Genomic DNA, 70,581 nt, shown 5'->3' with positions numbered 1-70,581 from the left:
ACAGGCAGCAACACACATGGCGACTACCAGTGGGAGTGTAGACAACGAAGCTCACATGTTCCGCTGCATGATACACTTGGATATTGTAGTTGAGTACAGAAGTGGTTCTACAGGATAGACAAGGCAATTGTTTCGAACCCCTAAGGGTGGCGGATTAGAGTAGTCAACAGCAAGAAGAAATAAACTTCCTGAAAACTAAAGCTTGGCTAAGAACCCCTAAAGGGGGCCTCATCCCTTTAACCAAGATCTCAGTGAAAAATCAAACGGAAGAGTAGGCATCATGCAGATAATGTTCCCATCTGGTAGTCAGAAGATGAAAGAGGAGCCTGCGGCACCAGAGTCCCACAATCACTATCAGTCAAGTAGGAACACCTACTAGCGACCAAGACCATGCCGACTTGCCAAGCTCCAATGATTTAATTGCTGTCAGTGTGAACAACCCTTTATGGATTTCTGTAACATATTACATAATTAACTGAACTTCTATAAGAAATTCCGACATTCACTGAAGGGCAAACCCTCTCAGTAAGCATGTTTTAGGAGACTTGTCTACTTTGTTTTCAAGGCTCAGACTTTTAGCCGTCTTTCTTCTTCAGAGCAGTGAGATCCTTCCAGAAGGAGGTTCTCTGTTTGCACACGGACCTACAGTGACAGGAGTGAGATGTGTAGCCACACTCCACACTCAGCCTACTGTTCAAATTTGCCAGTCTAAAAGGTTGGAGTTTACCTGCAACTACGGCTCACCTCCCAGAACCCAAGATTGGGTCACTACTAGCTCATACTCACAGAACAAACTACCTCACCATGGGATCTTTGCATGGTCTAGTCACACCTGTGGCCTCGACCGGAACCACAGGCGTTGTGCAGGTCCACACACTGACCCCATGTTCCCTATGCCAACACATACTCTTGTCCAGGGGTGTAGTCCTCTAGTCCTGCTCCTGGAGGGTTCATCCTCCAGAGTTCACCCCTGAACCATCTAATCCAAGGTATTCAGGGTTACTTGAAACCCCCAGGCAGGTGTGTTGGAGTAGATTGGAGATAAACTCTCCATGATGTTGGCCGTCCTAGAGCAGGATTGGACACCCCTGGTATAATCATTGCCCTACATATTCGCTGAAACGACAACACTTTATTTAAATGCTGTTTGAGTGCCGCTGACCCAAATGCTGATATCTAAGTGGGCTTTGCTTATACAGACCATAAGGTGTCCTACTTGTCAAGATTTACAAGGATACCACCTTTGCAGCCACTGTGTCCCTCAATGCACCCTTTAGTTGAGCCCAGGCTGGGGCGGACTTTGGAAACGGACTACTAACTGACAGTCTGTGTGGCATTATATCACTTAAGTGAGGACTCCACGGAAGACTTCAAGGGCTGAGGGTGCCATTTGGGACAAGGCCTCTATTGGAGACTTTGTCCTTTTTTAAAAGGGGAAGGTCATTTCTGCGGATGTACTGTTAGATACTAAAAGTATCCGTTTCAAAGCACATTCAGACACACTTCTCTGACCTCCCAAAGGCTTTATACCTTATCACAATGCTACACGGGTTGATATTTGTCTAGGAACTCAGGGATGGTGTGGATCACCGGCATCCTCCTGAGAATACAAGAGGAGCAGGAGACCTCCTCTTCCTCATTCTTCATTATCATCACCACTTGCTCAGATCATATAGGCTTACTACATTTTACTCACCTTTACTGGTCACATTGGCCTTTTTTCCCTCTTGTTCAGACTGCAAACTCCTCACCTGAGCCAAAATGTCAATATGGATATTACGCAACTCCATGACATCTCAACTAACCAACCAACCAGTCTCTGCCCTCTGCTGCTGTCACTGTACTGTATAATGTGTATGTTACCTCTTTAAACCAGTGTGGTCCCGCACTGGACCTGGGAATGCTTGTTGTTAATGGTGAGGCACTTAGTGTGTGCTCGATCTCTGTGGCAACATAAGTAGTGTACAAATTCAAACTGTTGCCTTTGTCACTGGAAAGTTGTGCTTTGGTTTTATATTTAATGGTTTAAATGAATTTGTGTGCTAATTCTATGAGATGTGCAATGATGTAAAGGTTTAGCGAATGCATGTACAAAGAAACAATCAGGACGAACACTTCCAGAGAGAAATCCCTCCTATATGAAGCAGTGATGACGCTGCAAATGTATGTAAAAATTTAAATGACAAGGTAAAGACACATTTGCAAACGTTTCACACTAATTTAAAGGTGAAGTGTGTCATTTCTGCTCGACAACTGATGGCCAAAATAACACTTGCATTCCAAACACTGCCCCCTGTCTTCCATTATTCACCAAACAGGTACTCCCACCAAAAATTCGAACCAATTCAGAAGTTGACATGTTGGAACGCCCAACAAACAAAACAAAAGCACCGCAGTGTTTATGGCAGAGGTTCTTAAACTTTTTGGGTTGACCAAGAGTAAAATAACAAAAGCAGACCACCAAATCTCAATCGGAGGTATCATTCAACGCCCTTTTCACCGATTCTGTCATGAGCCACAGTAAATTTTCCAGAAGGCTGTTTTGTTCCTTTTTATAGAAATGAACGCTTCTTTTGATGAGCTGAGAAATTGGAACAAATGCTTACGTACACTTGACAACAAACACTTAAGCATAAAATGAGTGTTAATTCATTATGTTGGTTAATTCAGTGGTGAAGTCTTTTTTTATTGACTAAACTCAAACAAGTTTAAGAACCACTCTACAAGTTGAGAGAACATTACACACGTCACCTTGAAACTTTCCTCACTTCTCAGTGTTTCATATTGGGCGGAAGGGCCAGTCATGTTAAAACGGACCATCTGTAAGTACCTCTTGAAAACAGGGTAGACTGTGTGTATGATGTGTATTGTCTTATATTTCATTCCAATACTTATTACAATTTATTTATTACTACAGTGAATGACGCACATTTCGGTGTTTTAAATTCACAATGTTGTCATTACCTTCTTTAGAGATACCTCTAATGCTCAAAGTGAAGCAGCTGAGCTTTCCCGCACAGTTGAAGGCAACTGGATACTGGTCCCACGTTTATGCTGTTGTGAAGTATTAATGATGGGCTCCTCAAGTAAAAGAAAGGATTTAATGTACATGTGATGAAGCATCACTATGCAATTGAGAGCTGTACTCAAGAAACTTTGTATTACTACTATGCAGTTGATATGAAAGTTGATGGACTCAGATGCTCCAGATCACAAACCTCAGGCAACTCTTGACAGTCAAGCCATTGGTCCTCAAATCCGTAACCCTCGACCACCAGATCCATCCTTAGTTTTGTTTTCAGTTGCTTCCGTGATAAGGACCGAGTTGATGTTGATGTATGCACATTCAGGAAGAACAATGCAATTTTTATGACCAATTCCCTGAAATTCATTATAAAGCACTGAGTTATTTCATTTAGTAGCATCAAAGTTGTGGAAACCCATCCTGATGCAATGAGAAAATCAAATGATTCTCTGTATTCCAGAAAGAGATGTTGGCAGGATGCATCGTCTATTTTGAAGATAAAATATAAAAGAATATTTTCAAACCTTAACCCTATTTAGTCTGCATTATTCCTAAACTAGTGTTTTTAGTGGTATGCATTGCCATGTGACATGTTATGTATTAAACAACCATTTTCTTTTACATGTCTGTGCATATAAGTCAGTAAACCCCTGGAAATGGAACTTGCATGTTATAAACTACATGTTCTAAATGCATTTATACAAGCTTTTCATTAAGGATTGGAGTTCAGTAATGACTTGCCTTTTGTCAGTTTATCTAGATATTTTCATGATAATGTTTACAAATCTAAAAGGCCAAAATGAATGAAGCTGAATAAAAGTGACAAGGTCACAATGCCAAATGGTCCTGTTTGGAAAGCCATGCTCTGTTATTGGGTTAACAGATTGAAAGCTCATCATAAAAGCAGGAACAGAATGTGGAATAAATATTGACTTTACTGCTACGAGTCCGTTTCTGTCTTTCTCTCTTGAAAAAATGTATACATGTGTAAAGTGAGATTAAAACATCTGAGACCATCGTGCTGATAATATTATTTGTTACAGAGCATTTTCACAAATGGTCTCAGACTTTCAGGCCCCACTCTAATATAAAGATGCACTACAGTTGATAATGCATTTTTTATCTGAAATTTGGTCACAATACATTTTGATTCATTTATCTTAATTATTTTTAAAAGCATGCTGAGAACCAAAAATAATTCACCCCCTTATGGAATATTAAAAAACAAAACAAGTAGTAATACACAAAGATGTACATTCACAGACTCAAGGGTTGTATTTCAGATTTTAAAAAAATGAATGCATAATACATTGGGTATTATTGTAATCAATCTAATATTAAACTCTGCATTGTATTGTTCAGGTGCGTCGATGCACTTTTACAACTCTATTTAGAATTTATTACAATTACTAATCGAATGGAACGCATATGAAAAAACAGACGTCAAGCCAGCATGTTATTATTATATAGATATATATATTATATTGTGTTTACTTAACAAACATGATAAATGCAATGTTTCCAAGAAGTTAGCTGTAACAATAAAAATACAATATCTTTGTGTCCTTACATAGAATTAAAACAGGAAAACAAAAAACAAAAATAAAACAAAACAGCCCTAAGTAGTTCACAGAGAGGTACAAATATACAGTACAAATCTATTTTATTCAAAAAAGGGTACAAATAAAAACGCAACAAAATATAGTTATTAATGCTTTGTAAAGTTCAGGTAGGTGTAGGGTAGTCTAAGGGAGCACTTTGGGTAGACAACTCTAAGGCTTCTGAGAAGAATTAATACATATCGGTACGGCCATACGATATTAAAATGTACTATACAAAGTTTATACAACCTGGATTATACTTGAGGATTGAATATTACACTTACATCATTGCATATATTTCGCAGATTTTATGCATTAAACAAAGATGCCATCTCTTTTAAAACCGGTCACACATCACATAAAAAGCAGTGTCACTTAGTGCCAAGAAGTACAATGTCAAATTCGAGAGTATATAATGACTCCTTTAAAACCTTGCAACCGTTAGAAACCTGATTTCAGCCGACATTACTGACTCTGGCCTGCCGTGCCACCGAGTTCTGTCTGGGATTTACACAAACCGCCATGTGTTAGCTTCATAAAGCCTTCCAAAACAATATATACATTCCAAAAAAAACTAATTTGAAGCAATGATACCAATATAACACACTGAAATGTTACTGATACAGAGCTGCACAACCATCCATAATGGATATCCTCAAGTCGCAAAATATTACATGTCAGCTCAAAACTCGCCATTTGCGCCGACAGTCAACAGGGAGACTAAATGGACTTCTGTAAAATATTTCCCAGGACTCTCAGCTCAAACTATAATCAATAACTGCAAAGATTCTCGCTTTATAAGCACCATCTTCTAACACAGACTCCAATAAATTTAGCTTTCACTCACTTCCTCAAACCATTTTAATGAGAAAAAAAAAAAAGCAAGTTCCAGTGATAAAGAGCTGGTAGTTTTTTGTTTTTTTAAAGCATACATCTATTTTATCTCAATAGTAATGCTGATTGAGAAAAGAAATGTCTGTAATATTTCAAACAAAATTTAAAGGCCATTTGATTTTGGGGCAAAATAGGATTTTGTCAGTGTTGGAGAGCAAGTAGGTACTTGTAACGGCGTTAAGTAAATTAAATTAAAGGAATCCATTACAGTTACGGAGGAAAAAAAATGTATTAATTAAATTACAGTTACTTACGAAAATGTTAACGATTACAAAGGGGGCTACATCTGAATATTTTCTGTAAAAGCTAGGATGTGTTAAATAATATTAATTTGTTGCTTTGCCTGTTTTTGATTTGCACGATGCCTCCTGCCATTTAAAGGCCGTTAAGTAAAGCAAAGCTATTCTAATGCTTTTAATTGGCTCTCTTGTTTGAATTTGGAGCGTCTGCCAATTACATCAATCCACATTGCCACTGAAAGCTTTAGGCTACAACCTGTCTGAGAGTTGAAAACATTCGTTAGAAGTTTAGAGAAGTAGCCTAATCAAAAAGCAATCAAGTTACATTAATAAAGTCATTGAAATCGTTACACAACTTATTAAATATTAAAATAGGGTAATCTGTAACCTATTACATTTCCAAAGTAACCTTTTTTAAGTTTTGTGAGATTCGTACATCACACGCTTTCTCTACAAAGCGCTGAGGAAGTGAAGGAAGATGTTTCCGAGCTAGAATCAGGGAGGTCAACAGTGCAAAGCATCAGTCTTCACTTCTGTCCTACTAACAAGAGCAAAATATAAATACAACATTAAAAGTTTTAGAATGTATGTTAAGCTTACATTGTGTTCAACAAAGACACACATTACGAGCTAGTCCCAAAATATCGTCTTACAATCAGTAAGTGCAACGTCACTAATTGTTGTCAGTGAGCAACTCGAGCCACCTTTACAGAGGAGTCCACGGTCAAAACAACTAGAGACTTTGTCTCCATGTGAAATCGTACGACCTTGCAGAGCCGGGGAGTCACTTCTACACAGCGTTTACGAACGGTGCACATCTTAAGGCGTTATTGACAAGCTAATACTATACAAAATTTATCTTCATATCTGTACAAGCATACAAATGGATGATTGTTTTACGTGGTTTCAAATGATTCAATAGGATGGCAAAACATTTACCGTAACACTACAGGTGAGGGGAAATAAGTGCAGAACATTTCATTGCATCAAAGTGACAAAGGTCTATGTTACATGATTAGGTGAGGCTCTGTGGAAGAACAACATGGGATTCCCTAAATGCACAGAAGAATAGGGCATCTGCACACCAGATATACTTTAGAAATATCCTCCGATTTCAATGGGCACCGTGAAAATCACCACACCATGCAAGTGTCATGAAAGCAGCTATCTGCCATGTGACCAAAACCTGAATTTGAACTGCAATACTTGTCTGGTTGCGCTTTTTGGAAAATAAATTCCCACTTTATTTCAACTTATCCGACTCTTTCCACATTCAAAATGCTTTCTAACCATGAATCCCTGTGTTTATCTGGTATGCAGATGCCCTAATCAATAAAGGGAGATGAAATGCTTTCAAAAGGGATGCTGAACTTGACATTTATGCAAAGGTGAGGTAAGGACATGATTTGATTAATTTTCACACATCCGTAGAGGGACGAAAATGCAGAGTGTCTATAGGAATGTAGCTTGTGCTAAACCTTTCTGCGCTGTTACCATTGAAGATCCAACATCAAATTAACCCTGAATGATAAAAATCACAGCTTGAGAGTCACATTTGACATATTTCCCCCCCCAAAATTGATCTTACGTCATTAACCAAACTACAAAGTGCTGCAGGGATGACGCAATTCTGTAGGCCAAAACCTAAAAACGCAGTTTAGCACCGCTGGTTACGCTCTAATATGTTTTTGGTTAAATGCCTGTAAAAAGGTCTGAGGTGAACACCCGTTGCCTTAAAATTAAGTAAATAATATTTTTTTTTTAAAAGTTAAGTGAACTTGACAATTCACTTAACTTATTTTTTTTAATTGTCATTTACTTAAAAATTAAGGCAACGGGTTTCCTCAACTTTTTCTTAAGTTAAGTCAACTTATCACTTTTTACAGTGACTTGTCTTGAAAAAGGCAGATGTTAACAAGTATATAAATGAGACTACAGAGGTTTTTCAGACATTAAATGTCATCACGCCAAACAAGTAAACTCATCTACTCAGTCTGTTTATAATTGAGCTCTTTGTAAACTATTCTAACTCAAACTTTCAAAGAAAAGGTTTCCGCAAAGTTGTCAAAATTTTAATGGCGGTGATGTTTAAGTCATGTGACTATTGTACACTGTAAAAAGTGATAAGTTGACTTAACTTAAAAAAAATTGAGGAAACCCATTGCCTGTAAAATTAAGTAAATAATTTTTAAAAAGTTAAGTGAACTTGACAATTCACTTAAATTAATTTAATTTATTATTTACTTAATTTTAAGGCAACGGGTTTCCACAATTTTTTAAAGTCAAGTCAATTTAGCAATTTTTACAGTGTAGTTTGTTTATAACCTACGTTTAGCTTTATACTTGCAATTGGATTTAGGCTTTAAAATTCATTACAGTGAAGCTTATGATAAACAAACCATGTAAGATTCATAAACTGTTGTTGGTCACACATTTTCTGCAAATAATCCAAAAATCCAAAATAATCCAAGAGTGGAAAAAATCTTATTGGGTTTTTGTTGAGGGCACCAAGGTGATGAACTTTCAGGTCGGCCTTCAAAAATAAGCAGTCACCGCAGCACTCTAATTCTAAATTTCTATTGTAATATCTCTAATTCTAGTATTTAGGATGCCATGAAGTTTCGCGTTGATGTTTAGATAGGATCAAAATGGCCCTCAACAGCACAGTAGGGTTTTTAAGCCTGTGAGATATATGACATGATGACATTAAGAGCAAAATGGAGACACACAAATCTCCCAGAGTACAAAGCTTAATAAGACAGACCAGAGTAAAGTTAAGACATTGGGAAGGCACAAACATAGCGTCAACTCTCCTTGTTTACAGTGCACATGATAGTAGCTCAGTTCTTAATGAAAGCGTACTCAGTCCATCTCCGCCTCGAAGGTTGCAGATTGGAGATTTCATCTCGACAAGAGACGGCTGGTAAGGCAGTGCATTTGAGAAGACCGAGAACAGTGCACCATTGCTGACAAATACAAAAAAAATTTAAAAATAAAACATATAGCACCAAACAAGCGACACCAGATAAGCTTCGGGTTACGTGACTACGTAACTAACCACTACCATAAAGGTCATAGAGCCTGTGGGTTGCTAGAAAAACACAGAATGTGCAGCAATATTAAACGTGCAGCTGACTTCTGGCGAGATCTGAGTATTGAAACTGCATTAGGGTGCTGACTGAGTCTCTACTGCATAGCTCATGCTAAAGCTGTATCGTTCTGCTATTTCGAGTCAAGTATTGCTTAAATTCAATTCTAATACTTAAAATAATGGAACAGGTCTGAATTATGAATAACAAAGCCATTATACACATCACATTTTCCCTGTCTGTGAAGGAACAATTTAATAACTTAAACCAGCTGAAGCTGGCCTCTCAAGCTGACAGACCAACTGGCTTGAGCCCAGAAGACCAGATCAGGCCAGTTTAAGCTGTTTTTCCTGGTCGGAAAGATATTTGATTTGTCTACAAGGCTTTAGGTGACAATTGTGGCCCTTTTAGACAGTTCACACCAGGTTGAACGTGAACTATAACAAAGTGTCCTCTGTGAACTTCAAGGGGTCCAAAGTGCCACCATAACGTTCTGGGACAAAGGGGACAGAGGAAGTAAGAAATAACATGAACTAGATTTGAGACCAGATTATAAATAGCATGAAAGTGGGACTCCTTTTAAGAAGGAACAGGATGTCTTCAAACAAAATACTAACAGATGATGCTTGTGAAATGCTTCATAAATGGAAACAACAAATGGATTTGAACCAATTTAAGGTGATCAAAACCAAATACTGTTATACTCAATACACACATTGCCACTTCTTCATTTAGTCAAATCAGACTTGTTGGTAATGCCGAAAAACCAGGTGGGTTTATACCAGAGTCGTAATCAACGGGGACGTACCCTCATTAGTCACGAGTCCTGTGAATTTAAGTGACGACCCTTGTTAATACCCCTTCTGAACTTCTTCTCTTTAACATTAGAGGTCTAAGAACTTCACAGACATGTGGTATCATTGAGGTCGATGCCATTTGGAGGAAGTCGAAATCTATCTGGTCCAATGCTAGCGCTACATTTATATAAAAAAATATATTATTTCTTACCTAAAAGAACACACACACACAAAAAAAATCTTCTCTTAAAGCCTTGAGTGATAAGTAAGAGGCCAAAAGAGTTCAATTAAATCCTGGTCCAAACACAGACAGCCCAGCAATGCCAAGAGCCAACAACGCAGGGAAATATCAAAGGTCTCGTGAACGAACTTGGGCCGAAATTGAAATAAAAATTTGCATCTGACAAATCTGTAAGTGGCATCAAAATGTTGAGAGGGAAAACAAGAAAACTTTAAAAACAGGAAAGAAAAAACACGAAAACTGACAAAAAGTGGGAATGTCAGGCTCTTTCTGGAATGCTGTTTTGAAATAAAACATGAGCTTCCTAATGTTTATAATATTTGGTCTAATTGCACTTAAGTCATGATTTCATCCATCTTAAAATGTTCAGTAACTACAAAAAGTGAAACTGCAGCATTTTCTCTTGGCTAATTTGTAAACAGTGTCAACCTTGCCTGTCAGTTTCTCATGAGCCAAAAACCACCAACAAAACTGAATACTTCAAAACACAAACATTTTCCCTTCATTATTAAAAGAAGAAAAAAACCAAAAACAATAAAACATATCCGATTCTCATTAAAGAGTCAGCGTGAATCAATTGAACTTATCTGTGCAATACAAGACCTGCAGTACAAGTTTTAAAAATCACTCGTGGGTAATATTGCCAAGAAGAGGGACAGAACGTTATACTGTACAAGAGTTCACCAATTACAAAACCAAAGAAGAAACATCAGCACAGATTTTAAACTGTATTAATGACGCTCTTTCCAGAGAAGAGCTGTTTCGAGATAAGTTTTCAGTTCAACACTGGTCCTAACCAGGTATGATGTGACAATTTTTCCATCCAAACATGCCTGCGACAAAAATCACAGCCTGTCAAAACCAATGGAACGAATTTGGACCTTTGAGGTCTTAACAGTGGGCAGAGCTACCGAGCACAATACCACAAAAATAAAAAAATGACAAATGTGAAAGAAAGCGTCCTGTTGCTTAGTGCTTTTTGCAGACGCGACACACTGCAACTCAAACATGACTTTTATCGCTTGTCTTATTGTGTTATACCTGGTTAGGACACAACGTAAGGGGCCAAGATCTCTCTATAAAGTACAAGAGCTGATTCTGAACATCCTAATCAGTGGGTGTTTTAGAAAAGCCCCATTTCGAGGTGTGCCTTCATATTAGCCATTACTAAAGTCAGAAAGAAAACCTACCTAAAGGAAAGAGGTGTTGTTTTATGGGTAATTGCATGCTTTAAATTAACTCCTGTAGTAACTGTTAGAATGAGGATTATCAACAAAGTAAAACTGCATCATCTTAAAAAATCAAGAGAATCATAGGATAAGGTTAAAAACGTCTCTACATACAGACTGCAACTGTTGCACATAGAAAAATTGAAATACAAGGATTAATCTGTTTTGTACGGGATTAAAAAACAAAACAAAAACAAAGAAAACAAGAAAAATGTGTTCTGACACAACTATTGCTTTGATTTTGATAACTGAGCAGGGTCAGGTCACACCCAACAGCAGTGACTCTACACTTGTGTGTGCTAAACGCTTCCACGGGACGACTTCATTTTAACCTGCATGCTTCAGAGCAATAATCAGTTTCCACAGGAACAGGCCGTTCGCAAACAGCTAGAACCTGTTCTGCATTTGGTCTCAGCTTCACAAGCAGGGTTGATTTTGGCTGACACCACATGTTGTCTCCAGGAAAAGGGCACAACAATGTAGGATTAAATAAAAATAGTTCATAATCAGACTGAAGGATGCTTCCAACCATGAGGTACTATTTAGACGTGGTTTTCTTAGGCCGGCCTTTCTGGAAAATGATAACTCCAATGGGTTGGAGAGGAGAGATCACACTGAAACTGGAATGCAGATTCAGAACCACTGCTGAATCAAAACTAAAAACCTCTGAGGAGTTGTTAATGCAACTGTTAAGATGCATGCTAGACTTCATCTGGAAATAGTTCCTGATTGTAGAAAGATTGTTGGATCAATTGATTGATGTGACTGCGCTGGGCAACTGTTCTCAAACTCCAGACTAGAAAGGATTCCTCAGCAGAAGCACCCTGAGAAGAGGCAGGGAGAGGAGGAGAGTGTAGGAAAGTGAGGACAAACACACCTCTAGAGAGACACGCATTAAAAACTGTCCAAGTTTTAAGGTCTTAGCCAACAAAAGCCTGGCGGCGCAACAAGGGAAACAGTCAACGTTTAGAGAGAAAGAGCCTGTCTTTTAGGGGGGAAAAAAAAGTTGTTGCGCAATCTATCCTCTTTTGTCCTTCTTTAAAATATATATTTATTATTACTGTAAAGGCTTGTCAAGACTCTATGGCTGTATCCCATTCTTATCCCTGGCCTTTCTGAAATAAACATCTACTCGAGGAACTGCAAGATATCTTTGCGCAAGTGATCACTGCCAAACATGATAGTTCACCCACAGGAACACGCAGGCTTTGGTACGTGATTTACCAGATAAAGCTGCCCATGCAGATCATTGTGAACGCTGACCATGACCTGACACAAAAGTCCTCTGCTCGAGACCAGAACCGAAGAAGGGGGCGGCAGGGGGAATCTTCCAATATGTGCAAAATCTCAAACATTCTGAGGCTACATTCTCTCTCCCTCCGACCACGCTCCCTCTTTTGCATCCGTTCGCCCGACTGACACTTCGCTCCCATGGACAATCTCTTTTGTCTGCTACTTCCCGGCGTTCGAGCGGCCCTCGATGGAAAGCTTGACCTCCTGAGGGATAAACGACGGCCGAGAGGAGCCAGAGGTGGCAGCCGATGCTAAATTCCCTCCCTCCTCGTGTTTGATGCTGTATCTTTGGAAGCCAGGGGCAGACCAGCGCCTCTGGGACGCCCCTACGGAAGAGGCTCCCGCTCCGGTTCCCAGTGGAGCATGACCCTCAGTGTGCAAATAGTAGTTGCTCTGGCTCCGAGTGTGCTCTGCTGAAGTCCTGTTCGGTCTTGGGGGCACGTCGACATGTCGCGAACCCCCGACCTGCATGGGCTCCTCCTTGTCCCGATCCCTCTCTCGATGGATGCGCTCCATTTTTAATTGGCTTTGTGGCCGAGGGGTGTGCTGGGGCGCAGGGGGGCCCATGGGCTGAGGTGGGGCTCCTGACGTGGAGTTGACTTTGGTGGGAGTCCGGGCCTGAACTTGCTGGGGCGGTTTCTGCTGTGATGCGGCTTGCTGCTGCAGCGTCACAGACACGCAGACGTCGCCCACTTGCAGATGGTGGCAGGTGAGGCCGTACAGTTGGGCAGTCCGCTCAGGGCTACAAGACGACCAGCCCTGGCCAAAAACGAAAAACGGGTGTTCTGGGGGAACATCTATAGTCACTTTGCTCTGCTGCTCCCCCACGTTGAAATGCAGCGCCACTAAACCGGGCCGCTGTTGACTAGCACGGATGTCCACCACCATGCTTGAGTCGATCTTCAGCCCACCGCTCACTTCTGCGCTCCGCACAAAGTCCTGAGTCTGCAGATCTTCTACACGCTTGAGCTCTCCGGTAGCCAACTGGATGATGGCACCCTTCATGAAGTGCGACGGGCCGGAGGGTGCCAGCAGAGGAGCCTGTGGGAAAGTACCAGGAGGCTGCTGGGAGGGCTGTTGCCCCTGTTGGGGAGGCAGCTCCACCACCGCCCGCTCCGGGAGGCATGCTCCTGCATCCATGGCTTTAGTATATGCAGCGGGAGAAGCAGCAATTGCTGCCGAGGCCACATCGTTGGGTTGGAAATGCTGCTGCTGCTGTTGGTGGTGGTGATGGTGGTAGTCCAGAGGCACAAGAACAGGCTGCCCATTGGCCAGGATAACGGCATGGCCTTGTTGAACGATCTGCTGCTGATGTGCTCTAGATTCCGCTGGATTTGATGCATAAGGTGTTCTGACTTCGCCCTGAGTCTCTCGACCCCTCTGAGAGCTTTGAGACAGGTTCAGAGGGACATGTGCTGCTTCCTTGCGACTCGTGCCGTGGACAGGAGAGGCAAGTCGTCCGACCACCTGCTGGACCTGAAAAGGAACCAAATTTAAAGTGTCATTTATTTTAGAATTTGGATGGAAATCGCTTTTTGGAAAACAGCACCAGCTGGAAAGTGACTGGACTCAGATCAGATTTTGATATAAATCAAAAAACAATCTCTGTTGTTTCTAAGTAGTAGTAGCCGGAGTTACTCAATCCTTAACACACCCAAAGAAAGTCTAATAAAGGAAGGAAGTGGTGTAACTGGTGCTGACTCACAAGAAAAGGCAAAATTCTGAAAATGCATTAAGCAGTGATGAAGTAGGAGACATTCACAGTACTAATATATGATCCAGATCCAGTGCACTGTTGTTACTATTAACTAAATAGTATTTTTTTTTTTAAATGTTGCCTTGAAATCAAGTTTAAGATGGAGAACTAAAAATAAATCAAACAAAAACTGAACTAAAAATAACGCAACACTAAATATAATTTTTTTTTTTTTAAAGAAAAAAAAAAAAAAGACAAAAGCACATAAAATTACTTGAGCTAAAATTGAATATAAAAATAAAAGCTAATTCAAAATATTTCTGAGAAATATAACAATTTATAATAATGCTAAAATAACACTAGCACAGCCAGATCCAAAAAATCTGATTTAAACAAGAAAACAAACAAGTTTTTTCATTGTACCCAGCAAACACATTCATTCTAAAATAAATCATCATTTAAAAAATTAAAATTTTTACAACGTTTTGTTTAATTGGGCTCTCCTCATTTATATATATATATATATATATATATATATATATATATGGATTAGACAAAGATTTGAATCTCATATATTTGAAAATTTGTGATGCAAAATGAATAACATCAGAAAAACTGCTAGATAAAACATTTTCACTACTCTGAATTCAAGTTTCCCCACCATTTTTAAGCTTTTCTAAGGTGCACTCAAAAGTCATGCGATGTGGCAAATTAAGTCAACATGAAATCAAAACATCACCCTATTTACATAAAGCACTTTCCTGGTGATATAACTTGCTCTTCCTCTGAAATCACTTCCCCTTTTCAAATAGTTATTTAGGCACTTTTTTAGCAAACCCTGAGTGAGCCTATGATAGTAAACCATCCTTCCCTCACCTCGAGATCAGTGTCCGGTGTGCTGCTCTGTCCTGGCGACATTCTGCCCTCCGGCCTGCGGCTTTTCAAGCTCTTGTCTTGCTGGGACTCAGGCGCAGTGGCCTGCAGCATCCGTGTGCTTCTGGCCGAATAAACTGCATCTTGATGGCTCTCCCTGCCTCCGTGCTCTCGGTCCCCTCCATTCACCTCTCTCTCCTGCTCCATGGAGCTGCAGTGCATGTCTCTTTGCGGTTGGACGCCCCTAACAGTGGGGTGGTAGTACACAGCTCTTGGGCTGAGCTCCCCCGCAGACAGCATCCCTACAGTCCCAAGCTGCGCTTGTGTCGCCGTTTGCTCAGAAGGGAGCACCAGAGGAACTCCCATCTTTGTGTACGCATGGGTCGAGACCTGCTGCTGCGAAGTGGCAACTCCTTCCTGAATGACTGACGGATACGGAACCAGGTGAGAAACGGAGTGCGGCTGGGAAATAGCGGACTGAGTTGGTATCAAAGGGCTGGGAACGAATCCCGGAGGCACGGCGTAGGGAACCGCAGCCCCATAGGGAGAGCTAACAAACTGCAACGAGGAGTGAGGGATCTGGGCGTAGCAGAGCGGAGGGTAGGGTACGCTCGTGTGCTGTAACACTGGGGAGGGAACAGTGTAGGCAGGAGAAATGTGGCTAAGAACGGGGTGGAGATTGGTGGGTGAGTAGGTGCCAGCGGGCAGAGCTACTTTATAAAGCATGCTATACTGATCCACGGGAAGCCCAACGAGACCCTCGGCACCCTCCACCCCATAATGCACGCTCTGCTGGGCTCGAACCCATTCGCCACTACCTTCTCCGCTCGCTCCAGAGCTTTGTGAAGACGGGGCGTCCTCACCTCCTCCTCCTGCACTCCCAATGCTGCCGCTGATGCTACTGCTGTTACTGTTGTTGGTAGAGGTGTTGTTGTTGTGGTTAACAGGGAGGTCCCGCTTCTTTGGAGGGAGGCACTCCTGGTTGCGCTCGTGGACTGGCTTCATGGTGATTCGGGATGAGAATGGGCGCTGTTACTGAACAGAGGATGGGACAAAGCCTGGCAGCTGCGGAAATAGCACCACTGGAATCAGCTCTGAAACCCTCCCGCTGGCCTCTTCCATCACCTTACCTAAATGCATAAAGAAATCATGTATAAACTAAATATGTTGATCACACTTTATTTTAAGGTGCAATTCTCGACATTAACAAACCATTAACTACGACTTTTGCCTCAAACTTCCAATTTGCTGCTTATTAATAGTTAGCAAGGTAGTAGTTAAGTTTAGGTATTGGGTAGGATTAGGGATGTAGAATATGGTCGTGCAGAATATGTGCTTTATAAGTACAAATAAACAACCAATTTGTTAATAATAGGCATGCTAATAAGCAACCAGTTACTAGTGAGAACTGGTGACTCCCTATACTAAAGTGTTACCATGTGTTAAGCGAATTATGTATAGGCTTGTGCTCAACATACTGGCCAGACCAATAAAACAGCAGGTTTTGAGATTGCTGCATTGGCTGACAGCCTTGTCACACAGATATTGTAGTTTTTCTATATTTTTCAATTTTTTTAAATCCATTTTTAATAAATATTGTGTAAAATGTGTGGCATATTTATTAAAGCAGTTTTGCAGCAATGTGCAAAAGGATTTAGATTGCATTTCACAAGGGCAAACTCTGCAGACAGTCTTGTCACACAGATATTGCACATTTTCTATATATTTCAAATATTTGTAGTTAATTTTGAGTACATATAGTGTAAAAAGAGTACCATATTAATAGCAATTTTGCAGCAATATACAAAAATATGTATTATATAGCAATTTAGGTTTTCATTTCACATTTTTAAAGGACAAGTCTGTCAATTTCAACCAGCTTTGTATTGCAATGTCAGTAGTATATGTGAATAACGACCACTGTGTAGCCTAATCTTTCTCCATGTTACCTGCACCCTGATATCGCCGTTTAATTTTTAGTTTGAAAACCTATGTTAGATAACAACAATCAGCATTGAATCAAACCTTTAGATTTATTAGCGTTCGATTCAATTCAGATTATTTGGACAATGTGCACCTATAACCTAATTTTGCAAATTAAAAATAAGCATTACATAAAATTTTTTAGAAAAAAACACAGAAAATTACAAATGCTGCCTTGACAACAAGATAAGTTTACAATGAAGTACTAAAATTGAATTTTCTTTTACATTTAAATAGCAATTTAAAAAACAAAAATTACAAAAGCAGGATATAACAAACTTTAACATCAAAACATTACGAAGCTGGTTACAAATTGTCAAAGTTGTCCATTGAAAAACATTGACAACATATTTTTTGAGGTATGACGGTGTCATTTATATTATAGAGCAAAATGTGGAAGTCTGAGTAACGCTAACCACAGACCTTTTTTACTCATCAAATCAAAAGTCACTGTTATAAAAACCCATTGGAAACTACCGAGGAAATCCACAAACATGCCTTCCAGTGTGGCATAAATGCACCGGCCTAAAAATATCAACAACCAAGAAAACAAGATAAGCTACAAAATAAAATCCTCATGACAAATAACATTAAACTTTGTTAATTTTGTAAACTTCTGTTTTCAGATAATCATGCAAAATGTAAAATTCACCACATTTTACTTAATTTTATTTTAATCAGTAATGTTGACATCATACCCTAAAAAATAAATCAGCTATAATATACTACAACCATTTTATATAAAATATTATTTACCTTGTATCTCACAGGAAAAAATAAAAATGAAAATCACAAAAACCAAGCGCAGCAACAGCCATAATAGTTAATAGAATTAGGCCTAAAAGATAAAGCACTCAAAATACATTTCTTCCAGGCTAACTGTACTGTGCCTGTGATGCTTCTGTGATTTATACACAGTAAATGCAATAAAGAGAAATAAAATGTACATTCAAGTGCAAAATAGAAAAAGCCTGTGCCATTTCTGTCCATGTTCTCTTAAAGAAACAGACACTCATTCTCATACACGTTTGCCAGATCAGAAAATAACCAAAACTGAGAGCCACAATGGCCTGTATATTAAAAACAGCTAATTTGTCATTTGTGTGTGTTATTTAAAATTTGGTATATTTCAATCTAAGCATATCTAAAACTTGGTATATTTTAATCTAAGCATATCTAGTTATGGGTTTAGTGCAGAATTGATTTAAAGTATCTGACACAAGCACACGACAGACTTTGTTTTGATACGATTAGACAAAATATTCTCCCATAAAAGGTAATAAAATGCCTCAGAGAATTGACATTTTTTTGAAAATTGCAAATTTCAGGTGCAATTATCGCCTCGTAGTAAAAGTAGATTAGTGATACTACGTGCCAAGTGGATAGAAACGCATTTCCTAATTTATAAATACAGCAATCTCTCGTTTTAGTAGCTAATTTCACAAATGAAACAAGAGTCACCGAATTACCCGCAAAGATGAAAAGTTTCTATGAAACGGAAACTTCGCCCTTACCCTGACACAATTAAAGTGACACAGAAAAGCGAAAAACATTAAAAAGCACTAATAAGATGCATTTAAAAACACAATAAAGCACATTTACGTGTTTTGGGTGTCAGCGATGAATGGGAGTAATGACATCGCGCTGAAGTGAATCGTGGCACAAGTAGAGACACTAACGTTAGTAATGTTTTCATGAAGACTCAAGCGTTAGCCAGCTGCTATTAAAGCCTGTAACCTCACTAGCCAGACATTTCACACGGGAAATATAATCATTCGTTTGTATAAATAAGTTTGGCGCGTTCGTTTCAGCCCGTTAAACCTAATTTTGCCAGTCGTAGCGTGTTTGAAAGTAAAGCAGGAGTAAATGAGAGGCTGGGATTTACACTGGACCGCCGCTAACGGGCTAATCGCGCTTCCCACAAACTCAAACAGCCGCTTCTCCGACCGGCCCGCGACGAAAACACTCACCTCCGCATAGCATCGTGTAGACGACGTGCAAAAATACAGACTCTCGGTGGAGCTCGTGCAATAAATCAATGGTTAAATGTGGGCTGGTGATATCTGCCCATTCCGGAGGCCAGCAGACTGAAGCCCAGCGGCGCGCGCTGATGACGTCACGGAGGAGTTGATCCGCGGCGCGTTCGTTACGGCAGAAATTATTCGTTTTTATGGATTCTTTTTTGGGCTTTACAAATATATATTTTATGTATTATATGTTATACAATATAAATTAATACATTAAAAAAAATTTTTAGACAATTAATACAATTCTGAAAGCTGAATAAATAAGCTTCCCATTGATGTATGGTTTGTTATGATAAGACAATATTTGGCTGAGATGCAACTATTTGAAAATCTGGAATCTGAGGCTGCAAAAAAATCTAAATATTAAATCGCCTTTAAAGTTATCTAAATTTAGTCCTTAGCAATGCGTATTACTAATCAAAAATGAAGTTTTGGTATATTTACAGTAGGAAATTTACAAAATACCTTCATGGAACATGATCTTTACTTAATGTCCTAATGATTTTCGGCATAAATGTGTAAACAATACAGTGTATTGTTGGTTATTGCTACAAATATACCTGTGCTACTTAAGACTGGGTTTGTGTTCCAGGGTGACATATGTTATATATTTTATATTGAAATCAGTCATATTAGTTATATTTCAGTGAACAGGAGTTTCATTACTTGTTTTTTTCCTCCCATGTTCTGTTTTATAACGATAGAGGGCAATGTTGAGCTGTCACTATATTGGGCCTTGAGGAGACAGACGATTAAAGTGCTTTAGTTCCTTGAAGATAAAAATATCTTTGCTTTACACTGAGATGTTCAGACTTAGAGGCTAAAAACAACAGGACTGATAATACTAATCATGGTTAAGGGATCAAATGTGTTAAGCAAGGCGTTTTCAGATGCCACAGGCTCCCTGAATACTAAGACAGCATCTAGATATTTTAGAGCAGGGGTGTCAAACTCAGTTCCTGGAGGGCCACAGCCCTGCACAGTTTAGATGCAACCCTAATTAAACACACCTGATCCAGCTAATCAAGTCATTAAGGCTAATTTGAAAACTAGATGTATGTGTGTTGGAGCAGTTTGACACCCCTGTTTTAGAGTGTAAAGACCCAATTTAAGGGTGAAAAATGATATTTGGAAAATATTTTGTATCTGTTACATTACATAATTAGTTTTTTTTCTACTCATTATAATATGTATAATTAATTTTTTACTATCCTATTTATTAATCTTTAAATACTTTTATTATTAATTAATTTCTTTATTTTAATTATATCGTATTGTCTATTTATTTGAAATGTATTATTCAAAATGTATGTATTTATTTAGTCTAATCTTTTTCTGTTTTTTAGTTTAGTTTTGTTTTCATGTTTTGCATTTTTCCCTTCTAAACTAACTCAAACCCTTATGTTGAATAAGAACAAGCAACACTTCCTCAAAAATTGCAGCCAAGTTTGATTAAACTCAGATTATTTGGACATATAGGCCTAATATAATATAATAAAATAATATAATAACAAGATATGGGTTAACTGATTAAACGTTTTCAATGATTGGAATAAAAATAAAATATAATTAGATAATATGCAATTAATAATTTTATAATTAGATGAAAAACTTAAAAGAAAATAAAAATAAATTATATTGAAAACTGATAATATGAAAAATAAAGACAAATTAAAAATATTAATAATAATATTATAGTGTATAATATAATATAATATAATAACAAGATAAGTGTTGACTGATTAAACGTTTTAAATAACTGGAATAAAAATAAAATATAATTAGATAATATGCAATTAATAATTATATAATTCGATGAAAAACTTTAAAAAAATGTTAAATAAAAATATTAATAATACTATTATAGTGTATAATATAATATAATAGAATTTAATAACAAGACGTGTTGACTGATTAAATGTTTTCAATAATTGGAATAAAAATAAAATATAATTAGATAATATGCAATTAATAATTATATAATTAGATGAAAAACTTAAAAGAAAAGAAAAAATGAATTATATTGAAAAATGATAATACGGAAAAAAATTAATAACACTATTATAGTGTTAACATAACATAATATAATATAATATAATAAAAATATAAAATAACATAACATATAATATAATATAGTACAATATAATATAATATAATATATATAATATAATATAATATAATATAATATAATATAATATAATATAATATAATATAATATAATATATAATATAATATAATATAATATAATATAATATAATATAATATAATATAATATAATATATAATATAATATAATATAATATAATATAAAACCTGTTCATGCTACAGCACAATAGGTGGCGGTGAAGAATAACAAGTTTGCAAACAGCCATTCGAAGAAGAAGAAGAAGAGCTGTTTGATTGGCTGCTGTGTTTTTGGGAAATTGAGTATTCACTGTAATCAAACTCTTGTTGATTCGATATCTCTTGTGTATAAGCAGGCATTTTGGATCCGTCATATTTTGTCATGTTTAATCAGTAGCCCAAGGATGTTGTAGTCAGCCGGACAGTGTCTTGTCAAACACGTTAAACTCGCTTTAGCAGCGCGCTGTTTAGCTGTTAGCCGTTAGCTGTTGAGATGAGCATTGAGTCATGCTGCTAGATGTGTTACAGGGAGCGGAGGCTGGAGGATTCATTCTCATTCAAGGTAACATCATTTCTAGTCATCATCAATCCTTTCACCACCCTATCTTTCTACAATGTGTTCATGTTATGAGTCGTTGTTTTCAGATACTGCCAAATGCACTGGGCGCGGACTCCTCAAGTGTTTTATTAATGCAGCACTGAAGAGGCAAGTTTCTCTCTGCTTCTGTTTTGTTTTAATTGTGTTGTTACACTTTGTATAATGTTTGATTTGTTCCTAATCTTTTAAAGAGGCGAGGACGTACATGTGCTGGGATTTGAGAGTCCCGAAACAGAAGTTTGTGCTGGTTTGGACAGGAGCTGTGTGCAAAAGTGAGTTAAATAAAATAAAAAATACTCTTGATTTGTGACTTGAGACATGCTTTCATGCATACTATGGTGAAACCCGAAAGCTCATAACATCATATGTATGACAGTTAAATTGTACACTGACAGTGTGTAATTTAGCATGCACTTAATTTTTTTTTTTTTTAATCTTAAATAAGCTTAATGTTAATTATTATGGTGCAGTAGTTTCCAACGGGTTTTGCTTCAAGAGTGGGGACATAATGCCACACCAAAACAGTTTATAATGTAGAAGTAAACTTTTTTTTTTTTTTTTTAATTTATGCAAAAAAATAATTGTGCAAAAAAAAAAAAGGTTTCTTCAAGCGTCTTCGAGACATTGCCACAGTTCTTCTGGATTTAGTCTGTCTCAGTTTGTGCTGTTTCTTCATGTCAAACCATGACTTCAAACCATTTTGTAGCTGGTGAAAAAAATACTAGTGTTCTAATAATTTTGGCCACCACTGTTACCACCTTTTTCTTCAACTCGGAAGTAAGCCTATGGGCGAGACTTCCGGTTCATTAGCCACTGTAGGGAAATAATGAGAAGATTAACAACATGCATTAAATTGTAAAACTGTTTGCACTACAAACCAGTGTGTTCATAATTAAGATAATACATTAAAATAATATGGTAAGATGCACCATTTTTCAATATCAAACTGCAAAACGAGCTGTTTTGTACCTAAATTTGGATGAGACCCATAGAATTTACAAATGGCCCATTTATGCGACAAGAAAAAGGTGGATAGTTGATGCCACTGAAATGCTTTATCTGATCTGTTTAAAGGCTTAATTTTCATAAGGGTTTCCCTGATCCTCTCGGCTGGACGTGCAGATCATCTTTCACCGTCGAGCGGTTCGCTACTCAACACATAACTCAGCTCATCAAAGACACGCAGCAAGCCAAAGCATCAGTACTTGTTGTTGACTCTCTCTCATTGGTTTTGAGACATCATGACACTCTTGTCTTCTGTCAGACACTTCAAGAGCTCAGGAAAGGTGAAACGTTTTGCCCCAGAAACACTTTCACAAACTGTGTTGCTTCTATAAATATTGGCTTCTAGATCTGTGAAATAATGCTCTTTTTGTTTGTTTTTCCACTGACCACTAGGAGGAGTTATTAAAACTATCATCGGTCTCCTGCATTCAGACTTGCATCAGCAAGGTGTCGTGGGTATTGTGTGCTACTTAGCCAGTACTGTTATCTCTGTGACAACTGCAAACGATGAACGCCATTCTGTGGCAAAGACCACAAGACGCACAAAGTCAGGCAAAGTCATGCAAGAGGTAAGATATGTGACCCTGGAGCACAAAATATATATATATCCTAACAAACCATGGAAAGCTTATTTATTCAGCTTTCAGATGGTGTATAAATCTGTTTTTGTGGTTTTGTGCTCCTGGGTCACACATGAGGTTTTAGTCTGAATAAACATGAGATTATAAACTGATTATCTGTGAAATCATTTTATAGGAAGAGTACTTCAGTGTGTCCGAGGACGCAACTCTTTCAGTACAGGCCAAACCACGACAGCCTGGACATGTACAGAAAGGGCAAGATGTGTCTGAGGTGAGCAAAGCCGCTTTGGTTTTTAGCACCTTCAGCTGGAGGTTTTGCATTCTGACTGTTTGTCTTTTATTGTGATCTGATCAGGCTGATCCAGCATCAAACCTGACTTTCAATCTACGTCTGTCTGAGGAGGAGAGAAAAGCCAAGGAGAAAGTGGCACTGCCGTTTGTATTTAGCCAAGAAAAGTAAGAGACCTCAATTCTTGTCAATGCTGTTGTAGTATTATTTTTATACTATTAGAGTTTTATTAATTTTAAATTCTCTTTTTTTTTTTTTTTTCAGTTTTAACTTTAATTTTAGTTGAAATTTTAGTCATTTTTAGGGCTGGGTATCGTTCAAAAATTTTCGATACCGATCCCTTGAGTTCGATACCAGTTCCTGAACGATACTTTTTTCGATACCAATTTTATGAAATCGGTTTTAACAAGATTACATCTCAAAAAAATATTTTTTCAACTTGTTGACATTTATACAGACTCAAAGCCTCCTCTCCTGAGCCACTGCACAAAGGAACAAAATATATCCAACACAATAAATCAGTGCAAATAATTTTAATAAAATTCAAATAGTTTTCAGTTTACACATGTTAGACTACATTTACACCAGTGCGTGTTCGTTTTAAAACACATACACTATATTGCCAAAAGTATTGGGTTACCCCCTTCTAATGAACAGGTTTGACTACTTTAGTTATTTCCATGAGTACAAATCTTAATGTTTAAGCATATAATGATATTCTAGGGAATTGTGTGCTTCTAATTTTAAAGCAACAGTTTGGACAGGACCCTTTTCTATTCTAACATGACAATGCCTCTGTGTATAAGGCAAGGTTCAAAAAGAAATGACTGATTGAGTCAGTGTGGAAGAACTTGACTGGTCTGCAGAAAGCCAGCTAATCCAAGCTGAACACCTCTGGTGTGACTTTAAATGCAGATCTTGAGCCAAAAACTCATCACCGAACACCAATGACTTGTACATATGGGTACAGTCATTTTAGACACTTCCAAAACTGTTGCAACAGAGATGGAAATACAATTTTTAGATACATGAATTATGTTTCCATCTTTGTTGCCACAGTTTTGGAAGTGCCTTTTTCTGTTCTAAAGAAGGGGGTGTCCCAATACGTTTGTCCATATAGTGCCAAGTCATTGGTGTTTGGTGATGAGTTTTTAGGCTCAAGATCTGCATTTAAAGTCACACCAGAGGTGTTCAGCTTTCTGCAGACCAGTCAAGTTCTTCCACACTGACTAAATCAATCATTTCTTTTTGAACCTTGCTTAATACACAGAGGCATTGTCATGTTAGAAATTCTGTGTTCTGTATCTGGTTTTCAAATGAAGGCATAAAACATTAATTTCATTTATCTTTAAATTATTGAAAATCTAAGTTTATTTATTTATTTTGGCAAACAAAGGGGGTTTACTATTAAAATTAAAACATGGAAGAAATGTTGTATGATCATTACTAAAAAAAATAAAGTTTTAATCATTTTAATAGTAGCCTAGTAGTAGCTGTATATACATTCTGTTGAACAATAGTAATATATTTCTGCCGCAGTGTCTTCCGAGTTAAACTTTTTTGACGGGTTGCCGTGAATACCTTTACAGTTCTGTGTAAATGATATGACGCTAGTTTTACTCAAATCAAACGGTAAAATGCTCATGAAGTGACTCTCCGAGCAGTTCTGGAGATGTTGTTCATGTGTTTATGTCCTTATTTAGTGAGACGGCAGACGCTGAAATCTCTGCGAGAGTCACGCGCGCTTCAGTCTGTGTGTAGTAAACAAAACCACGCGATAGAGAGCAGACTACTCGGTATGCTTTCGAATCGCAAACACTGATCAATCTGCGCCGCTTCTAGTCGAACACACCTAGTGCTGCAGGCTCATTGGCTCACTGACGTTGATGAGATTAACCCCTTAGGTATTGAAATTTGGTACCGAACGACAAGACGTTTTTCGACACTCAGTGATATCGAGGCAATTTTGGTCGGTGCCTAAAAAGTATCGAACTTGATACCCAGCCCTAGTAATTTTATGTGCTTTTGTCATTGTTTTATATTTCAGTTCAGCTTTTATTAGTTTTAGACCTCAATTGTTGTAAACCGTGTTGTATTAGTATTATTGATGTTTATAGTTTTCATTAATATTTTGAATTCTTTTTTTCTTTTTTTCAGTTTTCATTTTAATTTTAGTTGAAATTTTTTTTTTTAATTAGTTTTAGGATTTTCTTTTTCAGTTTAGCTTGTTTATAGTTTTCATTTAATATCTTGAATTTGCCTTTCAATTTTTTTTTTTTCAGTTTTAATTTTAGTTTGTTTTAGTATTTTATGTGCTTTTGTCTTTTAGCTTTATTTTCTATACTTCTGTTTACCTTTAATTTTATTTCAATTTTAGACCTCAACTGTTGCAAACAGTGTTTTAGTATTATACTATTATAGTTTTTATTCATATTTTGAATTGGCTTTTCTTTTTTTGCAGTTTTATATAATTTTATATGCTTGGCTTTAGTGTATATGTTTCTATTTAGCTTTAATTTTATTATTGTTTTAAGAATTTTAGTACTTTTATTTTTAATAATATTTAATATTAATAATATTTATTAAATAAAATATTAAATTAATATTTTAATGTATAATTTTATTTTATTTCAGTTAAAGAAAACTATTTTTAATACTTAGTTTTAATCAACAATAGCAACACTGGTTGTAAATAATAATTATATATAAAATGCTTATTATATATAAAAGATCTACAAGAGTCTTTCATGCTGCAGTCTGTTTTTTCCCCTGCAGAAAATCAGCTCTTCTGAGGCCGACTCCTGGCTCCGGGAGGATCACGTACGAACCTGATGCCAACGACGACTTTGATGAGGAGGATCCAGATGATGATCTTGATGTGTGAAGGAAGACAGCCCACATCATGACCTAAATCTATGAATGTCAGCTCCATCTTTATAAATATATTTATTATTTATTTTTTTTATGACTCATATAGTCTGTGGCTGTCTGTTGTTTATCAGCTATTATGAAGCCAGGTTTGAGAACAGATATGAATTGATGAACCACTATTCTTAGTAATGTCATGCAGTTTTTGTATTGGTAGAAAAATTGGAGGATTAAAAAAAGCACTCATTGGAAAATATTTAAAGTCTTAATTAAGATCATTATTGACTTATTTTACTTGGCTATTTTTGTTCAGTTCTTATACATGTAGACATGGAGGGGCAACTTTTCTCTCATTGGTTGAGATTTTGACCAGAGCTCCCCAAACCTTGTCCCATGTGAAGTCAGACATGATGCTCCAAACAAAATAAAAGTCAACTATGCATACAAATTTTACACATTTTATTTCGAGTTTTCACTGACTTAAAGGGATAGTTCACCCTAAAATGTAAATTAAGTCATGTTGACTTGTAGCTGTTGATTTCCATAGTAAGGAAAAAATACTATGGAATAGCCGACTATTGGTGTAACGACATAACATGCAGAAAGGACTAGTGATTAGAATTTGTTCACTAAAAAGATTCAAAGTCGATTCATCACTTACCGTTGTTCTGTGAATTTTCCCGGACAAAATCCAGTCATGTTAATATGCCTCCACGTGACTGGAGATTTGACATGAGCAAAAATTTCACAAATTTTCCTATTGGTCATGTGAATTTCTGGCACTGACCAACAGAAAGCTGCTTGGTTTGAAAGCGATCTTTGTGTGAGATAACGCAGAAAAACAGTCACTTACTAAGACATGACATGAGAGGAGAAAGAACTGCTGAACGAATCTTTTTAATGAATGAATCTAGAAAATTTGAGTCATTGAGATGGGGAATTTAATAAAGAATTTTTTTTTTTTTAGACCAAATAATTTTAATTATCAAAGAACCACCACTGTATTCAGTAAAAGAAATTAACATTTAGTCATTTAGCAGATGCTTTTATCCAAAGCGACTTACAAACCAGGACAATGAAAGCAATCAGAATCAACAAAAGTCAAAAGAGCAATAATATGCAAGTGCTATGACATGTCTCAGTTAGCCTATAATGCAGTACACATAGCAAGGTTTTTTTGTTTAATTATATAATAAATAAAAAGAAAACAAATAGAATATATAAAGAACAGCGAAAGCTAGGCCTTTTTGTTTTTGTGTTTATAGAAAACATGCAGTTACAAAACAAATAGTTTAAAAAAAGATTTATTTAAATAAAGTAATGCTGTCAAACGATTAATCGCAAAATAACTTTTTGTTTACATATGAAATACATTATGTATATGTATTTATTGTGTAGCCTATATATAAGTACAAACACATGCATGCTGTTAAATATTTCTATATAATATAAAAAAAATAATAGAAATATATAAATGTATATACATGTAAATATTTTCAAAATATATACTGTATGTGTGTGTATTTATATATACATATACAAATAAATAAACAGTACACATTTCGTAAACAACTTTTATTTTGGATGCGATTAATCGTCTGACAGCACTAAAAAAGAAAACAAATATATAAAATAGAATTAGAATAGAGTGCTAGAGTGAGAGGGTCAAATAAATTACATGACACGATTTTTTTTCTTAATTATATAATAGATAAAAAGAAAACAAATAGAATAGAGAAAGCTAGTGTTGTCTTTTTGTTTGTTTGTTTTTTATAGAAAACAAGCAGTTAGAAAACAAATAGAGTTCAAAAATAGATTTTTATAATAAAAAATAAAACAAATAGATAAAATAGAGAGTGCTAGAGGGCCAAATAAATTAAATGACAAGAGAAACAGTGCGCTGTAAATATAAATGGATTCGTTTGGCGAGAACTCAAAAGCCGAGTCCGTTTGAAATCCTCCGCGGCCACGTGAGCACAAACTTTATGCCCCTTAGCGGAAGTGACGTCAGGGAAGCGATGGCGGCCCGTGCTGCTCTACCGTATTGGCTTTAAACTGTTCTCAGAGGTGAGGGATTGTACGCGTTTTCTTTTCGCTTTCTCAACGGTCCTCCGGAAGAGGATAGTGCTTTTAATGCCGCGGCAGAGGGACAGACGCGCTTCTCTCGGCTTTCGGCAGAACGGAGACATTTGTTCGACACTCCGCTCGATTTGACCATCTTAGCCAACGAGCATTTGAAGACTTCCCAGAGCCGGGCAGAGAAACTACCTCCCTACAGAGAAAGACATTCACCAAGTGATATTTTACACTCGCACTTTTTTTTTTAAATCGCTGCACTTTTTGCGCCCTCCATGCGTTGATTTGAATCATATCAAGAGGCGCGAGGCGCATCGGGACGCTCCGGTGTGAAGTTGTGAATGGTTGGCAGGGTCTTATTTCCACAGGTGTGTTGTATTGCTCTTGTCGGCGGTGTAAATCACACCTCACGGACTCTGGTGGTATGGTTGACATGCTAAAGACGCGCCAGTGTCTGCTCGGTGTGCGCACTTTCCTCGGCGTGACCTCCAGGTTATGGAGCTTCTTCTTATACATCCTCAGGAAGCACATACGGACGGTGAGTCGCCCGAAAGCGTGACATTTACACGTCTGGCCAACTTTTGCCGCACGACACGGCACTGAACTTTAACGCAGGTGTCTAAAAGCGACAGCAGATACCTGTCTGGGTTATTAAACCGGCTAGGTTTGGTTAGTTTATTCTCAATCTGTCTGTACAGCGAGAGTTTACTTTGTGAGAAGCACACCCACATTAAAAACTGTGTTTTTGAGCCATACTATAGTAAAAGTGTATTATGCTGTATATATTATAGTATTCACAACACTGTTAATTAATGCTACAGCATACTATAGTGAACTGATACCGTGTAGTTGTAGAAAACTTAGTAGAGTATTGAGTAAAGTAATTTATGTTTAAATATATTACCACAGCAACTATAGAATTACCACAACAAATTAAAGTACTTTACTATAGTATGTTTCAAAAACACTATAAATTACTATAGTATTTTTTTCATGTTGGTATGCATCCTTTAACCTTTTGGGTCTCCGTTAAGACCCGTTTGTTAAGTTGTCAACAGCACAGCTAGAGAAGAGCAACGACTTGCTGGTTGTGAATAACACGTTACACTGATTTCATTAAACACACTGACATTTACAAACTCTTGACTGCAGGTTTGTCAGCTTCTAAAATTAGTTAATGTGACGCTTTACTGTGGGCCTAAAGTGTTTTATAAGTGTAAAGACATTAGTGTAAAATAAAACTTGGCACCTTAAATTAACATCATCTAGACACACGTATTAGACGTAGTTTTACTGTGGAGCAAATTCAGGGTAAGATGTGACTTGGTACCAAAATTTGTCATTTTTAGTATATTAAATAAGTTTATTTACAACCAGTAAATAATTTACCAAAAATAAAACTTTTGAAATGTTAAATTCTAAATATTAGATGAAAATCTAAAACAATAATTATAAATGTTGACTTGACGGCTAACTGAAATAAAATAAGTCCAAGTACTAAAATGAACTAAAACTAAAAGATATATTGTATTATTATTATTATTTAGCATTTTAAGTGAACTCGCTTAAAGAGTTATTTAGTGTAAAAAGTTTAAGAATTTTTATATGCTAATGTAAAAAAAATTGTGTAATTTATAACTTGTTTGTTGGTTTTTATTGTATTTGTTATACTTGTATTTTTTTAATTGTTTATGCCATGAAAATAGCTTAAGATGCTGACATGGCATTAAATAAAAAATATATTACTACTTTATTTAGCATTTTACTGTAATCTTAAAACAATAAGGATCAGGGTAAAATGAGTTTAAAATGTCTTTTTTTAAATTATATATTATTAATATATTCAGAATTTAAAAGTTAATTTATAACTTATTCATATTATAATTACAATATAATATGTGAATATCCAATGGGTCATTGTTTTTCAGAATTAGCTGATAACCGTGTCACATGCTTTAGCTCAGAGTATGTAAACACTTGGGTTTGAAAAACAGGCTGTAATCCCTCTGTGCACAACAGGCTTTGGCAATCCAGTTGTATAATAATATTTAAGATGATCGTTAAGACACAATTATAAAGGCATTACTTGTCTGGGACTCTGATATGGGTGCTGGAGTAGCAAGCACTGCACTAAACATGCTTTACAGTCACGCAGGCATCGGGTCAGTTCAACTTGATCTGACATTATGAATGAGTCCTTATTGAGGCCTAACTCAAGTTGGGAATAAACAGCCCCCTTTTCAAAGTCACCCTGGCAGTTTCGCTCGGCTGTGCTCTCCCAAGTTCCGCTGACACTTTTAGACAGCTGGGAGGGCTAAAGATAGCTCAGAAGAGAGGGATTTGGAGAAAGAGAGGAAGAGTTATCCACATTGTGGTGAGCGGTGGACCGAGGCGCAGGGTCTCGGACCTCTTAAAGGGAAAGCCGTCTGAGTTTGAGCTCGGGCTCATTCCAGATGGTTGCGTATTTGAGTAAGCTGCTAATTGACCAGTTGTGAAATGGGCAGCTCCAAAACAGCTCTTACGTTCGTTATTATTAATTATCCCACTGTTACAGCCAACCTGGAATTAGCTGCTAAGTTGTCAAACTTTTTAGTAACACACTAGCCATAGCAATGTCTATAGTTAATATTAATGAGCAACCGATATAAATGTAAGCTTATAAATACTTGTTGTTTTATTGTATTATGCAGCATTGTGTAAATACACTTGTCAACATTTGAAGTGGATCAAAACCTAAACCAAAATGCATTCTTGTCTTACGACAACTTTTTTGATCCACTGCATATGTTGACTAATGTATTTAATAGCAATTATTTAAATTTCCATAGAAATTCTTAATGCTTAACCAATACATTTATTGGTGTTGTTCGTTTGTTTTTTGGTTGATGCCATTTTGTATCCTGATATCTGGAGTCAGAAGCACACCAATGCCAATATATCGGTTTAATAGTCATATTTAATAAAAAATTAAAAGACTTTATCAAAAACATAGTAAATATTATCAACTAATATTTATTATTATTATTGATTTTTATTGATTTATTTCCTGAAATTTAGAGAGCAGTCCAGATATGAGTCATATTTAGATTACATCAGGTCAAAATGTAAATATTAAGTATGTATAAGTTAGTATGTGTATATATATATATATATATATCTATATCAACAAAAGAGCAATGATATGCAAGTGCTATAACAAGTCTCAGCTTAACGCAGTACACGTAAGTTTTTGTAAATAAAAAGAAAACCTAGAATAGAAAAAGAATAGAGCAAGCTAGTGTTAGTTTTTTTTTTAAAGAAAACAAGCAGTTAGTAAATGAATGGAGTGCAAGTCTAAAAGGGGCAAGCTTTTTTTTTTTTTAAATAGAATTAAAATAGAGTGCTAGAGTTAGAGGGTCAAACAGATGGAATAATCCCTCAAGTGGTCACTTATGGATTGTATGTTTATTTACTGTAAAGTAATTTTAGATGGGCTTTACCATCTGTATCATGTAGTGTGATGTTCAAATGTCCTTTTTTTCACTTGTCTTTAGAGACTAGTGGGTTGTTAAAAGTTATGAATTCGTTAAAATGTAAAAATGTTTTAATTAAAACCAGTATAACATGCTAAATAAACTGTAAAAGGTGTGTTCATTGTCTTCTGTATAAATGTTTCATGCACCGTGGTGTACTGAGGTGGCTGCTTCCTGTTTTGTCTCCTTCCTGTTCTAGATAATCCAGTATCAAACAGTGCGATATGACATCTTACCATTGTCACCCATTTCCAGAAACAGACTCAGTGAGTATTTCTTTTCTTCTCCTCAAGATAAAAGTTGCCTGATATGACAACAGAGAGCCTGATCTGCGTGTGAGCTGTGTTGCGGTGTTGCACTTGTGAGCGGTGTTTTGTTGAGTAAGATGTGAGTTTGTATTTCTGTTCAGACACCGTGAAGCGAAAGATCTTAGTTTTAGATCTCGACGAGACGTTGATCCACTCGCATCACGATGGCGTTCTCAGACCTACAGTACGGCCTGGTACACCGCCAGACTTCATCCTCAAAGTAAGTGCTTGTTTTTATTTGCAGTATTAATAATGCACATCTGTGAACAAAGGTTACCATGCTCAGTGAAAACCTGGAAATATTATGATTCTAGGCCAGGGTAATTCTTGGAAATTTCTGTTTTTTCTTTATGCTTGACTCTTAAAATATTTCATCAGCTAGCAGTTGCTCTTACAAAATAAAATAAATTAATTTAATTCATTCCGTATAATAATAATAATAATAATAAAAATTTATTTTCAAAAATAGTACACTAAAACTATAATAAAATATAATCATAGATATATAATAGTAATAGTATTATTTGTTGTTATATTATTACAAAATAAGTTATCAACATTAATGTAATTATCAATTATCAATGTTGTTATAGCATCTTAATTTTGTTTTTGTTTTTTTATATATAAATTATAATGTTTTTATTAAATTCTTATTTTAAAATGCTTTAATAATAATCAGAATCAGAATGAGCTTTATTGCCAGGTATGTTTATACATACGAGGAATTTGTTTTAGTGACGAAAGCCCCACAGTGCAACAGAATGACAGGGACAAGATAATAAAAAAAAATCATATACAAAATAGACAATGTGCAAAATAGCAAAAACACAATATACAAAATAGACAATAATGGGAACCCTTTACAATAAGGTCCCATTAGTTAACATGAACTAACAACGAGCAATACATTTATTACAGTATTTATTCATCTTTGTTAACAGTTTTTTCAAAATGCTTGCGCACAGTTTTTGAAACGAAGGCTCCATTTCTCAAAACTACACACAAAACACACACAACATACAAAACGTCACACACATCGTGCAAAAGCAAACAAGCAATTTAAAAAAAAAAAAACTGTAATACAAATACAACTGCTCATTGTTAGTTCATGCTCAGATCCATTAAATAATATAAACGGATACAAATTTTGATTTTATGTATTAGTAAATGCTGAAATTAACATTTACTAAGATTAATAAATGCTTTAGAAGTATTTTATTCATTGTTAGTTCATGTTAACTAATGTAGTTAACTAATATTAACAAATGTAAACTTATTTTAAAGTTTTACAATAATATTAATAATGCATTATTATTAGTAGTAGTATTGTATTATTAGTTTAAAAAAAAAAAAAATACAATATTATTTTTTTTTTTTCTTTTTTTTCTCATATAAACTGTTGTTGTTTTTCAGGTGGTAATAGACAAACACCCGGTCAGATTCTTTGTGCATAAAAGGCCGCATGTGGACTTCTTCCTGGAGGTGGTCAGTCAGTGGTATGAGTTGGTAGTGTTCACTGCTAGTATGGAGATCTATGGGTCTGCAGTAGCTGATAAGCTGGATAACAACAAGGGAATCCTGAAAAGAAGATACTATAGACAGGTAACCACTGAAACTCTTGACGCTTCATTTTGCATTAACATTTGCCATGAGAAGAACGAAAATGGAAGAAATTAGTAAAGGATATGCAGTTTATATTTTGTCGTCTTTTTGTGTTGTCTTTATCTTTTGCAGCACTGTACGCTGGATTCAGGTAGTTATATTAAAGACCTGTCTGTTGTACATGATGACTTATCAAGTATAGTCATTCTTGACAACTCGCCGGGAGCATATCGCAGTCATCCAGGTAAGACCAGACCTGATTTCAGCAGCACACTGTAGTAGCTGTAGCGCTGCTTTTGCAGGATTAACGTGTGTGTGTGTGTGTGTGTGTGTGTGTGGTTGTCTAGCTGGTCTCTCTGCATGATGTGCTTGTGTACTTCAGGCCATTTCACCCTCAACACGTTTATTATGTTCAGCATCACAGCAATGTGAACCATAAGCAAACATCAGATTTAATACAGGATTTATGTGGTCATATAAAGACAACTTTACAGAATCCAATTAGTTTGGATAAAACGAGCCTCCTATTAATTTTATTCTGAAATGCATCAATTTATGGAAGTAAATTATAAAACTGCCTTTAAAAGTATTGATCACGTATGCATATAATGAATCTAATGTTGAGAACATCTGAACTTTAGGTTGCAAATCTACTTCAAGGGTCATGAAACAGATCATGGAGGTCAATTCAGCGGCAAATGTTTTTTGTTCTGATCAATTCCCATCCTATTTTATTCTTGGCAGTAAATGAATTTATCATGATTATCAGGCATGACGTAATAGAATATGATCTTTGAAGAAGCTCAACAATAGATTCTAATAGTAACAAAATAAACTGCAAATTGGAGAGGGAAGAGAGGGGACACAACAACGGCTCTGATTAAGTCGTTTGTATTTTACACTCAATTTTACAATTGATGTACAAGCCTCAAAGGTTCCCCTAAATGCACACTGCAGTTCACTATTGCATGCAACAAACAAATATGGGTTTGAAAGCTCACAGCATGTTACACAAATAAACACATCTTGTAATAACTGTAACTTATTGCACAAATAAAAGCATTTGTACTCTGCATTGAAAATATATACAGGGTTTCTGCAAGTCTTAAAAATCTTAATTTACCCTTCCACAAATTAAGGCCTTAAAAAGGTCTGAAATCAGAGCAGAAAGTCTTAAATTATTAAAGTCATGGCGTTAAATGTTGCATGCACTGGAATAAGCAAATATCTTCATATAGCTAAACATTATTAAAACAAGATATGCATGAAATAAGAATGAAAATCTGCTTTCTCTTTAAATTAAGGTTTTCTGAGCCCACTTGCAAATATTTGTTCTGGTTTTAATCAAACTCGCTTAATTTTGATCAGTTGCTCAGAAAACAAGACATACTACTAGACATTTACATTTAGAGAATATATTGACGTTTCCAATCGATTTATTCTTTGTGTTCTTTAATTTAAAAAAAGGCCTAGAAAAAGGCTTAAATTTACCTGCAGAAACCTTAAAATATGAAAGCACTGTTGCATTTTAAAAACATTTTATGTGTTTATACCAAGAAGCTCTAAAGAGCAGTTACACTCACAGTATGGATGGGTTGCATATGTCAGAGATTAAAGGTCTGTCGACGAGAACTGTTTTCTCCTACAATTAAAATGAACATTAGGTATGTTTACATGCACTAATTTTTGTCAATCAGAATGAATCTAATCTGATTTTATGCTCTGAAAGTTCTCTTTATATCAAGCATTGCAGTCCGATTCACATATTTGTTTATATATTCCAAACAAAATCTCAGCGGATGCATTTAGCACCAAGTCACTGCGTTCAGAACTGGAGGAAGTCACGGTGATAATGTTACTAGACCTACTGCGAACATACCTTGACATGTCTTAAAAAAAAAAAACCTGACATGTATGTCAGAAGAGCTTTTTGAGCAAATATTTATGAACTCTCCAGTGTGTGAGACGAATATTTACAAAGACATAAGGCATAAGTAAACATACGCATGTTCGTGTGACGTAAAGCCTATGTAAACATGCGGATCACGGCCCTTTGCTGGGTTTTTTAAATCCGACTGAGAAAATGGTCCGATTCAAGCATTTGCATGCACAATTTTGTTTTTTCTGTTTGATAATTCCAGGTCGACACCATTTTAAATCAATTTCAATTGGATCAAACATCAGTTTGAATGAGGTGTTTACTTGAAGAATTTTCAATCCGATTGAGCCATCAGTGAACGTAACTGTTGTCTTTTACAATGTGCAACACAAGAAAATGTAGTTTAGTATTTCATGACCTTAATGACCATAAAGAAAAACCGCAGTCAGTCAATACCACTTCGTGCATCACTTTAGAAGAACCGATCAATAAATTATTAGCTCTGTCTTGGATAATGCACATTGAATTTGTGATGGGTTTTTGTCACTATTAGTCACAAAGATGTTTTATTTAGATTAATAAGTCAACTACAAGATTTACACAGTCAACTGAGAAAATGTTCTTCTCCTGTAGAACCTGTTTGTTTTGAATGTGTATGGAAGTCTGTTTCCGCCACTGAATAAAAAATGAAAAGATGATTGTGACCGTCTCACAATTCTGACTTTTTTTTTTTTCTCAAATTGCTTAATATAATTAATAAACCTGCAATTCTAACTCTTTTCTCGCAATTGCGATTATTTTTTAATTCCTTAATTCTGACTTTTTTTCCCTCACAATTGCAACTTTATATTTCACAATTCTTTCACAAAATTTATTATTTCACAATTCTAACTTTGTCGCAATTGCTAGTTAATATCACGCAATTCTGGGAAAAAAAAGTCCGATTTGCGAGATGTAAACTCACAATTGCGAGGGGAAAAAAAGTCAGAATTGAGAGAGAAAAATTTGCAATGACCTTTTTTTTTTTTTTTTTTTAATTCAGAGGAGGAAACAGGCTTCCATAAATGTGACTTATTTGCAATATTTTTCCTGTTTTTTGCCCATAGATAATGCAATACCTATAAAGTCATGGTTTAGTGACCCAAGCGACACAGCACTTCTTAACCTGCTTCCCATGCTGGATGCACTTAGGTAAAGATCTAAAACATTCAAAACATGCAAAAGTGATTTTTATGGCGTTAACTTGAACCCCTCTTCACTTTGTGTTCCCTTCTCAGATTCACGGGAGACGTACGATCCGTCCTGAGCAGGAATCTCCACCAGCATCGACTCTGATGATCGTCCGATCGAGGGCTTTCCTCAAGTCCGCTCTTCTTTTAATTTTTTATTTTCCAACCGCTTCCCTATTTGACATCTGCCTGTCCGTTCTCCCTCGACTCTTCACCTCTCAGAAACGGCCTCACGTGAGGGCCGTAGGGAGGAGAGTCTGTCCCGAACTCAAAGGGGACGGAAAAGGCAAACTTTTTGGGAAGCTTTTTTCCCCGACGTTTTTTATTCTTTTCCCTTCTTCGAAATGGAGTCTCTGCCTTACAGCTCTACCTATGCTGATAGAGTGTGTGAGTTCTGTTTTGTGGGATGTGTGTATGGAGACATCTGCTGTTTTTCGTTTTAAATATTTGAAGATATTTGAGGCAAGAAAAACAGTCCTTTTCATGACTTGCGTCTTGGGACGTCATACCTCACTTCTAAAGGTGGTGCGACTGGAGATCTGCTAAACGGATTGGCTCAGAACTGGCCACCAACACTCTGCACATCGAATAGAGTTCACTGGAAAACTGTTGATAATACGGATTATGACAGACTGGTAGATTTCAGGGTTATCGTGGTAGAGTTGTATATGCTGTTATTGAGGTACTGTCTTGGAAGACTTGGGGTTTTAATGACTTCTGTATGGTAGGCCTGTTCAAATTCGGATCATGGAGATAAATTCTGTGGCAGATTCTTAAGTTTTATTAGTTCTCATCCTATTTTATTCTTGGCAGTAAATTAATTTGTCATGATTATCAGGGAGGATGTAATAGAAAATGAGCTTTGAAGAAGCTGAATGACAGATTTTAAGCCTTTCTGCTCTAATTCTTCTCTACAGAATGTATGTGGTTGGTTATGAAATCCTACCACTTGGACGCCTTTTTACAAATGTGTTTTTTTTTTTTTTCTTTCTTGAAAATGTAATAATGGCAAGACTTGAATTTATAAAACTTCATTGTATTGAAGAGCTGACTGAGCAACAGACACCTTTTTTTACTCAAGGCCTTGTTGGTTTCTCTGTGCGCCTGTCAGATAATGTCAGTTCAGTTCTCATCAATCTAACACTTGCGAAGTCTCAAGGCAGCTTCCTGGGACACAAGTCCATAGACCTGTGCACGTTACTAATAAAAACGTGTCACTATCCTATACTATGGGTTCAGTTTTCTTTTACGATCTTTTAAAAGTTTAAGGGACCAGTTGCAGGAAACCATTTCTAATGCAAAATATTCTTTAGGCAACACACAATTTCTTTCCCTCCTGATGCAAAAAAGGGCTTTTTACATTTAAAAAAAAAAAAAAAAAAAGCTTTAAGCTTAAACTTGATTAAATTTAGTTTGAATTGAGCTCAATAAACAACAACAAAAAAATAAAATAAACAAAACAAAAAATTTCTTGGTGGGGTACAAAAAAAATATATTTAGAAATCCCATCTTGCACAATTTTAATTGTTTAAAATCCTTTCTTAAACCATTTTTTTTGTTGTTTAATAATTGTTTGTTTTGTTAATCTTGTTTTACATGAGTTTAGGTATACTGGGCAACAAGACAATACACATGCATGCATATATATATATATATATATAAAAATATTTTTTAAAGAATATGTTTCCTTTCTGGAATTGTTATGAGCAATTAGTAATTTTTACAAAAATATACAAATTTATACATTAAAAAGTGTACATAACCTTTGACACATTTGTCGCATTTGCTCCAGTGTTTTAGTATGAATGAAATTTAGTTTTATTTTATTTTTATATTATTTTATTTTTTATATATATATTATATAGTTCCAGTTAATGTTTATTTAATTTCAAGAAAAATTTTTTAAAACTCCTCTGCGTCACTTCGGATACCGGAAGTGAGGGCAGGTTGTCATATGACTGACCGGAGCACCGCTTGTATAACCGCATGAGCGGAAAAAGTAGTCCCTACCCTACAAGCATAACATAACGCGAAATCAGAAACGTCTTTAGTAACCGTCGAGCATCTTTAATAAGCCTCGCATCAAATATTTAAAAAAAAATTTCTGGATGTGTGGTTTTCGGGAAAAAGCAGTTTTGAGCTGACAAAAATAGTGTAAATATAGTGTGTCAGTATCAATGCGCAGAAGGGAAAGCACTCAGCAGTTGTGTGTGAAGCGCTTGGTTACATCTCTGACACATCTTTGTGTGTTTGTAAGACGAATTTACTCTTCCTTTAACAACCATGAAGTTTCAATACAAAGAAGAGCATCCTTTTGAGAAGAGGCGATCGGAGGGAGAGAAAATCAGGAAGAAATATCCAGACAGGGTTCCTGTAAGTCGGTTTATATCGTTTGATAAAGTGTAAACAGAAGCCAGCGTTATGGTGAACAAGTAAAACGTGAAGGGCGTGATGTATCTACACGATTTAATCGATTCATCCGTTTTAAAAACCAAATTCATCTTGTGTTTATTCGTCCTTTACACGAACGTATAAGTTTTAACACGAAAGTAAACAGGTTTAGCTTTAGTACGTTAGCATATGAAGGGCGAAACTGCTGAGGGCCTTGTTGATCTCTCAGCTTCTTTATTATTATTTAAATAAAGCGTCTGTTCGTTTTATGTTTACTAATAGCGTATTTGAAATCACTCTTTTCAAATCAAATCTGCTTTGAAAGACGAAGAGTTAAATACAGTGTTTTGTGTTGTCTGACCTGCTTTAATCCTCAGGGCTTTATGACTGTACAGATTCAACTCCTGTAGTGTAATGCGGTGGATATGTTTTTGTTGACTTATTTAAATTGCATTTGTGGGGTAAAGTAATACATTTAGGACCATGTGGAAGTGTTGATTCCTAAAATAGCCTAACGTTAGATTAAACGTTACAGTAAACATGTTTACATCCACAAGGCTGGGTTTGTTTACCATATACATAACCAAACCAGTAAAACAACAAAACAAGCAATCCTCTAACGATTAAATATTGCAGTAATTTCAGTGTTTGTTTGTTTTTCTCCCATGTTTGGACCTGTTACTACCAAAATAATAATAATAATAATGTTTTGTACCATATAAAACAGTATTGACAGCTTGATTCAGCTGAATCAATTCTTTGAAACACTCAGTTTTTACAAATATGATTTTAAGAATTCACTACGGGGCAATTTTCTGAGACGTTTTGTTGCTTTTGTTGGCATTTCCCCCAAGTCCTGGTTAATTTCTGACCTGATGTTTTACATATGGAGGGAAAAAAACCCTGAATATATTTCTGAGAAGCAACATGGTAGTCTTAAATAGTTATGGGTCTAAAGTGTTTCATACAGTTATCTCGTTCCTCATCTGCAGCCTAATTATCAAAAATAGCACAGCTTTTCTCAGATCCTCTTTGGTCTGAGTCAAAAATCACACATAGTGGGCTTGAAAAGCAAAAGGAATGAGTAAAATCGATTGAAAGTAAACCAGAAGTTTCTGCCGGTTTCATCTAACGCTGGATTAAAGGAATAGTTCATCCAAGAAAGAAAATCAGCTGCAAATTTCACCCTCAGGCCATCCAAGATGTAGATGACTTTGTTTCTCCATCAAAACAGATTTGGAAACGGAAATGGATCCTCTGCAGTGAATGGGTGCCGTCAGAATGAGAGTCCAAACAGCTGATAAAAACATCACAATAATACACAAGTAATCCAGTTAAAAATCTTGATGGATTTGTTTCTTAAAAAAACACAACTGTTCACTTCACAAGACAATAATTGATGGACTGGAGTGGTGTAGATTACAAGTGATGTTTTTATCAGCTGTTTGGACACTCATTCTGACGGCACCCATTCACCGCAGAGGATCCACTGGTGAGCAAGTGATGCAACGCTACATTTCTCCAAATCTGTTCAGATGAAGAAACAAACTCATCTACATCTTGGATGGCCAGAAGATGAGTGCACTGTCAGCTGACTTTCTACACTTACAAGTGTTTGTTTGATTCTGTATTAGGTAATTGTGGAAAAAGCTCCTAAAGCCAGAATAGGTGACCTAGACAAGAAGAAATACCTGGTCCCCTCTGACCTGACGGGTAAGTGCTTTTATGTTTAATGATGTTCATTTAAAATGATGCTGATTGCATCAGAAGATATTGTTATTATAATTGTATTTTGACCCTCTAACTCTACCACTCTGTATTCTATTCTCTATTCTTTAAAAAAAAAAAAAAAATGGCACTCTATTCATTTACTAACTGCTTGTTTTCTTTAAAAAAAAAACTTCTGTATTCTATCTGTTTTCTTTTTTTATTATATAATTAACAAAAAGCAAAAGAAATGCCTCTAACACTAGCTTGCTCTATTCTATTCTTTTTCTATTCTATTTGTTTTCTTTTTATTTATTATATAATAAAAATAAAAAAAAGCTCTTGTCATAGCACTTGCATATCATTGCTCTTTTGTTGATTTTGCTTCCGTTGTCCTCATTTGTAAGTCGCTTTGGATAAAAGCGTCTGCTAAATGTAATGTATTTTTTTTAGTGGGCCAGTTTTACTTTCTCATCCGAAAGCGAATCCACCTGAGGGCCGAGGATGCTCTCTTCTTCTTCGTAAACAACGTCATTCCCCCTACCTCCGCCACCATGGGCCAACTGTACCAGGTATTTCTCTCTTTCTTTCACTCTGATTGGTTTGTCAATATCAGTTTGTTCCTCTTGTAATTTGATTTTCTCACACACAGGAACATCACGAAGAAGATTTCTTCCTTTACATCGCCTACAGTGACGAGAGCGTGTATGGCGAATAGAGCCAAAGGGAAACGACCCTCATCCCCTCTTTCTTCCTTTTAAAACAATATATAGACGTCATGCTGGCAGCCTAGAGCTCTCAGAACTGAAGTATCAGATGCACTTTTGCTTTCAATTTATCATATCTTCTTTTGTGTTTTTATCCTTTGGTCTGACATTCAATTCTGATGTTTATTAAGAATTTACTAAGAAGCCGTTTTTCATGGTTCTTGCAAAGCTCTAATACAATGAAAATGCCACTGATACTGTTACAATTCGACTTGATTTCCGCTTGTATGCAGTTGTGTATCCATTTTTAGTATGCAGACCTTTCCTAGCCAAGCTCATTTCAAATATTTCTTACCATAAATGAACGTTTGCTCTTCTAGATGGTTTCTAGCTAGCATGTGCAGTCCAGCACTCGCTGGTCAGACAGTCAGCTAAGCCTAATATGCTGTTGTTACCTTGATTTGCTTTTATTATTGTACCTAAAAGAATGTAGATGAGTAGATTTATTTTAAGTTGTAAATCTAAAGTGCAAGTTTTATTTGCAGTTTTGTTTAGTTTTTTTAATCTTGGTATTCAGTTGTATTTCTGGTACCCATGACAATGACCATATAAACCAAATGCACACCAATTTTGTCTGTTGTCATTTTATCTCAGACCTGGTTGCTATATTTAATATGGATGCTCAGATGGAAACAGCTGTGCAATAATTAAATTGTCCACAGCTATAGTGTCCACAATTGTAGGATTTTCATTATTTCCTTCATAAGTCTCAATTTAATTTATCAGTTTGGCTCCACTGTGAGATTTTTTGAAAGTACTAAATCTACAAATACATCATACATATATCGATATATATTTATATATATATATATGTGTGTGTGTTTCATTTTAAAAGGCAATGTTGGTGGTGTGACAAAGTAGTGTAAACTACAAATGAGCTACAAAACTACGACTCCCATGTTTTGTCCAATCTAATTCCGGTTATGTGACTGTTTCAAAATAAAAGTCCGCTTCGTTACTTTGAGAAGCTTTTCATCTGTTGAACCGTTTCACAAATATGACTGAATTATGGATAATATTCGATTATAATTATAGATAATAAATAACATCTATAAAAAGCGACCTTTATTCATTATACATTAATTTTGTTGATGTTTTAAGGTGAATTCAAATTATATTTAGGCTTTACAAGACTTTGTTTTTGTGAACTGAAAATGTCAACAAACTGGGACACTGAAATTACAATAATAACAATAAACAATTAATTAAAAATGAACTTAATTCATGGCAACGCCGTGGAGCACGTGATGATATATCGTGGCGTAAAAGAATCACTGAGTTGTGTTTGAACTGATTCTTAGAAATGAATCGTTCGAATGAACCGAATCGCGGAAATGAGCCAGACTTCCACGATGCCATGGAAACGCGACGCTTTCCTGGATTGATCATGTTATGAATGATCTCGAGAAAATAACAAGAAGACACAACATGCCTCGCAAAGCAGTTAAAGTGGTCGTTGAACTCCACCTGAAGGCGGTGAGGATTTCCTGACGATTATTAAGCTTAGTGAGATCAACTGAACAAACTGTGACGACCAGAAACATTCAAATGCTACTACTAACTTAAATGAATAGCCACAGTATATTGACTGTTTTGTGTCATTCTGTTACCTGCGAATATAGAGATATTTGGTTATATTTGTATTTTAGATAACCTGTCCAGGGGTGCATCTACCAGCCAAAGATGATGTTTACATCAGTGTGAGTCTTATGAATAAATACAGGAAGACTGAATGTCTTCCTGCAGTGTTTCCATTACTGATCCGGGAGAAAATGAGGTTTGAAAAGGTGGAGTGATTTTATTACTCTCTCTATTTTACATTAAGTTTTGAAAAGCAGTCTCACTGTTTTATAACTCTCACCTTTTTCCTTGTAGATACTGAATTATGCCACCGATCCTGCAGCAATAGCTGAATTCCTGCAGTGTGAGATGCTCCTTATTTCTTTTTTTATTTTTATTTTAAGGCTTTAATTTAGCATGCTTTCCAAACTAAAAAGAGTGCAAAAATAATATAATAAAACAAACTACCTAAGTGCAAAATGAATGTTTTCAGACACTTAATTACATGTTAATTGCAAGTGTATTATAGTTCATATAAATTTATATTAATATCAATTAGCTGAACTTTAGAATGTTTTTGACCCACTTAAGTAGGCTGCATCTTTATATGTAATTTCATAACTACTTCTATTGTCTTTGAAATATGATTAAAGTACTGCTAAATGTACTGACAAGCATTTATGGTATAACTAAAATATACTTTAATGTCATTCCTATTGAAACTTGGATGTCATGTATTTAAATACATTTGTAATTATTACACATTTGTAAGGATGAAATAACATTACAGCTAAAATTATAATCAAGTACATGTGCTTTCGTATGTTAGTCAACACATCAAAATACTTCTTTAAAGCATGACAAAATATTATTAAAAACTATTATTTAATTTGAAATCATTACAAAGTACTCTTTTTTTTTAATGTACTTAAGTGTGTTAAGGCATATCATGAAAGTACATTTAAGTGGCCTTTCAGTTGGTTAATATTTTATTATCTGCAAGTAATTTTTTTTTTTTTTGCAGTGCACATTCAATACAATTAAGCACATGTCTTATTCACTAGGGTTATTTTAGTGTGTATCTCCTCCTCCTCAGGTGAAACAGTGAAAATTGAACTCATTCAGCTGATTCCTCCAGGTACAACTGATATTATGTCTCAGGTATTACTAAATTATTCATGTTGCAGATTGAAGATAATGTTATTTGCTTTTGAAATTCCCTTTTGCAGCTGGAGAAATACTGGGCAGTTTTGAAGAAGATGCTCGAAGTTTTCTTTTCCCAGAACCAAAGCTTGTCCCATCTTTCTCTGGAGTAGAGAGAGAGGTATTAATGACACGGCATCCCACTTTTCCTGTAAGTGCGTATTGATCTACCACACTAATTGAATTGATTTGCTTAACAACAACAACAATAAAGAATTTTTGCATTATTAAAATGAAAAAAAGAGGGTCTTTAAATTCATTGATTAATTTCAGGGTATCTCTCCAAGATTAGAGTTCTCCACAAAGACAACATTCAGTGAAATCTTCAGTGACAATGGTTTCCTGACTGTTCCTGTGGTAAAAATACAGATTTTTTGAAATGCAAGATTTTAGCTTGATTGCTTTATAAAGTTGTATAAGATGCTTTATTGTCTTTAGAGGGAAATGACGAGAAAAACCTCCAAAAAGTCACGGAAACAGGGCAGCACCTCATCCCGAAGACATCTCTCTTTTTCTCCATGCAGTCAAAGAGAACATCACGACAGAGATCAGGTATCAGATGTTCCTCATTTGTGCTTTTTTTTTTTTTTTGACAGACAGGACAGCAGTAAATACTTGCTAATATGCCATTGTTAAAAAGAAGCACGCTTTGGCAAACTTTTAAAAAGAGTAGTAATTGTGTAAATAATATATTTTGAAATTGCATACTTAAGTCTGAATTAAATGCAGTGTTTTTAGCCAGTTAATTGCATGTTATTTGCAATTAAATGAAAATGTCTTATAATTAAAATATATACAGTATCAAATGCAATTAGTTAGATTTAAGAGTGTTTTTAACCCACTTAAGTGGGACACATCTTTATATGCAATTGCATTATTATTTCTAATGTCTTTGAAATATGGTTAAAATGTACTAACAAGCATTTATGGTAAACTACAATATACTTTAATGGCATTTGTATCAAAACCTGTAAGTTATGTATTTAAATATTTTTTTTAATTGCACATTTGTAATTACAAAGTTGCAATTTAGTATATTTAAAATATATTCACTTTATAAACGACACACTACAGTTCAGTTATAATGATAAAGTTCTTTCCATGTGCTTTAGTATGTTAGTCAACACATCAAAATAAATGTACTTCTTTAAAGCACAACAAAAGATTATTAAAACATAGTGAAAAACAGTCATCAAAGTGTCTCTCTTTAAGTACACTTAAGTGGCATTTCAATTAATTAATATTACAATATCTGCAAATAAAGTTTTTTTAAGTGCCCATTAAAAGAAAAGAAAAAAAATTCCTCTAAACAAAGATTTGAATCATGGACCTTGTTGCTCTGCAGGATTACAGTGATGTTCAAATGGTTTGAGAGATCCTGGTTGTTGTGTTTTTTTGATGAATTAGTGATGGCCAGCAGAGGGCACAACAGTTTATTGTAGGATCAAGACCCTTAAACACTTTGATTCCAGTTCCTGAAGGTGTGTGTGTGTGTGTGTGTGTGTGTGTGACCCCCTTTAGGTTCAGAGGTCACGTGGACAGTCCTCTTCCCATTATTCACCCGTCTGTGACAGAAACTCCAGATTAAGGAGTTTGTCACCGCATCGATCAAAACCATCAGCAGAATCAAGTATGAACACTGTAACACTCTTCATGCAATTTGTCAAACTGGCCCATGCTGTGGATCTGTTTAAGATTTACATAAGTTCTCTGAAATCTTTAGTGATGTGTGACAGGACATATTTTGTTTAACCAACAAAATGTTAATTGGTAAACCAAACTATACTATTAACTGCATTTTTTTATTCTTCAGGAGACAGAAGAAGCAGCTATTCCAGACCTTGGGTTAGTTGTGTATATTATTCATCCCTCTCTACACTGCACACCAATAAATAAATAATACTGATCTGGAAGTAAAAAAAAACTTTCTAGATTAACTAATAGATAAGTCAGATGAGGACAACTCTTGTGAAAAAGAAATACTCTTTAGCATACTTTCAGTGAGAGTACTTATGGAAATAAAAGACTTTAGAAGAATATACTTAAGTGTGAACAGACTGAGGCACTTAACGGTATGTTAGTTGCAATTAAATGGAAATGGGTTATAGTTTAAATGTACTGTGAAATAGTCTTCAGAGTGTTTTGTCATTATGTGATTTTATATTTACTTCTATTGTTTTTGAAATATGGTTAAAGTGTGTTGTCATGTATTTAAATATATTTGTATTTACATATTTGTAATGAAGTTGCAATTTGGTGCATTTAAAATATATTTGCCTTAAATGTAATATTGAATAGCAGACTACAGATAAAATGATAATCAAATATTTTGTGTGCTTTAGTGTGTTAGTCAACATTAAAATAAGTCTGCTTCTTTAAAGCATGACAAAAGATTATTGAAACATGATTTAAAATTCCTTTAAAGTGAATCCTTTAATTTGATAACATTACAAAGTCCGCATTTTAAAAGTGTACTTAAGTATTCAGAAACATTAAAATGCCCTCTCTTTATACTCTTGAGTGGCCATTTATTTCATTAATATTATATTATCTGCAAGTACAGTTTTAAAATATACCCTACACTGCAAAAAATGCTTTTCTTACTTAGATTTTTTGTCTTGTTTTCAGCCAAAATATCTTAAAATTCTTAAATCAGGAAGGAGGAAGATTATTTTGCTTACCCCGTTGGCAAAAAACTCACTTAATTTTGACATGGTTTTTTTTTCTGAAAACAGGGCAATAATTTTTACTTCTTGATTTAAGATTTTTTTTTTTTTTATATATATATTTTGGCTGGAAACAAGACAAAAAACCTAAGTAAGAAAAGCATTTTTTGCAGTGTACAAGTTTACATTCAATACAATACAATAGTGCACTTCTTTTTCACAAGGGTATTTCAACTTGGTTGCATATTCTATTGTTTTATGACCTGCCCATCATTATTTCAGATGGCTGAGGAAGACTCTTCAGACACAGACGATCTCCTTGACTACGCAGAGGAAGTGGGCCGTCATCATTCCCTCATGGGATACGAGGGCTCTTCCAGACACTCCAGTACGGATCGCCAGAGGCACAATGGGTATGTTTGCATCTGTGTTCCCCAGGTAGAGTTGCATGAATGGATTTGCTCGATGTTTTTTTGTAGAACCGACTCAGACTTTCCACACCACATCCATGCCATGCAACCTAAAGTATACTTCATGTTCATAGCAGTATGAGTTGCTTAATACATTGGTTCAAGGAAGTTGTTCAAATCGCTAACCTTAAATAGTAGTAATGCCTTATTTTTTTAGATAAATGATGTGTTGTTTTCTGCAGATCTCTCTTGGGTTCTCCTGACCTGTGGGAGGAAGTTCAGGAACGGGTTCAAAGCCTTTTAACATCTCCCAAAGCGGTTCATAGACTAGCCTGTGTGAGTAGCACTCAAGCAAACACACACGCTCCCATTTTTAATGAACGCTGTGGAATGTTATGCCAATCGTGGGATGGATCATTCAGCCTCCTCTGCCTCTGTTTGTGATGTCAGGGTGCCACTGACTCCGAGATAGACGAGGTATTGACACGCAGATCTGTTTTGGCCCACTCATGCCCATTCTAAACACCAGCGTGTGCTGTAAGAAAGTGGTATGTATGTGCTTATGCAATGGCCAAGTCTTTAAATATAATAACAGTTTTCTCATTCTGGGATATTTATTTTGTTTCACTTAAGCATACTTTTAAAAAGAGCACCTACAGTATCGTTATGGAAATAATATAGTCAATTGTGAACTGAATGTCATGTTTTCAGACACTTGCATGTTAATTGCAATTAAATGAACATGTATTAGTAGTAAATACAGAGCACAGAATGACCAAAAATTTGACTTGATGGTGATCTTTGACCTTGACCACCCATGTCGCGCTTGCCTTTGACCTTTCATAATCTCTGGGGATTATGATGGTCTTTGTCCTTTTATTTGGCATTTCTATGTTTACCCATGACCTTTCATATCCTCTGGGGTCGATTTTGACATTTTCGACATGACATACCTGGAGTTTCCATTTTTGACCTTTGACTTTACATATATTTACATAACTCCCCAGGGCCGCTTTTGACCTTCCATACCTGGACGTCCCATATCTGTACAGCACGTGTTTCACCCTGTTTCGCACCTGTTTCATTTAATTTCAGAGATTTTGAAAGGTCAAAGGTGAGCGCAACATGCTTGGTCAAGGTCAAAGGTCACCATGAATTAAATTTTTGGTGATTCTGTGCTCAGTATTTACTACTTATATTATAGTGTACATTTATATCACACACAAATAGCAAAAACTTTTTTACTCACTTAAGTAGGCCTTAAATACGTCTTTATATAAAATGTTATAATTCCTTCTATTGTCTTTGAAATATGATTAAAGTACTGCTGAATGTTCTGACATGCATTTATGATAAACTAAAATATACTTTATTGTCATTTCCGTTGAAACTTGTATGCCTTGGATTTGAATATATTTGTAATGAAGTTGCAATTTAGTACATTTTCTTTAAAGCATGACCACATGTTACAATTATAAAAACATAATGATTTAAAATGTAAAGTAAAATGTTTGACATTACTGCAAAGTGCACCAAGAAACATGGTACTTTAGGTGAAAATGCTAAAATTACAATTATGTGCTTTAGTGTGTTAGTCAACACATTTAAATAGTGTACTTCTTTAAAGCATGACAAAAGGTTATTGAAACATGATTTAAAATTACTTTAAAGTAAAATGTGTAATTTGATAACATTACAAAGTGTGCTTAAGTGTGTTCAGAAACATAGTCATTAAAATGCCCTCTCTTTAAGTACACTTAAGTGGCCTTTTATTTGATTAATATTATAATATCTGGAAGTACAGTTGTTTAAATATACTTTTTAAGGTTTGATGTGCGCTGGTTTGCATTTAATCCAGTTAAGCACACTTTTTTTGTGCACAAGGGTTGTCCAAACTCAGTGGGTATTTAAAGACTGTTCTTCTTTTTATCCACAGATGAATCAGAGGACTGTGTGATTTCCTGTGGCATTGCATCTTTTTCCATTCAATTATGAGTGTGTTTGTTTGTAGTTGTGTTTGTATTGCAGCTTTGAAATGAAACGGTATATTTCTAGTGTTTTTTAACGGACTCTTCTGACACTTAAAATGGTACATGTGCTTAATATAACCCTCATAACAGAAAAGGTTGGCTCCCTCGTTGGAGCCGTGGTGCAGCGATAGAACACATCGTGTCACAATGCAAGTCCTATATAATGAAGAAAAAAAAAAAGAGACAAAATCATCAAAAGTGACAAATCAGTAGTGCTTTGATCACATCCTTTGTTCCTCTTTTTAGCATTTTTTTTTTTTTTTTTTTTTTGCAAATGCTGCTCGTTCATTAGCAATTAAAATGAAATAACTGCTTTAGCTGATTGTCAAGTTCAAAAGGCTTATTCTGTTTGTATCAGGGAGCCGCAGGTGTGTTTTGTCTATGGCATTTCCCCTTGAGACTGAGTATTAACCGAAGAACATCTATCTATCTATCTATCTAAAGTGAAAGAATAAATGGAAAAAAGTCAATTCAGGGATTTTTTCAGGTGTTGACGTATTTGTCTTTATTATTTTGTGGATACACATACAGTACATGTTGAATCATACAGTATAACTAATTTGACTACTGTACTGTATAAATACAGTTGTACAATGGTGTGCTTTACAGTGTTTATTCAGTTTCAGAACCTTAAACGCAGACCATTAATGCTTTACATTGATCGTTTTCTCTCATTTCTGATGTAACCCAAAGTATAAAGAAATGAAATACTGTAAAAGAAAGTTCAAACTGGCTCAATGGCAGAAATTTGGCACTGACAACATCATCGGTGCAGTCTTTTCAAAATATTCTCCAGAATAGCTCTGATTCAACAACAAAAGAAGAAAATAATGAATCAGTGGCTTGCTGAAGAAACTATTAAGGCTTGCCACCTTCAGTATCATGACAAAATAATTGTGTCCAAAGGATCTGATTTTCATTCCAAAGGCAATTTCTGTACCCCACATCAAGTCCTTATCATGCAACGTTTGTATAAAAATGTTCCCCTTCATATTAACACATTCAATTTGGCACAAATCTGAAATGAAAGACACGCAAAGCTCATAAACATTTGGCTTTCAATAGCAAGTGCAAATACAGAACTGGCAACATTTCACACATTAGGCTACTGAAATTTGAAACTTGAACATAATTTGCAGAGAAAATTTTTGAAAGCGAATTTCGATAACCTTAAAATCAGCGTTTTCTGAGTATAATAACATTGGCTAGTTAGCAACATGCGTACGTTACACTAATCTGCCGGGTTTCTTCAAACCAATGTGCGATATTGCACAGAGCTCCTTCTCATACCCACAAATACGAAAATCGCCTACTGCTAAAAAGCTATTCGTTAGTACAAAACCAAAGGAAACAACCGCCGTTAATAAAAAGAAAACAGCAATTTGCATAATTCATGGCAACATGTTAATGAACTGTGGAAGCACAGTTTTCTCTCAGTCTAGCGCACACGTAAGTTCAAGAGCGCGGTTGGGAAAATGAAGGAAGGAGAACCGCAAGGGCAGGTATTGCTAATGTCCGCGCTCAATCATGTCCTTGCTAATGACTTTCCGTCCTAGTCATGGCACTGGTTTTATGAATGGCTCCTACCTCTCTGAACTCCTTTCACGCCGTCACATGTTCAGCAGCGACCGCCGCTCGCCTCTAGAACTGCGAGGTCTCGGTGAAGGAAATGGCGTCGCTTTTGTCGATGGTGAATCCACCATTGACGTAAGATTTCTTCTCGCACTCGTCGTCGTCCAGCGTGGTCTCTAGGGCGAAGGGGTTGGCCGCGTCCACGTCTGAAGTCAGGTCCATCCTCTCTAGTTCTCGCTTTGACAGCTTCTGGACTATTCCAGCGCCGTAGGCGTCTCCCAGCACGTTGATCATGGTACGGAAACGATCGCTGGTTTGATGAGAAAAAACAATGTGAAATTCACACTATAGCTGCTATAGGGTTTTAGTAGCCATCACTGCAGTCCTTCAGTAACCATGTAGCCTACTCAAGTCATGTCAGAAGTCCAGAACTCCTGGGACACAGGTGTTAAAGGAAGTTTGTATTTATGAGTTAGGAAGTCGTAATTACTATGTCAGGTGCGTTGAAGTCATTTGGTCAGAGCAAGATTGAGGCTTGTTTAGTTAAACGTCATCACAATGAACAGGTAAAATACTTAATAGTTGCAAACTATTCTAACTCGATTGTATTTAAGCATAAAAATTAAATTGTGTTCATTTTGTTGGAGTTTATTTTCTGCAATAATCCAAAAGCCAATGGAAGAATCCTATTGGGTTTTTGTCGTGGGAACCTGGATGATATGGGTTGGCCTACAAAACTACGTCATCACTACTGTGTCACATTAATTAAACCTGACACTTTGAACATGAAAACCAGATACTTACAGCAGCCAATCGACAGCGACGATGAGGGTGACATCAGTGGCAGGAAGGCCCACTGCCGTGAGCACTATCACCATGGTTACCAGTCCAGCATTTGGAACACCTGCTGCTCCAATGCTGGCGACTGTTGCCGTGATACTACGGAATGAACGTTTAAAAAAAGTATCATTTGGGCCTTCGTCCTTCATGAAGCCACTTAACTCTATTATATCACACCAATTGGCTTATATCCCACTTACCTAATGGTAACAATCTGGCCAGCGTCCAGGTCGTAGTTGTTCAGCTGAGCTATGAATATAGAAGCAACAGCTTCATACAGTGCAGTGCCATCCATATTGATAGTCGCACCAACTGGAAGGACGAAGCGAGTGATTCTCTTGTCGATCCTGTTGTTCTCCTCTGCGCATCGGAACGTGACCGGCAGAGTGGCTGAGCTGATAGAGTGAAGACACTTGTTATTGCAAAATAGCAGTTTTCTTTGATTGTTGTGAATTTGAAAGTCTCTTTGTTCACATAAAACATCTGGAACTGGAATGACAGGTCTTCAGGAGCAGGGCCGAGCAGGCTTGCTATAAAAAGCTCAAAATAATGATCAAAACCAAATTTTTTTAAAGAATTATTCATTGCATTTAAGAAATGTATGCTTTTTGCTTGTGCAGAGTCTATTGGGACACTCAAGTCCCATCTAAAATGTCTGAATTTATTGCATTTAAAAACTAAATATTATTGTTTGTTTTTATATTGTCTTAAAAAGAAAGTTCACAATATTTTCTTAGAATTAATTAAAATAACTAATTATGTTTTATATATAAAATATCCCAAATATGTTCTAAGGATCAGAGGTACACTTTAGCATAGTTTTAAAAAGAGTAGGCCTACTTGTTGTGGAATATTCCTTTAAAGGAAAATACTTAAGTGCATACTTATACTTATGCACTTATACTTAACTTTTTGGGTCACTTAATTACATGTTAAATGCAATTTAATGAAAATGTATTAGATTTTAAATTTATATTACATGCAAAATGGCTGAACTTTAGTGAGCTTTTTGACTCACTTGAAGTACATCTTTATATACAGTATGTAGTTTCATAATTAATTGTCTTTGAAATATGGTTAAAGTACTGCTGAATGTACTGACAAGCATTTATGGTAAATTCAAATATACTTTTCAAGTCAACTATTTAAATATATTTTTTTTAATTACACTTTTGTAATAAAGTTTTGTATTCAGTACGTTTAAAATATATTTACATTAAATGTAATACTGAATGATACTACAGTTAAAATTATATAGGTAAAATGATAAAGCTTTATATGTGCTAGTCAACACGACGTACTTTAAAGCATGTGAATAGCTCACTTTACATTTCATATTATTACAAAGCACACTTTTTAAAAATGTACTTAAGTTTATTAGAAAAAAGTCATTAAAATGCCTCTCTTTATGTTCACTTAAGTGGCCTTTTATTTCATAAATGTTATATTATCTGCAAGTACATTTGTTTAAAAATATAATTTTAAGCTTTGAAATACACTACAAGTGCACATGCAATAGAATTACGTGCACAAGGGCTGACTCACAAGGCTTTCCAGACTGTAAATCGGGCCAAAAATCTAGGTTTGCCAACACATGTGTTTTGTGTGAATTTGTTGTGTTCAAAATGACTAAAATATCTATTAGTGTGTGATCCTCAGTCGTTTAGTGTATATAAGTTCTAGTTTTTTTCTGTACCCACTTACACACTCAGCAACCGTATGATAGACAGTGTTTTAAATCTCTTTCGATTTTAAGTTGTGCAGTGTATTCCAGCCTTTAGTCAATATACCAATGCTAAAATATTCATCGACTCACCTTGAGGAGATCATGAGAGCTGTTAGCAAAGCCTGTGCCATTCCCAGAGTGAAGGTGAATGGATTCTTCCTCACAAACACAAAGTAAATCAGGGGGAGGAATACGATGGAATGGATGGCTAGTCTGTGAAAGGAAAACATATTTTAAAACACAACCCATTGTAAATTATCATAAGCAATGAACATTAGAATAGATCTTTTAAAATAAAAAAACTATCTTTGTAAAATATTGCTTTAATTTCAGTGGAACTAAAAAGCTGTTTGGTGTTATTTAACTCCTTCCCCACCAAAGTTGTCTTTTTTTAAAGTTGCGAGCAACCACCAGCCTTTTGATCATTTCACAGCCCCCAGAATATTCTGTCGTATGAATAGCTGAACATGCAATATGTCAAAAGAAAAAACAGAGCCTCAGCTTTTGAAGCAAAAACAAACAAACAAACAAAAATATTCCAGCTTATTGCATTCTTTTTTTTATCCGCTCTCGAATATCTGTAAGTTTCATAAAAAAAAGTATCGCTTCCATTAATGAAAATTAAATTCGGTGATGTTAGGCAGTTTTGATCTATTTTCTGCTTAATGTTTGATGGTCGTGTTATTTCACATACTGTATGCATCTGCGTATGTATGCGATTGCTTGTTTCTGCTTGATCTTCGCCTGTGTTTGATCCAGACAGACGTTCAGTGCTCTATCAGATGATGTGTAATAGCAACTCCTAACTTAAATCAGTGAAAACACGGAAAGCCAGAAATTTCCATCCATCGCGCGTTGTCACGAAAATGATGGGAAATTCTGTCAATGTGAAAGTGTTAAAGGGACAGTTCACGCAAAAATGAAAATTACCCTATGATTTACTCACCCTCAAGTCATACTGGGTGTATATGACTTTCTTCTTTCAGACAAATACATTTGGAGTTATATTAAAAAATGTCCAGGCTTTTCCAAGCTTTATACTGGCAGTGAATGCATGGTGCTCAAAATTTTAAAAGGCCAAAAGAGTGCATCCATCCATCATAAAAAGTGCTCCACACGGCTCTGGGGGTTAATAAATGCCGTCTGAAGCAAAGCGATGTGTTAGCGTAAGAAAATGCCACTCTCTCATGAACGTGCGTACAACAGTAAGTGGAAGCTAGAAATTACGGTTTATAAAGTTTTAAATAAGGAATTTTTTCTCACACAAACACATCACTTCTCTTCACAAGACCTTTATTAACCCCCCGGAGCCGTGTGGAGCACTTTTTATGATGGATGGATGTACTTTTTTGGGCTTCAAAAGCTCGACCACCATTCACTGCCATTATAAAGCTTGGAAGAACCAGGACATTTTTTAACATAACTCCGACTGTATTTGTCTGAAAGAAGAAAGTCATATACACCTAGGATAGCTTAAGGGTGAGTAAATCACGGGATAATTTTCAATTTTGGGTAAACTATCCCTTTAAAACAGTGGTTCTCAACCTTTTTTACTCCAAGGCCCTCCTCCTCTCCTTATCAATGCTGCAAGCCCCCCCCAACCTTTTCTGTTCACAAAAACCTTTGTATTCTAGTGTTATTACTTTTCAATTCCATGTATTTATTTTTAAATAAAACAAATTCAAGATAGATTTAAACATTCAGTGTTCTTAAAAGTACCTAAAGCTCAATTACACAGTAACAAATAAGCACGTCAACCTGCCATACCAAACAAGACCACAGGAAGACACCAAAGGACTGCATATAAACTACTATACGGATCCATTCAGAATCACTAAAATACAAAATGAAACTGTGTGGAAACTCAGCGATTTGAAGGCGTCTCGATGTCATCAGTGAACACTTCCTCTATCAGATCAAGTGATCGTGTCTGCGTTTTGAGCATCTGATGTCTATATGCATCTGATGTCAAACTTCCTCACAAAATCCTCACAAACAAACACGCTTCTTTGGCGAGCATCCATTATAAAACACTCACTGTACATTAATTTTGACAACTACATGAATATACTGAACTTTGTTCAAGCAGAAATATGTTAAAGTGAACAGTGCGCAAAGAGCACACATACACATATAAATTAATGTTTGCACATTAATAATAACAGATAAGCGTGAGCCTAATGTACGACTCCTGTATGTCACTATAATCGTCTTTACTTTGATTACAATCTTCATCCATCAAAACTTTATTAGCGCAACACTGGTTTGCTTTATCCAGTGGAGAGCTGTAGTTTCACACAGCACGATGAGAAACGGCTTGAGCTGCTCAGAAACATAATATCACAGGATACATACACAGAAAGAGAGGGGGTGCTGTTAGTTATTTATATGTGGCCTTAGACCACAAAACCAGTCATAAGGGTCAATTTTTTTTAATTGAAATTTATACATCATCTGAAAGCTGAATAAATAAAATTTCCATTGATGTTCCATTGGTTTGTTAGGATCGGACAATATTTGGCTGAGATACAACTATTTGAAAATCTGGAATCTGAGGGTGCAAAAAAATCTAAATATTAAGGAAATCACCTTTAAAGTTGTCCAAATGAAGTTCTTAGCAATGCATATTACCAATCAAAAATTAAGATTCAAAATATTTACGGTAGGAAACAAAATATCTTCATGGAACATTATCTTTTCTTAATATGCTAATGATTTTTGGCATAAAAGAAAAATAGATCATTTTGACGCATACAATGTATTGTTGGCTATTGCTACAAATACACCTGTGCTACTTATGACTGGTTTTTTGGTCCAGGGTCACATATATATTTTAATTTATTTAACTTATTAATCATGAAATTATTACATTTATTACATTTTAATTTTAAGTTAAGTTAAAATCTCGCGCACTCCCTGGAGGATCACTGAATAACACTCCCCCCCCCAACCCCCCAGGTTGAGATCCATTGCTTTAAAAGCATCCTGTATTTTTACCAAGGTCACTTGGATTTATATCCTCTCCATTCGTAAGAGCTACACTGTATTCTGTTTGACTCAGCAGTGTGCTTTCAGTTCATTCCACATGAGTGCAGATGGCATTTATTTAACTGCAGCTACAGAATCTCCTGACTGATGTTCAGTCGTCTTTATCACTCAAATTAGTGGAAGTTTGGAGTTTATGAAATGTATAATAAGCACATCTGCAGCTCGAGCAGTTTTAAATGTCCGTGGCTCTTATCTGTGTGTGAACAGAGCTGACAGTAAATCTGCTACTCTGCTAATCAACAAGGGAACATTTGAGAAGCTTGTTCACCCGCTGAGCACCGTCACCATGTACAGGCCCATCTTCCTGAAGATCTCCCAGTCGTCCACCTCCATGATCTTGGCAGCAATTAGGAACAAGATGCCAATGGGCATGTAACTGCCAGAGAAAATTAATTACATTTATAATCAATATTACTCATAATTTCAAGAAACATATCATTTGTTTACATTTTCTTAAGAAAAAGTGAGTTGTGCTTTTTGTGGGTGGTTGCTAGGGTGTTGCTATGTGGTTTCTAGGGTATTCTAAATAGTTGCTAAGGAATGCTATGTGGTTTCTAGGGTGTTGCTATGTATTTTTTAGGGTATTGTGAATGGTTGCTAAGGAATTGTTATGTGGTTTCCAGGGTGTTGCTATGTGTTTTTTAAGGTATTCTGAATGGTTGCTAAGGAATTGCTATGTGGTTTCAAGGGTATTCTGAATGGTTGCTAAGGAATTGTTATGTGGTTTCTAGGGTGTTGCTATGTGGTTTCTAGGGAATTGTGAATGGTTGCTAAGGAATTGCTATGTGGTTTCTAGGGTGTTGCTATGTGCTTTTTAGGGTTTTTAGAGTGCTTGCTAAGGAATTGCTATGTGGTTTCTAGGGTGTTGCTATGTATTTTTTTAGGGTATTCTGAATGGTTGCTACGGAATTGCTATGTGGTTTCTAGACTTTTCTAGGTTGTTGTTATGCAGTTTCTAGGATATTCTGACTGGATGCTAGATTGTTGCTATGTGGTTTCTAGGGTAATCTGAGTGGTTGCTATGTTATACCTAGAGTATACTAGGGTGGTCTCTTGGGACTTTCTATGTAATAGCTAGGGATTTCAAGGTGGTTGCTAGGGAGTTGTTAAGTGGTAGCTAGGGAATTCTCAGTTTTTGCTAGGGTGTTCTGGTTGGTTGCTAGGGAGTTGCAGTGTGGTTGCTAGGAAGTTGTGGTGTGGTTGCTAGGGTGCTCTGGGTGGTTTCTTACTGACCTAGGTCAATAGAGCCCATCCTCAAGTCTGAGTATGAGCAATAATGACAGTGATTCTTGCCTGTAAGGTGTCAGAACTAACCACATAATAATCTGAACGAGTCTCATGGTGGCCTCATTTAGAGCATCGAAGAACTCCAGCAGGATCCGGCCCCTTTCTCCCATCTTGCCGATGACCAGGCCGAAAGTCACACAGAATACGATCAGACCGAGAACATTAATGCCATCTGAATATGAGCCCACAATCTTGTAGTCTTTGGTCAAATTCTACAGCAGAAAGAAGCCAAAAATCAATACATACATTCTCCATTCTCCATCTTTACCATTCATTTACTCTTCATCTTTCTCTCACCTGTGCAACTGTTGAAATAATGGTGGTGAACGGTGGAAATGTAGTCGTGTTACTTGAGCTTATGTTGGTTTTCGATGGTTCAATCTCTTTGCGATGCGTCTTATACTAAAACACAGATGATGTTTATTTAAACTAAATAGTATATTTGCATGACTTAATATACATTAAAACTATATTTTACCTGCTGAAAACAGGCTTGCACAAGATTTTCAGGAAACATATTCCTATGAAGAAATGTGATAAACAAACCACTTGGTTAAAGTGCTTGATACAGATTCATGATCATATTATTGGTAACACTTTAGTTTAGAGACCAATTTGCACTATTAACTAGTTGCTCACTAGCATGCATATTACTAGCATATTGGCTGTTTATGGCATTTTTTAGATCCCTTAATCTAACCCATTCCTAAACTTGACACCTACCTTACTAACTATTAATTAGCAGCAAATTGGGAGTTTATTGAGGCAAAAGTCATAGTTAATAGTGAGAACCAAATTATTTTATTATATTATACTGTATTATATTATATTATATTGTCTGGACATATAAGCCATACCTAACATAGTCATCTCATTGCACTATTTTGTTATTTATTGCAATGAATATCATGCATTTTTAAGTATTCCAAGGGGTCATGAACATCCTGTAAGTTTGAACTCAAAACTTTCTTGTTAGTCTAAAAACAGCTTATATTGAAGGCAGTCTGCCAGAACAACAGCTTTTGGAATGTTCTACTCTATGATGTTATAGTGTGGATAAATACTGCCTCTGCAAAAGAAGATCAACGCCTGCTTCTACATCACTGCCTGTTTAGCCCCGCCCACTGATTTGGGCATGTAGTGTAAATAACGAGAGAGGTGAATGCAGGTCTACACAGAAACCAAATGATAAACTTCATTTTTAATGAAGATCCAGACCGCGTCAGTAAGAACTGTCCTTTGTTCACTTCATTTTATGATTCGTTTACAAACAAGGCACAATACAATGCAGGATTTTCAGAAAGACTGAAACTGAAAGATGATGCTGTGCTGACTATATTAGATCCGACAGTAATGTCGCAACACAAGTGTGAGTAACTGTTTGAGCAACTGCTTTGTCTCTTCTTACAGATCACTTGATATGTATTGAGTTATTGGTCCCACTTTACATTAGGTGGCCTTAACTACTATGTACTTACATTTAAATTAATCAGTTGATACAATGTACTTATTGTGTATGTACATGTTTTTAAATTGTACTTATACAAAAAAATAAAAAACCTGCATGTTATAACATCTGTAATTAATTTATGTAATTACATTTATAATTTCACTGTTGACCCATCCCTTACACCTAAACCCACCCTAAAACCTACCCATACCACCAAACCTGTCCCTAACCTTACCCGTATCCCACCTCAATAGCAGCAAAAGTGTTTTGCAATACAATATGAACACAATAAGTACATTGTAAATTTTTTTATGTAAGTACATAGTAGTTAAGACCACCTGATATAAAGTGGGACCGAGTTATTTATGCGTTTTTGACCTAAATCACAGCAGCGTTAACCACACCTATTCAAACAGAGCGCTCTGATGAGGGTGGTTAAAAACAGCACAGAAAATAGCTTATTACTTCTAAATTATGATTTTTTTGATGTAAAAATCTTGATAAGATTAAAAGTGGATCTCAGAAAACAGTACAAAATAAAAAAAGGCAGTTTATGACCCCTTTAAGTGTTCAAATATGCATATTATGCATGCATATTACGTATTTTTGTATATTATTATCTTTCATACAACATAGGTAGACCAAGGTGTGCAATTTTTACCTAACCAGGTCCAGTAAGGTGTCAACAGTGGTCACATTCGGAGTGCTTCCTGCTCTCTCGATATTATCAGCACTCTGAGACACCCCGGGTTTAATCGTCGTCACAAGAACGATTCCTTTTAAGCACAACATCGTTGTTAAACAATCACAATTTATGTCTTTAAAGCTTACTGATGTCATGCTTACGTGACTCACCAAGAATGACAGCAATGATGGTAGTGGAGAGGTAATAAACCACCGCACGTAGACCGATCCTGCCCGACACCTCAGAGTCCAGTGCTGCCACTCCTTCACAAACAAGGCCAGAAGTTAATACTACTTATTCATTCTCCAAAGAACACGCTTGACCTGCTTAACAGTGTCAACAAAGAATGTTAACCAATGCAAGTTACATTAATCAAGCATTAGATCTGCCAAAGGGGCATGTATGACTGTGACATGTATATATATATTGCCATTATTACAGTGATTACTGTAAGAACTTTACTGCCTTTATGCCCAGAAATGATAAGGATGGTGTCCAAAACACAAACTCATATTGTCCAAAACTTAGACACATAGTGCGTTGCCATCCTTTTGGATGGCACTGTATTTCTCTACATATTTCAGCAATAAAATATTTGGCTATACTATGCCAGTGTTTCCTAAAGACGAGTTCATAAACCCCTGAGGATTTATGAGGAAATTGTAATTACTTACCACTTACTAAAAAAGATAAAAGATGTTGAGTTTTTACCTGAATATAACCATTAACCAACATCAAAGAACTGTGAACATGTGAATGGTTTGTTAAATTATTTAATTATCAACTTAAAATCTATATGGTGGTACTTCAAGAAAATATTGTAACTCGATGGGGCTCGAACAGCAATGCAAAGCTGCTTCTGCACTAATTTAATCTAATATTTAATGTTGTAGATTTATGTAGCAAATGAGAATCAATAAAGTTATTGACTATATTTTGAGACAAATGTCTTATTAATGTTTTTCAGTTTTGTTTAAGGTAATTAAAGCAACAGTTCTTCAATAACAGAATAATTTGAAAGTATGGTATTTGGGGTAAAAAGCACAATAATTTACATGACAATAAATAGCTGGCTGACTTTTCATTTTTTTGACATGCAATGGTTAGATTCAGGTGGTAAATATCATATATTAAATTGGGTGTCCACCTTAGAGATAATCACCATATTTATAATTAAACAATCATATTGTCAGTATTTCTGGCTTTTGTTGTGTTTTGGCCTCTAGAGGTCCTCATGTTGCTCTCTCTTGTTCAGCTTACTCCACTTGTAATTAGAGTCATTCTGTTCACATGTGTCTCATTTAACTGTGTATTTAAGTGATGCTGTCTCTCAGTTTCTTTGCTTGGTGTTTAGTTCTTCTAAGACAGCTGCCTGAGTAAGTGCTATGTAGTCTGAGGCTTCTTATAGTGTTTGCCCTTCGATTGTTTCCTCTCTGTGGTGGATTTTCTCCTCTGGAGTGTTTTTGCTTTAAGAACTTTGGATTTTTGAATATTTTTGTAGACTTCAATCGTTGGACAGTTTTTTGTTATTCGAGAACTAATTTCTCTGTTTTTGCTTCATTAAACCTACTGCATCTCAACTGCTTCTAAGTGCGTCTTACTATTGGGTTCACCATCCTCCAGTGGCTCAAGGACTGAGTATCTGACTTTCACACCAGAGACCCGAGTTTGAGCCTCAGCTCTGACACATATTTGAAAATATGATATTAATCATGTCACATAATAAAGTATCACGTTGTACTCTACTATTGTAGTTTTTGTTAATATTTCTGTTTCACTTTAATTTTAGTTAAAGTTTTAATAATTTTGTTTTTGTCATTTGTATTTAAAAAAAAAGTGTATATATATATTATTTATTTTATTATTTTAGTTTATTTAGTTGGAGTTATTTTAGTACCTCAAATTAAACCAAATTAAAATGAAAAATGTCACATTGGAAACTAACTGAAATAAAAAAAAATGTTTTTCATATTTTATTTTTATTTCAGTTGATGTTTATTTTATTTCAAGTAATGAAAATGTTTATTATTACACTGTAAAAAACAGAAAAGTTGAGCCAACTTAAAATTTTAAGGCAACCAGCTTCAGCAGATTTTTGAGTTTTCTCAACTTGTTTTAAGTTTATACAACAAAAATTTGAGAATCTCCCACAAAATAAATTGAGCAAACTCAAAAATCTGCTGAAGCTGGTAAAAAAAATTTTTTTTTAAGTTCGCTCAGCTTTTTTCTTTTTTTTTACAGTGTATTATTATTATTATTTATGTTGTAGTTTTAACTATAATAACCCTGCTTGGCTGGCAGAAATGTTTGGAAGTAATAAATATATATGACTAATGTTTCACATATTTAATGATTTTCAAATATAATATAATATAATAGTGTTTTTTTTTTTTTTTCATTATAGCTATAGTGGGTGATTCTGAAATTCTATGTGATTGAAAAAGGCAGAAGACCCTGGCAGGGCTGCGATTAATCTTTTATGGGTGGACCCTCGTCCCTGAAGGTGGCCCTGGACACCGGTAACATAAGGGCAACATTTACAACCTCCGAATTTTCACAGCCAGTCATAAATGGTGATGCTGTGATGGGCTGAAGAGAGAGCGATACCTGTTATCATGCTGGAGACGATGAGAGGCAGGATGACCAGCTTTAGCATTCTCATCAGGATTTCTCCTGGGAAGCCAAAGTACTGCTTCTCCAGCTGGGACAGAGAGGTGTAGTCTCGCACCAGCACTCCCAGCGCGATCCCTGGAGACAGAAAGACAGAAAGCACGTCAAACCGAGTGCAAATGTCAAACTCTCCATTGTGCCTAATCTACACGAACCCCAAAACAAGCCAATCTGAATGTACAGAGCTACATATCCCAATAATATCTCAAGATCAGCTTCATTTACAATTACTACTGACTGTATCAAAATGATTAAGTGTCATCACTGATCTTTAGAGTGATTTCACAGCAAGACTCCAAATCTCTGATCTCACTGACATTTCGAAAGGGTGCAATGACAATAGCGAGCTGTAAATGCTTTGTGATGTTCAGGGCACAAATAATATTCCTGTGTTTGTTGCCAGATGCACGACACGAGATGTGCTGAATTAGTTGCAGCTGTTAAGCTAAATAAAAACATTTCAGACAGCTGTGTCATTTTGAGTTTTGGATCATCTCAGTTTCATTCTTTTATGAAGATGGATTTGGATATAACGTTAGTCAGTTATATCAAATAAACTAAAAAGCTTTCCAATACACTTAATGAAATCTGGTGGACTGCACTGCAGATACAGCAAATGACATTTATATTTATGTGTCTGTTTCCAGTGCCCTTCTATAACATCGGACATCATTTTCAAAACGCTGCACACTTTTAACAAAAATCAGATCAAATGTGTGCTGATATGCAGTTGTCATTATTATAAAAAATTATAAAATTATAATATTTTATAAAAAAAAATATTAATGAAATAAAAGGCCACTTAAGTGTACTTAAGTCACTTAAGTAGATTTCTAAAAATTGAACTTTGTAATGATGTCAAATTAAAAGTTTTACTACATTAAGTACATTATTAATCATTGCTTTAATGATGTTTTGTCATGCTTTAAAGAAGTACACTTATTTTGATGTGCTGACTAACAAACTAAAGTACATTTAAAAAAAAGTTTATTTTCTAAATGTAGTGTGTTATTTAATATTACATTTAAAGCAAATATCTTCAAATGTATTAAATTGCAACTTCATCATTACAAATGTTCAAAGACAATAGAAGGAATTATGAAATTAAAATCCTACTTAAGTGACACCCTAAAGTTCAGCTAATTGCATTTAATATAAATGTAAACTATAACACAATTTAATTTAATTGAAAACATGAAAATCTGAAACCATTACATTCAGTTTACTTGTATATTTTTATTCTAAAGTGTATTATTTTTGTGCCAAGTATGCTAAAATGCTCTTCTTTTTAACAAGGGATGGCTTCACAGCTATTTGTATATCTAAAATGCAATGCCATATCTGATATTCTCACTTTCAATACACATCCTGGATGTTTAACGAGGCTAAACCAAACCCAGGTGACCGCAAATGCCACAGTCAATTATATAGTCTCTGTTGTACTGTAACATTTCTTTATTACATTTTAGCATCATAATGATTATGGTGCTTATGACTGAGTAAATAAAAGATGTTATGAAACCCTGAAAGAGTGATTGGCTTGACCTGCCTTTTGTTTTATTGTAGGAGACTGCACAAGCTTGCATGGCATCAAAACAATCTCTGTTTTGACCAGTGCACAAACATGGCCATATAAATCCAGAAAATAATATAAGATAAATATAGCATCATTTACTTTAAGTACTAAACAAGCACAGGACTGAGAGTTTGTTATACATAAAACAATAACCACTATTTTGGCTATTTTTATAATATAAAAATGCAATCAAAATAATATTATTATAAATATTATGATAGCAGTATTGCATATATCATAAAAGTGTATTCGTTTTATATAAAAATAGTACACGCCGTCACTGCAGTCAAGACTTTTCTCATTGTCTTGTCAGTACATATAGTGTATAATCTATGACCGCTGCTTAATTGCCTCACCGATCAGCTCAGAAATGCCTAATAGAGCAATAGTGAGATTTTTATTGGACAGCCTATAAGTTCTGAGCATTTCGCCAAGCATTAAACCATTAATATTGTGATGACTAAGCCTTCACGAACTGGCCAGTTTGTGGCAAGGCAAATAACTACTAATTTATGATTATTTACAATTGAATACAGTATACCATGCTTTTATTTTCACGAATTGTACACATTTGCTATTATAAAGTGGTTGTCGTAAAGACTTTTTTTGTACACTTCTGCACAAAAATGTAGGGGAGAGTTGGCGTTTTTCTTTCAGTAACTGTAAAGCTATAGATTTTAATTACACAAATGCTTCATCAAAACTGTATTCAATTATTACATGTCTTGAATGCTGGCCTCAAGATGCAAAAAAAGAAGAAGAAACAAACGCACATAAACAAGACAAGGTTCAACTATGATAAGGACATATTTTAACAGAAAGGTTAAACTGTGTTCACGGAAACTTCTCGCATGTGTTCTGCATATTGTAATTTATTGACATTTTGTATCACATTTTACTGTTTTACGGCATGTTGAATTGTTTTATTTATCAACAGTTAAAATTTTCATAAAAAGTCTTAGGTTTTATCTATAGGCTAATTCAAGCCGATTTCCCAGTCTGGCCTCAAACCAGCCAGGCCAAACTAAGACCAGCAATCATTTTAGGCTGTTTTGCACGTTTTCTAGCATTTTACAATACAAATATTTTGTAGAAGATCCTCTGCAGTGAATGGGTGCCGTCAGAATGAGAGTCCAAACAGCTGATAAAAACATCACAATAATCCACACCCCTCCAGTACATCAGTTAACATCTTGTAAAGTGAAATCTGCTTGCTGTAAGCAACAAATCCTTGATTAAAGTGTTTTATCATTAAACTGACGCTTTTGACCAAAATGTCCAAAATGATCCATAATAAAACATATCCATCCATTAATCTGTGTTGCGAGAATTTATATTAAAATGCCTTTATTATCTCATGGCTTATTCATTAAAAATAAGTCACAGATGACCGCACACCTACGTGTTGCAGCTAATATGGCTTCATCAGGGTGTGGAACACACTCAGAGTCTCTTACACAGCAATCACATGACTTCACAATCACCACATGGAGAAAGAAGAATGGAAAAAATACTTTCACAACATATTACAAAATACATCATAAATCATAAATTAAAATCATCCAATTCAAAAACCAAAAAAACAAATTCCATATACATAAATAACAATGTCAGAATATCAACAGTGAATCACAAAAAAGGTGACAAATCGAATTCCCCATTCAAACCTGGAAACTGATTTGCTCTCAATGTATAGATCCAAAAAGACTCTCTCTTTACTCCATCACCTCGTCTTATTGACTTAGGAATGTGTTCTGTACCAACTATTTTCAGTGTACTAGGACTGCCATGATTTTTATCTCTATAGTGTACAGCCATAGGGTACAAATACGAATGGCATTCTTATGTTCTGCTAATCTGGACTTTAATTTCCTTTTAGTCATCCTACAGGTATGTAAAAACAACCACAAGGACACTCCAATCGATACACGACAAAGGTATTGCAATTAATAAATGATCTAATCTTAAACTCACTACCTGATGTTATATTCATGAACATACTTGTCTTAACCATATTATCACAATGATTTGTAATTACCAACCTTTGGACCTAACCAAGTTTTTGATCTTCAAGAGGAAAGGTGACTTTTAACCAATCTGTCTTTAATTGTAGGTGCTCTTTTAAACACAACAGAAGGAGTTTTTGGTAAAACATCTCTAAGATGTGAGTCACTCATCAAATTTTGGATCTATACATTGAGAGCAAATCAGTTTCCAGGTTTGAATGGGGAATTAGATTTTTCACCTTTTTTGTGATTTGTTATTGATATTCTGACATTGTTATTTATGTATATGGATTTTTTGGGGGGATTTTTTTTTTTTTTTTTTTTGAATTGGATGATTTTAATTTATGATTTATGATGTATTTTTTTTCCATTCTTCTTTCTCCATGTGGTGATGGTAAAGTCATGTGACTGTCATGTGATCAGGTGATTGTTGTATAAGAGACTCTGAGTGTGTTCCACACCCTGATGAAGCCATATTAGCCGCAACACGTAGGTTTGCGGTCATCTGTGACTTATTTTTAATGAATAAGCCATGAGATAATAAAGGCATTTTAATATAAATTCTTGAGTGACTTGGCGTTGCAACACAGATTTATAGGCAAGTTTTCCCTTGTCCAAAGAGCACCGAGATATTAGAGAGTTTTGCATCCTAGTAGCCCTCTTTTTTTGCATTTTTGTGACTAATATCCATCCATTATTCATAATAATGCTTTCTCCTGTGAAAAAGTCCTGCTGTTGTCCTCTCACATCAAAATCTACCAACAAATTTGTTTAGAACTGCTTTGGACTGTTTTCTCTTCTAAATGATGCTTGATCTGTGCATATTTCTCTCCTAATTGAGATTAAATGACCTTTTCACTGGAGAAAGCCGTATTATGGATATCATAGAGGACTCCTATTTTAGCACGGAAGCAATGGTTGATAAAGTTGAAAAAGTCTTAATGATGGATTTGTTGCTTACAATCACGCAGCTTTTCGCTTCACAAGACATTAATTGATGGACTGGAGTGGTGTGTATTATTGTGATGTTTTTATCAGCTGTGTTTGGACTCTCATTCTGACGGCACCCATTCACTGCAGAGGATACATTGCTGAGCAAGACATGCAATGCTATATTTCTCCAAAATCTGTTCCGATGACGAAACAAACTCATCTTGGAGCAAATTCTCAGCAAATACTCATTTTTGTGTGAACTGTTCCTTTAAATTAAGATTTCTTTTTTTTTTTGCATGTTGTCACAAAAGATCAACATATGTCCAATGAACTGTCTGTTTTTCCTAACCAGTAACTATGGGCATGTTCAATTAGCTTTTATGAATTTAAACAGACTTTCTAAAAAAGCAAAGTCACTGGAGTAAAGTGTGACAACTAGCCACAGTCTCGTTATACTTTATAATATTTGTCATTGCTTGTGTGAGATGAAACAGATTTTACTGTGTCATACTGGAAGTCTGGTCACGTTTCTCTGTGGCAGTAGTAAAATATCTAGACACACACACACACACACACACACACACACACACAAGCTGATCAATGCCTTCATTCATCACATTCACCCATCAACACACCTGCAGATATGTGCAGCTAAATGCAACAAACATAAACACTTTAATTGCTCTTATTGTCAAACCAGCCATTGAATGATATCACAACGGCGTTGCAGATCCATCTAACAGCAAGCACAGACAGAGAAAATTAAACAAGAGCACTGCATACATAATTAACGGCATGAGACGTGAAAGAGACGTGAAAGAGCACAACAACGAAGCGAGATATGCGATGCGGAGAAATGTGGCGCTCCAGCCCATCTTACCCAGTATCACCGAGGTGATGGTTGCTATGAGAATCCAGTTCCTCTTCAACAAGCCCTTCACATCCCTGCCTCTCCGCTCTTTCTTCCCCAGCATATCCATGACAGACAGGCACACAGGTTATACGGAAAGCCGAGTGAATCTGGCGAGGCTTGCAATCTTGCTTTCCGTCGTTCAGTCACGGAGCGCCGGCGGAGAATGATGTGAAGCTGCTGTTGGGAGGGGGATGTGATCTGCTGCTGCTTCTGTCTGTGCCAGAGTCTCTTGGCTCTCTTGATAACCTTTGATCGCTCGTTTACTTCAACTTGACCTCTGATTTACTGTCATTTCGTTTCATATGACTGAGGAATAAAAATATTAGAATTTAGAAAGCAGACATATCACTGACTGTAAATATGATCAAAGAAGGCTGTGAAAATGTATCTGCATTGTTAATCCTTTTGATCTTTTATTTGAAAAATTCATAAAAATCTAACCTTTCATTGGATAATAAGAATTTAAAATGGGGGGAAATATCATTATGAAATAAATGTTTTTCTCTAATACACATTGGCCACAATTAACGGCACCCTTTTATTCAATACTTTTTCAAAACCTCCATTTGCCAGTTTAACAGCTCTAAATGTTCTCCTATGATGCCTGATGAGGTTAGAGAACACCTGACAAGAGATTAGAGACCATTACACACACGTCCTCTTCCAGGCGGTTTCATAACATTTTATGTTGATTGGAAATTCTTAATTATTGCCCTGATGGTGGAAATGGAAATTTTCACTGCTCTCGCTCTTTTCTTAAAGCCACTTCACTAATTTGTGAAGCTGAATTATCTTTTGCTGCACATCAGAAATACATTCTTTGGTTTTTCTCATTGTGATGGGTGATTAAGAGAATTCGGGCTTTGTTTTCCCTCCTATTTATATTTCTGTGAAACAGGAAGCCATGGCTGGATAATTTCATGTTCATAATCACCCTGGAGTGCTCAAAATTGTGAATATGAATGGGAATATACTTCAGTGATATTTTATTCATAAGAATTTCTAGGGGTGCCAATAATTGTGGCCAATGTGTATTTGAGAAAAACATTTATTTCATAATGATATTTCCCCCCATTTTAAATTCTTATTATCCAATGAAAGGTTAGATTTTTGTGAATTGTTTTAATAAAAGATCAAAAGGATTAACAATGCACATTAATGTTCACAGACTTCTTGATCATATTTACCAAGGGTGCGGATATTTTTGGTCATGGCTGTATGTGCTGATGTTGCTAAATCTATATTGGTAGTAAGGCTATATTGTTACAAAATAAACATCCTTTCACTTAGTAGTTAAACATTAAAAATCTTGCTTTATTTTTTTATATGTAAGTAGCCTAGGTTACTGTTTGGTCAGATTAACAATTAACACTCAGATTAAGAGGAAAGCACGTTCACACATTTGTTTTCTCAAATAGCCTAACTTTATGGCAATAATTGTCTTTCTGTGACTTTTAGTCTGTTATTATCTCGGGGATGTGCCTATATACTCCTATTTAACTGCTGTAATGTTTGTTTTATGTTAAACTTTTAATTCTAAATGACTCTGTAAAGATATTAACCTAATAGATACATTTTTTTTTCAGGCAAAATACATACATGCAGGGATGGGCAGTATTTCAAATACATGTATTTGAAATACAAAATACTATTTTTTATTTAAATACCTTTGAAAAAAATCTAATGTATTTTGCATTTAAATACATTTAAACTTAGTATTTTTGAATTTTCAAAATAGGCTACATAATGAAGGCTACTTGCCAATCAACCTCCTTATTAGACTGCTGATTTCCTGCAGGGATGGGCAGTATTTCAAATACATGTATTTGATATACTATTTTGTATTTTGTATTTAAATACCTTTGTAAAAAGTCAAATGTATTTTGTATTTAAATAAATTTAATCTTAGTATTTTTGTATTTAGTATTTGTGTATACTGAAATCAGCAGTCTAAATAAAGAGGTTGATTGGCAAAAAGTATTTTATGTATTTTGAAAATACAAAAATACTAAGGTTAAATGTATTTAAATACAAACTACAAAATAGTATTTTGTATTTCAAATACATATATTTGAAATACCGCC

The 70,581-nt window shown here is 35.6% G+C and overlaps 6 protein-coding genes across 10 annotated transcripts; 4 read left to right on the top strand and 2 right to left on the bottom strand.

Moving 5' to 3' along the window:
• Positions 1-12,567: 12,567 nt before the first annotated feature.
• Positions 12,568-19,095, bottom strand: atxn1l (ataxin 1-like). The gene is made up of 3 exons (XM_058781149.1): positions 18,931-19,095; positions 14,981-16,107; positions 12,568-13,884 (listed from the first exon to the last, which is right to left on the bottom strand). Exons 2-3 carry the CDS (start codon positions 15,980-15,982, stop codon positions 12,568-12,570), a joined length of 2,319 nt encoding a protein of 772 aa, XP_058637132.1. The 5' UTR covers positions 15,983-16,107; positions 18,931-19,095.
• A 2,257-nt stretch (positions 19,096-21,352) lies between these two features.
• Positions 21,353-26,904, top strand: elp5 (elongator acetyltransferase complex subunit 5). Of its 2 annotated transcripts, none has more exons than XM_058780486.1 (8): positions 21,353-21,672; positions 21,756-21,816; positions 21,900-21,980; positions 22,783-22,994; positions 23,107-23,282; positions 23,470-23,565; positions 23,650-23,750; positions 26,340-26,904. In XM_058780486.1, the coding sequence occupies exons 1-8, from the start codon at positions 21,618-21,620 to the stop codon at positions 26,413-26,415; spliced, it is 858 nt and encodes a 285-aa protein (XP_058636469.1). In that variant the 5' UTR covers positions 21,353-21,617; the 3' UTR covers positions 26,416-26,904. The 2 variants fall into 2 exon arrangements, with proteins under 2 accessions (XP_058636469.1, XP_058636468.1); XM_058780485.1 differs by having other exon boundaries at positions 21,354-21,672; positions 26,359-26,904.
• A 1,501-nt stretch (positions 26,905-28,405) lies between these two features.
• ctdnep1b (CTD nuclear envelope phosphatase 1b) lies at positions 28,406-38,393 on the top strand. 2 transcript variants are annotated; one of them, XM_058782967.1, is made up of 7 exons: positions 28,406-29,065; positions 32,239-32,305; positions 32,449-32,567; positions 33,761-33,949; positions 34,082-34,100; positions 36,935-37,019; positions 37,106-38,393. In XM_058782967.1, exons 1-7 carry the CDS (start codon positions 28,952-28,954, stop codon positions 37,161-37,163), a joined length of 651 nt encoding a protein of 216 aa, XP_058638950.1. In that variant the 5' UTR covers positions 28,406-28,951; the 3' UTR covers positions 37,164-38,393. The 2 variants fall into 2 exon arrangements, with proteins under 2 accessions (XP_058638950.1, XP_058638949.1); XM_058782966.1 differs by having other exon boundaries at positions 28,409-29,065; positions 34,082-34,193; positions 37,106-38,389.
• An 809-nt stretch (positions 38,394-39,202) lies between these two features.
• gabarapb (GABA(A) receptor-associated protein b) lies at positions 39,203-42,490 on the top strand. Its single transcript, XM_058783442.1, has 4 exons — positions 39,203-39,430; positions 41,083-41,161; positions 41,609-41,727; positions 41,808-42,490. Exons 1-4 carry the CDS (start codon positions 39,341-39,343, stop codon positions 41,871-41,873), a joined length of 354 nt encoding a protein of 117 aa, XP_058639425.1. The 5' UTR covers positions 39,203-39,340; the 3' UTR covers positions 41,874-42,490.
• A 767-nt stretch (positions 42,491-43,257) lies between these two features.
• Positions 43,258-62,999, top strand: spata6l (spermatogenesis associated 6-like). Of its 3 annotated transcripts, none has more exons than XM_058782913.1 (13): positions 43,258-43,398; positions 43,572-43,709; positions 43,798-43,844; positions 44,547-44,620; positions 44,712-44,836; positions 44,959-45,042; positions 45,124-45,237; positions 46,207-46,315; positions 46,499-46,530; positions 47,634-47,764; positions 48,004-48,097; positions 48,212-48,309; positions 62,804-62,999. In XM_058782913.1, exons 1-12 carry the CDS (start codon positions 43,315-43,317, stop codon positions 48,281-48,283), a joined length of 1,104 nt encoding a protein of 367 aa, XP_058638896.1. In that variant the 5' UTR covers positions 43,258-43,314; the 3' UTR covers positions 48,284-48,309; positions 62,804-62,999. The 3 variants fall into 3 exon arrangements, with proteins under 3 accessions (XP_058638896.1, XP_058638895.1, XP_058638897.1); XM_058782912.1 differs by lacking the exon at positions 62,804-62,999 and adding an exon at positions 49,698-50,236; XM_058782914.1 differs by lacking the exon at positions 62,804-62,999 and adding an exon at positions 49,698-50,230 and having other exon boundaries at positions 43,798-43,846; positions 44,579-44,620.
• Positions 50,262-68,718, bottom strand: slc1a1 (solute carrier family 1 member 1). The gene is made up of 12 exons (XM_058782911.1): positions 68,465-68,718; positions 63,007-63,147; positions 60,570-60,662; positions 60,376-60,490; positions 58,743-58,785; positions 58,562-58,666; positions 58,292-58,476; positions 57,246-57,353; positions 54,020-54,142; positions 52,404-52,598; positions 52,168-52,302; positions 50,262-51,673 (listed from the first exon to the last, which is right to left on the bottom strand). The coding sequence occupies exons 1-12, from the start codon at positions 68,562-68,564 to the stop codon at positions 51,433-51,435; spliced, it is 1,584 nt and encodes a 527-aa protein (XP_058638894.1). The 5' UTR covers positions 68,565-68,718; the 3' UTR covers positions 50,262-51,432.
• Between the last annotated feature and the right edge of the window lie 1,863 nt (positions 68,719-70,581).

Source organism: Onychostoma macrolepis, chromosome 07 (genome assembly GCF_012432095.1).
Source record: "Onychostoma macrolepis isolate SWU-2019 chromosome 07, ASM1243209v1, whole genome shotgun sequence".
Classification (NCBI taxonomy): Eukaryota; Metazoa; Chordata; class Actinopteri; order Cypriniformes; family Cyprinidae; genus Onychostoma; species Onychostoma macrolepis.
This window is presented reverse-complemented; position numbering and strand designations above follow the sequence as displayed.

Bases quoted from the DNA above. Each gene is read 5' to 3' on its own strand.
- atxn1l (XM_058781149.1), bottom strand. From the start codon at position 15,982: ATGAAGCCAGTCCACGAGCGCAACCAGGAGTGCCTCCCTCCAAAGAAG. The intron at 13,885-14,980 runs GTGAGGGAAGGA...GTTCCTTTTCAG, and splicing joins CACCGGACACTGATCTCGAG to GTCCAGCAGGTGGTCGGACG.
- elp5 (XM_058780485.1), top strand. From the start codon at position 21,618: ATGCTGCTAGATGTGTTACAGGGAGCGGAGGCTGGAGGATTCATTCTC. The intron at 21,817-21,899 runs GCAAGTTTCTCT...AATCTTTTAAAG, and splicing joins ATTAATGCAGCACTGAAGAG to AGGCGAGGACGTACATGTGC. The intron at 23,566-23,649 runs GTGAGCAAAGCC...TGATCTGATCAG, and splicing joins AAGGGCAAGATGTGTCTGAG to GCTGATCCAGCATCAAACCT.
- ctdnep1b (XM_058782966.1), top strand. From the start codon at position 28,952: ATGGTTGACATGCTAAAGACGCGCCAGTGTCTGCTCGGTGTGCGCACT. The intron at 29,066-32,238 runs GTGAGTCGCCCG...TTCCTGTTCTAG, and splicing joins TCAGGAAGCACATACGGACG to ATAATCCAGTATCAAACAGT. The intron at 32,306-32,448 runs GTGAGTATTTCT...ATTTCTGTTCAG, and splicing joins CATTTCCAGAAACAGACTCA to ACACCGTGAAGCGAAAGATC.
- gabarapb (XM_058783442.1), top strand. From the start codon at position 39,341: ATGAAGTTTCAATACAAAGAAGAGCATCCTTTTGAGAAGAGGCGATCG. The intron at 39,431-41,082 runs GTAAGTCGGTTT...ATTCTGTATTAG, and splicing joins AATATCCAGACAGGGTTCCT to GTAATTGTGGAAAAAGCTCC. The intron at 41,162-41,608 runs GTAAGTGCTTTT...TATTTTTTTTAG, and splicing joins GGTCCCCTCTGACCTGACGG to TGGGCCAGTTTTACTTTCTC.
- spata6l (XM_058782913.1), top strand. From the start codon at position 43,315: ATGAATGATCTCGAGAAAATAACAAGAAGACACAACATGCCTCGCAAA. The intron at 44,837-44,958 runs GTAAGTGCGTAT...GATTAATTTCAG, and splicing joins CACGGCATCCCACTTTTCCT to GGTATCTCTCCAAGATTAGA. The intron at 46,531-47,633 runs GTTAGTTGTGTA...TCATTATTTCAG, and splicing joins GCAGCTATTCCAGACCTTGG to ATGGCTGAGGAAGACTCTTC.
- slc1a1 (XM_058782911.1), bottom strand. From the start codon at position 68,564: ATGGATATGCTGGGGAAGAAAGAGCGGAGAGGCAGGGATGTGAAGGGC. The intron at 60,663-63,006 runs GTATCGCTCTCT...TTGTTTGTGAAG, and splicing joins CGTCTCCAGCATGATAACAG to GAGTGGCAGCACTGGACTCT. The intron at 51,674-52,167 runs GTAAGTATCTGG...TCATCAAACCAG, and splicing joins GTCGCTGTCGATTGGCTGCT to CGATCGTTTCCGTACCATGA.